This window comes from Bos javanicus, chromosome 3 (assembly GCF_032452875.1).
Source record: "Bos javanicus breed banteng chromosome 3, ARS-OSU_banteng_1.0, whole genome shotgun sequence".
Lineage (NCBI taxonomy): Eukaryota > Metazoa > Chordata > Mammalia > Artiodactyla > Bovidae > Bos > Bos javanicus.
This window is the reverse complement of record NC_083870.1, coordinates 47,427,478-47,499,566: the sequence shown is the minus strand read 5'-3', so window position 1 is coordinate 47,499,566 and position 72,089 is coordinate 47,427,478. Positions and strand designations below refer to the sequence as shown.

General features: G+C 38.6%; 1 pseudogene; it reads left to right on the top strand.

The window, feature by feature from the left end:
- Nucleotides 1–15,875: 15,875 nt before the first annotated feature.
- On the top strand, nucleotides 15,876–59,443 carry LOC133245185 (bifunctional 3'-phosphoadenosine 5'-phosphosulfate synthase 1-like; annotated as a pseudogene).
- Nucleotides 59,444–72,089: the final 12,646 nt, after the last annotated feature.

Below are 72,089 nucleotides of genomic sequence, written 5' to 3'. Positions count from 1 at the left end.
CCTCTTGATGAAAGTGAAAGTGGAGAGTGAAAAAGTTGGCTTAAAGCTCAACATTCAGAAAATGAAGATCATGGCACCCGGTCCCATCACTTCATGGGAAATAGATGGGGAAACAGTGCCAGACTTTATTTGTCTGGGCTCCAAAATCACTGCAGATGGTGACTGCAGCCATGAAATTAAAAGACGCTTACTCCTTGGAAGGAAAGTTATGACCAACCCAGATAGCATATTCAAAAGCAGAGACATTACTTTGCCAACAAAGGTCCATCTGATCAAGGCTATGGTTTTTCCTGTGGTCATGTATGGATGTGAGAGTTGGACAGTGAAGAAGGCTGAGCGCTGAAGAATTGATGCTTTTGAACTGTGGTGTTGGAGAAGATTCTTGAGAATCCCTTGGACTGCAAGGAGATCCAACCAGTCCATTCTGAAGGAGATCAGCCCTGGGATTTCTTTGGAGGGAATGATACTGAAGCTGAAACTCCAGTACTTTGGCCACCTCGTGCAAAGAGTTGACTCATTGGAAAAGACTCTGATGCTGGGAGGGATTGGGGGCAGGGGGAGAAGGGGATGACAGAGGATGAGATGGCTGGATGGCATCACTGACTCGATGGACGTGAGTCTGAGTGAACTCCGGGAGTTGGTGATGGACAGGGAGGCCTGGCGTACTGTAATTCATGGGGTCGCAAAGAGTAGGACACTACTGAGCGACTGAACTGAACTGAACTGAACTGATTCACAACTTCACCATTTACACTGTTAGTCTTCCCCTCTCTGCTTTCATTCTTCCCTATGAGGTGATGTTCCTTCTGTTTAAACAAATATTTCCTTTTAGGAGTTTTTGTTGGCATCAATATTTCCTGTCTTGCTTTTGTTTATGAGGAAATTTCTTTTGTCTTCATTTTTGATAGATATTTCCAATAAAAGGAGAATTTTAAGATAACCATCTTTTTTTTTTTTTTAACCATTTATGGTCTTCATATAGGTCTCTTCTGGCTTCCACTTTTTTGTGTAAGAAATAATTAAGAATTGTAGAACTGTTACTTTAATTTTGTCTTTTTTTTCCTCCAAGATTTTTCCCTTTGTCATTACTTTATATTAATTTTACTATAATGTGCCTGGGTGTCATTTTCTTTGTCTCCATCCTGTTTAGTCTTCTAGTGTTTCTTGAATCTGTAGCTTAATATCTTTCATCAATTTTGGATAATTTGGGGACTTTATTCAGGTCTTTCTTAGTGTCTTAAAAGTCTATGCATCACATATATAAATTCTTTATGTATTAGACACCTGTTATGCTCTTTTCTGTACTCTTAATCTTTTTGAATATTTTTTACTAATTTATCTATCTTATTCACTAATCTTTCTTGTAACTCTATGATAGCCTGTTAGCAAGGAAGCTGATCTCCTTAATGCAGTCAGGGATTAAGCTACTTGTAACTGGTTTTAGGCTTGGTCTTCTAATTCGCTATTATTCCCAGTGTATACTTCTCCAGAAGGCTTAACTAAATACCTAGAAGATTTGATGTAGTCAAATCTTGCTAGACTTTGAACTCAGTTTTTAATCTCCAAACAGCACTGTAATTCTCTGCCTCTTTTCAACTGTCTGCTTTTAGCTTCTGAGCCTTTCCACCCACACTGCATATGCACTAACAAATGACTCAAAGAGAAAAGCTGCCAAGAATAACACACTTAACTAGTTTTCCTCCTCTCTGGAATCCAGGGTCTCCAAGTTTTTGTTGCCTTGATTGCTTTCTGGTGTGTTCCAACAATTTTTAAATCAAATCCAGCTTTATTTTTGCTCTCAGTGGGAGGGTGGTCTGCTACAAACCAGTTCTTCCTAGCTGGAGTATGAAATTTTAGATATTTTTATAAATCTATGTTAATGATAACTCCTCCATGAAACTTTTTTCTTATCATCTTATCAGAAATAATTTCTTCCTCCACTAAATTCATGTGAATATAGAGATTGATAGGATAGAATCTGGAGCCATTTGACTCAGCCACAACTTTGGACAAGTTATCTAATTTTCTTTTTCCTCAGTTTTCTCTTTAATAAGATGGAGATAAAATGTGCACTTATGTCACAGTGCTGTTAGAAAGATTAAATAAGATGATATATGTAAAACACATAGTAAGCATTATGTAAGTGTAAGATATTCTTAGTAATATTATTAGTAATATGATAGCACCTTTCATTAAATATTTTCTTATTTGAGCATATATTAATTTACACCTGACAATTGTACATTCTCTGAGAGGAAATGTCTTCTTCATCTTTATTTCCAAGTCTTGAGTGCTGCCACACATGTCTATTCATTGCATTAATAAATGAATATAAAATTAACTGTATATACTAAGATTGGTTAATTTAATGAAATGAAATGGCAATTTGTGTTGAAAGACCCATGGAGAGTGAAAGAAGTTTATTTTTTGCAAATGAGAACTGGATCTGTAGATTTCCCATATCCATTTTAACACAATTTAGCTCCTTAAAAGAAGAAATTGGGTTTTTGTGATGTCTTTATTTCAGCACTTAGCTCAGTTCTTGGTTAATGATAGATGCTCAACTAGTGTTTGCTGAGTGACTGAAGCAACACTCGTTCTGTCTTATTTATTACTACGTACTGATGATCTAAAGTGGTTTTATTGAAAGTTCTTATTTATCTAGATTTCAACTTATCAAATCTTCTCCCAAATTAAAAAAAGCTGCAAGTTTTCTTTGAAGAGTCAGTTTTATTTCTCCTTTAGTGAGCTGTATTCCACTGACTATTCTAAAAGCTTCCTTTAAATAATTTGCATCAGGCAGTTATGCTTCTATTATGCTAAACTCTTATCACACAAGTGTGGCCCAGATGTCCATAGACCAAATAACTTAAACATCTTCTCACATGCTACAGAAGACAAAGAAAAATTTTCTATATTTTTCAAGCCAAGATTTCCCTTTTAAATTTTTGATCCTTATCTTTTTTTTTTTTTCCCATAACATTAGCCAAAGTCTCATGGATCTTATTTTCTATATGTTGCCCTTCAGAGAGGTCCTTTGATGACAAGAAGAAAATGTTCAAAGATTTGATCTGGACAACAGAGAACCACAGAGCTGTGCTACTTCTTTTTTCTTTGCCTTGACCTTACCCAGAAGAAAGCACTCCTTTAGGCTCAAACTCTTGAAAATGATTGAAGTCTCTCTTAGGATGTGCTTAGGTCATAGGGAAAAAAAAAAAATTTAAGTTCCATTCAAGGTACAGCCTCCCTTTACTGTATAGATTAAATTGGAAAGTACCATTGGGAAGGGAAAGAGGATCATGAGTATTTAAAGTTTATCATAAATGAGAAGTTTGTGAACAAAGCCTGCCCATGAGGCTGAGGATTGTGTCACATTACTTCTTAAAAGCAAATCTGCAAAAAGGAGTACTCACCATACAATCACACCAGAGAACAAAAATTCAGTATATGCCTCATTATCACTCTGAGAAACGCCAGTACCAATGGTCTTTCTTTAAGCTCTTGACCACCTTTTGACATTTTTCCTTTAAGTCACATCATCTTTGGCAGCTCACACAGCAACTAAAAAATTTTGTTTCTTGTCAATTATAAGTCCTTTTATGTTTTCTTTCTCACAGATTTTTGAAATGAGGAAAATACATGAGAAAGACATTTCTTAGATGAAGAGAGAAAGGAAATATTTGCCATAAAATGACTCACTGCCAAAGTTACTATTTTACTAGACAAGAGAACCAGCAGTCTTGGAATAAGTGTTTACAATAACAGTGTTAAGTATTCATTTATCTATTTGACCACGTTAATTAAAAACGCTATTACCAGACACTGCAAAATGGCAAGTGAATTTATACTTGATGCCGATTTGAATTTATACATGATGACAGTTTGATCCAAGTTTTCTATTCTCAGCGTATAGATTGTAAAACAATGCTATTTGGTGAGATTATATAAACCCTATATTATAGCTTTAAAGGTAAATAAAACAACTCCACTCCAAATTATTTCTCACTCCAACTGCTTTTACTACACTGTACTCCATATTGTAGAGTCCTCTGGTAAATAAATAACGTGCAATCCATTGTCCTTATTGTCACTGAAAACATGTATTCATTCAGTGATTCTTTTATTCAACAAACATTCTGATTCTATTGTATGCAAGAACAAACTATCCATACCCCAATTCAGCAGATTCCATATTGTTGAGATTTTGGGGTCTAAGACAGGGATCAGTACTTTTATCTATAAAAGACCAGGAAATAAATATCTTACAACTGTAAAAAGGAATGAATTTGAATCAATTGAGATGAGGTGGATGAAGCAGAGCCAGTTACACAGAATGAAGTAAGTCAGAAAAAGGAAAACAAATATCATATGTTGATGCATATATGTGGATTCTAGAAAAATGGCACTGATGAACCTATTTACAGGAATAGAGACCCTGACGTAAAGCATGGTCTTGTGGACATGATGGAGGAAGGAGAGGGTGGGAGGAATCGAGAGAATAGCACTGACATGTGTATACTACCATGTGTAAAACAATTAATCGGAAGCTGCTATACAACACAGGGAGCCCTGCGTAATGCTCTCTGATACCCAGAGGGGTGGGATGGGGCATGGGAGGGAGGCTCAAGAGGGAGTGGATATATAGATAAATATGGCTGATTCATGTTATTATACGACAGAAACCAACATAACATTGTAAAGCAATTATCCTCCAATTAAAAAAAGAAAGAAAAAGAAAAAAATAACTAAGTATCTTAGACATTGCAGATCGCAGAACACTCTCCTGGAGATGCTGCTGTTGCTTTTTTCTTCTTCTTCTCCTCTTTCTCTGTTCCTGCCTCTTCCTTCTCCTCTTAAACCGTTTAAAGATGTAAAAATCTTTTTTTAGCTTATAGACTGTGCAAAAACAGGCCTTGGGCTGGATTTGGCCAGCAAACCATCGTTTGCCAGCCCTTAGTCTAAGGGCATGTCTTTATCAAAATATGTTGAGTTTAAAACTCACTCTCATCCTCTTTAGAGTTTCCCTGTCACCATAATAGGAATATTGAGCTTCATGATTCTCTTCCCATCATTCAATTTCTGCTTCAGTCTCCAGAGGGTAACTGATTAAACTAGGGAACACATACATTTTATTTAGGAACCACTTTTGCTATGAAACATAATGGTTGTGACTCAACCCAAACTGAAGACCCATTCAATATTGCTACACAGAATAATTTTTCTCTCAATGATTTAAAATTTCTTGAACAAAACCTAAGATTTTTATTTCCTTCTCAGATACAAAAATCCAACCGGATGATCTTTCATATAAAAGGAACAATGTGTTTTAAAATACAATTCTTAAAGAATAAAAGTACTGCTCTTTTAAATTGTTAATACCTAACCTCTAGAATCTGTCCTCAAGGATTCCAAAATAGTTTTGCCAAGGCTTAGAGAATAGAAATGGTCATACACAAACACACACACACAGATCTGGAAAACACACTGACAGAGAGATCAACACATGTAACAATGAAGAAAGTAGATTGAATTTTGTATTATGGTTCTTGGAATCAGTATCACTTGCTTAGTGTTCTACCTAATATGTGTATATACGGGTTGTTCTACCTAATATGTGTATATACGGGTTGTTGTTGTTGTTCCGTTGGTAAGTTATATCCAACTCTTTGTGACCCCATGGACTGTAACCTGCCAGGCTCCTCTGTCCATTGCCTGGGATTCTCCAGGCAAGAATACTGGAGTGGGTTGTCATTTCGTATTCCAGGGGATCTTCCTGACCCAGAGAGTGAATCAGCATCTCCTGTGTCTCTTGCATTGGCAGGCAGATTCTTTACCACTGAGCCACATGGGAAGTGTGATATAGATCTAGATATAAAAATAGGTTAGATATAAAGATATAGTAAACACCCCCAAATAATGATGGTTTAAACAAGTTAAGTATTTGCCACTTAAAAGTCCTGATGTAGTTAATTCATGGCTTGTATGGCAGCTCCATGGTCTTCTGGGGTCCAGGCAGTATCTGTCCTTCTGCTTTTTTTTTTATCCCCAGGACGAGTCCCTCAACCTCATGGTCTGAGATATGGCTTCAGCTCACAAAGGACAGAGGAAGGATCATATCTGTTTCATCAAAAAGAAATACCAGAAGCAGCACACCACCTTAGCTAGAACTTAGTCTCAAATTACAGTAGGCTGTAGGGTTAAGAAATGCACTCTTCTAAGAGACATGAAAATCATGTGTTCAAGAGAAAAGATATTGAGAAGCAAACAACTCTTTCCCTATAGCGATCAGAATGTTTTGAGATCATTCAGTGACATAGAAAACTAATGGAATTATCTGTAAAGGAGAAAGCCTTAGAGGTACTTCTGACACAATAAGTAGAACAAATAAGCATACCATTTAAAGTTACTTGGAAATATTCAGTGAAGGCTTAAGAAACTTAATTAGAAGACATTAGATGACAAAATCAACATAATACATTTTTATATTAGCACTACTTGTGACATTTCTAACTAGCAATAAGAATGAGAGGGAACATTTGTAGTTTGGAGTGTCCCTTACCCAACTTCTTTTTGTTTGGTTAGCTCTGTGCCCAATTTTCTTCGGAAGATTCACCTCTCCTCCTCTGGTACAGTCTTGGTGGAAATATCAACAGATACTCTGCTCAACTGAGGGTCTTGAGAGTTAAGGTAAACCAATAAGGATCTCTTTGGATACATTGAAACCAAATCAAAATGACACCAAGTTGCAGTGGTTCAGCCTGTGCCTTTCTGATGAACTGTCAAACACATAACGTCCTCAATTCCCATTCTATTTGAAATATACATCTATATACACATTTGTTTATTTCATTGATACAGCCCAAATTATTCCAATGAATTCTCTTTTGGTTTGTTTTAGGAAGCATCATATCTTTTTTTTTTTTTTTTTTTTAGGAAGCATCATATTTGCTACTTGCAAACAACAACAAAAATCTGGCCATATCTGGATAGTAAATTGTGTACCAGGGTAAGTATAAGATATATAAATGTACACACATACACACTAATAGGACTCATGAAAAAGAGACCAGAATTTTACTATATTGTTTTCTCTTTTGTGTATACTTGGTTTGTTTTGGTTTTTTTTTTTTTTTTGCATGTATATGCTGAAAGGTGAAATATCCTACTCTAATTATTTGAGAAACAATGGGAGGAAGCGATAGCTGGAGAGAAAGCACATGATTTGGTAGATGGGGAAAGGTAAAATGAAACATTTTTAGGCCAGATGGAGTATCTACCCAGCAGCCTAATGATCTTAAGAAAGTGATTTTTCTGGGTTATACACAAGTCTAATATTTTTAAAGCCCTTGTTCCAAAGGATAAAATCATGCAGTACAAATGAAAACACAATGTGTGGATTAGATGCCTCTGGTTATATGAATACTGAGGGCTTTTTTAATGTATGTGTGTGTCTTTATTATTGCTCTTCTATTGTCATTTCAAAAAATGAATTTCTAAGACAGCCCTTCTAAAAGGTACTTTAGGCTTAATGGCTACAGCATTTCTGAAAGTGTTCAGAGGGTCAAATTGATTCAATTATTTTTGTTTGGATAAAAGGAACAAACATTCTTGAGAGTCTACTATGTTGGTTCTTAACCCCATTTGAATATTAGATTCACGAGAGAGCTCTTTAAAATGCAGATTTCCAGAACATTTAAAGTCCTCCTCCGCATCACTGTGATTTTGATACATCCAGTAAGTGTTAAGGATTGTACCTTATATTCTTTATATATAAGATCATACAGGGTAGTGGAGCAATTAAGAGGTCAGGCGCTGGATCCAGATTTCATTCAAATCCTGCTTGAGCACAAATTGGCTAGATAACTTTGGGCAATTTACTTAACCTTATTGTATTTTGTGTTCCTCTGCTATAAAATGAGGACAGCGTTAGTGTTTGCTTCATTCTATTGTGATTTCTGGGTGGTTAGCATTCATTATTGTGGATTGCATAATAACTGATTTTAAATCCTTATAAAAATCCATTGAAGTTACTATTATTTTCATTTTAATATAGGGAAACTTAGAGATGAAAAATGATTTTCCCAAGGTCATCTAAGCTAAGGCATTGTACATTAGCAATGATGGAGACTATATGAAAAGCAATTACTGGAGTGAGTTTTGGTCATGGTGACTTCGAAATTGTTACGGAGTGCCTAAGTAGAGAAGTAATGTCAATTGTGTCATGTGGCTCTATGTCTCAGCAGAGTGGTCCTGGCATAGGGATATTCATTTGGGGTCTTTGACATGTAAATTGTGACTGAACACCTCTGACTGAATATGGGAGTAAAAGTGAGCTCATGCAGGAATCACATACAGAAGATAGCAGAAGGCCATTACAGGTCTTGAGAATGTCAGCATTTTACAGGACACATAGTCAAAATGGAGATTGAAAGAAGACTAAGAAGCCAGAGGCAAAAGTAAGCTCTGAGAAAGTGCTAACTTAGAAAATTAGAGTGTGGAGTTTCACTAGGGAATGTTACTTAAAAGTGTTAAATAAACCCAAAGGTTTGAGGAAAAAGTTGTCACATGGCTTGAGAAAATTAAAGGTGATCTGGGTCCTAAGGCACATCAGTTAACTAGACTAAATATGTGAGCATAGCAAGTATGAACATCACTTCAAGAAGTTTGGTGCTAAAGGGAAAGAAAGGGGATTATAGATAGGAAAAGATAATGGTAGGGGTTAAACAAAATAATGGAAAATGAAGGTAATGGATTTGTGGCTCAGTAACAATTTTCTCTGACCACTTCTTTTCAACTGAACTACTTCTGAATGAGTATATTATATGTGTATCCATTCAGGCATGAATGTAAATTAGAAGTGTAAACATTTTGAAGACTTTGCACAGTGAGCTTATGAAACTTAACCCCCTTGAGTAGTAAAGTGAACCTACAAGTCAATACTGAGTAGAAAGATTCTCAAGATGTGACAAATGCTACCAAGTAAAAAGAAGGAAGCTTATATTTTATTTTAAAGTTAATTGCATACAGGAGAAAATATAAGTTTTTGTTTTAATTTAATTCCCAATAGTCTAGGATCCAACAAATTTTGGGAAAACATTGCTATCATACTACAATGGTTTCAAGTTCATTTTCTTCATGTTATTGGAGATGGTTTTAAAATTAAATAATTTTATATTAATATGAAAAACACTCAAAATTTCTGAATTGAGAATTAATGACATTTTCTAAAATGAATTCATGGACATGAAAGCAAAAGGAATTTGTGTTTGAAAGAAAATTGTGAAGTTTTACAGATCATTCACCATAGCACAAAGAGACGTGAAGGTTCAAGCGTCCTTACTTTTATAGTATCAAAGTATCACATGTAAGCAATTTACTTTACACTTTTCCCTTTTTATTTTAGAAGTATATCTATATGACACATGCCTTAGTGGAAATATAACTCAACATAGAGTTACACTGATGATGAGTTACTTCATTTATTTTATGATGTATTAGAATCATTCTACTTTCTTTCAGTTCTGTGAACAACAATCTTACTCCAAATGTGGTGACACTAGATTTGCTGTTGATTTTGAGCTGTTTCTTCAACTGAACATTTTAACAGGGATCCAGTTATGTTGCTTACTCAATGGACTTCAGTGAAAACCATAACACCCAAAGACAGAGTAAGGAAAACAATATGGGAGTTGAGTATGTGTGTTAGTCACTCAGTCGTGTCCAAATCTCTATGACTCCATGGACTGTAGCCTGCCAGACTCCTCTCTCCGTCATATTCTCCAGGCAAGAATACTGGAGTAGGTTACCATTTCCTAGTCCAAGTGATCTTCCCCACCCAGGCCTATTACTAAATGCTGGGAGACAGTTGGGCAGTGGGATGTAGGATGAGGCCTCTGGAACAACGCCACAGAGCAGAAACTGATCACCTTTCCAAATGAGATTACACTGAAGTTTACAACCATCTACCAAAATGGATGAAACTACATTTTAAAGAATATGTGTGTAAAAGGAAATCTTTTACGTAGGAATATTGGAATGATTGGATCAAGTTAATATTTGTCAGCGGTCTCTTACTCAAGGACAAAGGTTGTGACTCAGTACTTGATAGAGAAATACAAAAGTAAGCTTTTGGCATCTTTTTGTTGAGTTGTATGATTGGTGTGTATATCCTCTAAGGGCAGGAACTGACATATTTTTGTATTCCCTGCTCAGAAAGCCCCTTGCCAGTATTCCATGCTAAATACACATTTGGTATTTGGGGGAAATATGGGCATTATAAGCATACAGACTTTAGTGCCTACCCTGACCACAGTCAGCACTAGACATATCCATATTTGCAAGTTCCTTAAGCATTCTGATGTTGGTTTCCTTCATTTCTGAATAATAATATATAGGTTGAAGGTTTGTTGCAAGGAGTAAATAATGTGACAATTGTGCAATAATGCTTTAGTATCTCTTAATATAATGTTTAAGATCGATGATATTGAATAAGTTTTAGTTCTATTCTTTTCTTCCCTTTATGATTCCTGTTTATACTTAATTCTTGATTTCCTGTGAAAACTCAGTGACTTGCATTAATGTCCCTGATTTTGGCCAGGATAGTCCTCCATTACTGATTCTTGCTTTCTGACTCTAGGCCTCACATACTTGCTCTATAGCCATGATCCCCTCCCCTCCCCACCCCACCCCAGACTCCCTCATTTCCAGGACATATACTCTAGAAGTTCTTCCACCACTCTATCCTTACTTGCTTCAAGTTCCTCTCCATTTTTGATCCAACCATCTGGGTACTGACACTAAGACAGGTCCTGGCCTTTAACTTCCCATTTCTCACATTGCTTAGTGTCTTTATGACCTGCTCTGGGAATGTCTTCCTTCATCAACTCCATTCCACATTCAAAACTGTCTTTAAAATGCAGTTCAAATATTACCTCTTCCAGAAAGGCAACTCTCATCTTAGAAACAAAGAACAGCTTAATCCTAAATTGACATCTGGAAAGTGATCCATTCCCAAGTCTTAGAAGTGTCACTTTTACTGATGTGTTTGTTGCCTTGCACTAGGTAGGCAGCATCACCCAGGGAGGACCTCTGCAGACTTTGAAGCTTGGATGATTAGAGATTAAATCCAGAATCACTAATCCAGTGTAATACTGGGCTAGTTACTTCACTTCCTTGTGACTTAATTTCCTTGTAACTGAAATTGAAAGAACGCTTACCTTACAGTGTCTCTGAGGATTAGAGATGATACAGATGAAACATCTAGAGTTCCTGAGATAAAATAAGTCCTTATTCAATGATTACTGTTGTTAATGGATTTGTGTGTGTGTGTGTTTTATTACTTCTCATATTACCTTATATTTGTCCGTAATGTTTAATCAATGTTGAATTTGTTATAATTTCTCAGAGTGAGACTTTTATTTGTATCTTTTTTGTAAATCCAACTCTTGTCTTCCCTGATTAAATACCTAATATATTGTTGCTATGCATATATTAGGCCTGAATAATTTCAAAATGGATAGACGAATGATCCAGTTTATATCTATGAATGAAATCACTATTTTTGTTGTCATGTCTAAGTACTAACAATTAGAGCTCATAAAATATAGAACTACTAAAATTAAGCAGCTGAATCTTTAGACAATATGAAGATGGCTTTTGGAATTAAGATTTGTTTACATCTAATATTATTTTATTTTGATATTGTCTGCATTTATTTTACTAATATTTTACTTGTTGATATTTTATACTACTTCATAAAATTTTTAGCAACCAATTTTTTAAATGTATGAGTAGCATTATATGTATGAGACTATATATGTATATAGTATAATATATGTATACACATATATATTTACAACAGTGATATTTAAAATAACTTATTTGGATTTTTTTATTTGTTCATTTGAACCCAGCTTCATCCAAACACCTGATAAAAATGCCAAAGGACATTACCACATACATGTATCATGGAGATAAATAGAAATATCGAAGGTGTGGTAATTCTCTTCGTATACTCTAATTCATGTACTGAGGTTATAGTAAGGAAAATTATACATTTCCTGAACAGAAAGTAGAGCTAGTGAGTTTTCTACATAGTACATATCTATATATTAATGGTGTGTGTATCTTAGCTTTGTGTATCATTCATAGCTCTTGGGTGAGTTGTTAGTAAATAACTATATGCCTCTTATCTATTTTTACTAGATCAATATCTCCTGTGTCACACTTTGACCTCCTAGAGGTAACAGCATTGAACCTATATGACAGGTAATAATGGAATACTGTTTCTACTGTAGTGAAAAGAGAAAGAGAAAGAAATACTAAAGGGATTAATACATAGTGCAATTGCTTATTAAGTGACTCAAAATCACTTGATAGGTACAGTATATTATGTGTAAGGTATGTATGTACTCAGTCGTGTCTGATTCTTTGAGATCCCATAGACTGTAGCCTGCCAGGCTCTTGTGCCCATGAGATTTCCCAGGCAAGAATACTGGAGGGGGTTGCCATTCTCTTCTCCAGGGATTGAACCCATGTCTCTTATGTTTCTTGCATTGGCATATGGGGTTCTTCATCAATAGCACCACCTGGGAAGCCCTAATAGACTAAAGGATAGTGTAAGCATGGGGCTTCCTAGGTGGCGATAGTGGTAAAGAACCCACTTGTCAATGCAGGAGATGTAAGAGATGTGGGTCAATCCCTGGGTTGAGAAGATCCCCTGGAGAAGGGAATGGCAACCTCCTCCAGTGTTCTCGCCTGGGAAATCCCATGGAGAGAGGAGCCTGGTGGGTTACAGTCCATAGGGTTGCAAAGAGTCAGACACGTCTGAAGCAACTTGGCATGTACACATGCATAGTCTATTAAGCATATGATAGCATCTGTCTAAAAAAAAAATATATATATATATAAACCTTAATTTAAAAATGACTCATTGCTAAAACATGAAAACCATCATGAGCCTTCAGCAAGTTGAAAATATTTTTGCCAGAGGATTTGAAATATTGTGAGAATTACCAAAATGTGACAGAGACATGAAGCGAGCAAATGCTTTTGGAAAAACAACACCCATAGACTTGCTAGACAGGGTTTCACAGACCATTAATATCTAAAAGCTGTAATACAGTGAAACAAGGTGTGTCTATATTCATTCAATGGAATAATACACAGCAATGAGATGAACAAATTGTAAGTACATGTATAAGTTTACAAACATAAAATTGAGTAACAGAAGCCAAGAACATACTCTGTATGATTTCATTCGTGTGAAATTCAGAAGACACTTCAAACTATAGTGTTTAAGAATACAAGCTTAAGGAAATGTTTACCATACAAGGCATGATAATGATTACCTTTTCAGGATAGTAATTAAAAGGTAGTACTGTTACCAAACTTGCAAAAATAAAAGTATCACATGGAATTACTGTAAACAATTGTATGCCAACAAATTAGAGAATTTAGAGGAAATGACCAAATTACTAGAAATACAAGTTACCAAAACTGACTCAAGAAAAAAATAGAAAATTTGAGTAGACCTATAACAAAAAGAATGAAATAGTAATTTAAAGACTTGCCACAAAGCAAAGCTCAGAATTAGATAACTTGATAAAATTAGAATTTTATCAAACATTTAAATAGGAATTAATAGCAACCCTTCACAAACTTTTCCAAAAAATAAAGGGAGAAGGAACTCATTCTACTGGGTCAGTGTTACCCAGATACCAAAATCAGTCAAAGATGTCAAAAGAAAAGAAAAGTCCCCTGTCCCACATACTTCCCTGATCCACATCAGAAGTGCAGCCAACAGGTCACACAACCAGAATCTAGAGCACAAAGTGCATAAGTCAGAGCATACTTTCTGGCTCTGCCCTGACCCCAAAGACCTCCCCTCATCCTTCTACAGTCTAGGGGCTGAGAACCCTGGCACCTTGTGTACTCTCTACAGCCATGGAGAACCTCTACTACCTTGGGAACCTGTATAAGAAAGCCATATTGAGCAATAACATGCAGAACTGGGAGAGGCAGAGGGCAAATAAAGGCACCTATCAAGCTCACTATGTTGACAGAAACAAGGGCCAGGTGGTAGAAACCAGAGGAGGCTTTTGTGGTTGCAGAGTTTCACTGACAGACTTATCTGGAGCAGGAAAGACCACAGTGAGCATGGTTTTGGAGGAGTACTTGGCTTGCCAGAATATCATGCTACACTTTGGATGGTGACAACATTCATCAAGGTCTCAATAAAAACCTTGGCTTTAGTCTTGAACAGAGATGAGAATGTTTGATGAGTTGCAGAAGTTACTAAGCTGTTTACAGGTACTGGCTTAGTGTGCATCACATGTTTTATATTACTATATCCTCGAGATCCTGGGCTCCAAAATCACTGCAGATGGTGACTACAGTGACGAAATTAAAAGACACTTGCTCCTTGGAAGGAAAGCTATGACAAACCTAGACAGTATATTAAAAAGTAGAGATATCACTTTGCCAACAAAAATCTGTACAGTCAAAGCTATGGTTTTTCCAGTAGCCATGTACCAATGTGACAGTTGGACCATACAGAAGGCTGAGAGCTGAAGAACTGATGCTTTTCAACCGTAGTGCTAGAGAAGATGCTAGAGTCCCTTGGACAAGAAGAATATCAAGTAAGCCAATCCTAAAGGAAATCAACCCTGAACATTCACTGGAAGGTCTGATGCTGAAGCTGAAGCTTCAATACTTGGACCACCTGATGCCAAGAGCTGACTTACTGGAAAAGATCCTGATCCTGGGAAAGATTGTAGGCAAAAGGAGAAGGGGGTGGCAGCAGATTAGATGGTTATATAGCATTACCAACTCAATGGCCATGGATTTGGGCAGACTTCAGGAGATAGTGGGACAGGGGAACCTGGTGAGCTACAGTCCATGAGATAGCAAAGAGTCAGACACAACTTAGTAACTGAACAACAGCAACAATACTCAAGATCACCATAAGTGAAGTCGCTCAGTCGTGTCCGACTCTTTGCCACCCCATGGACTGTAGTCTACCAGGCTCTCCAGGCAAGAACACTGGAGTGGGCTGCCATTTCCTTCTCCAGGAGATCTTCCCAACCCAGGGACTGAACCCTGGTCTCCAGCATTGTAGGCAGATGCTTTATTGCCTGAGCCACCAGAGAAGTCAACCTCGGTAGGGACGTTCTGTGTTGGCTTGAGCTGTCAAAGTCAGAATCCAAAGGTAGATTCTTGGCTGGAGGGAGCATCTTGTCCTGGGTCCTGCCCTGGGAAAATCACCAGAGAAGTGAGGACCCTCTCAGCTGCAGGGCTCCTGGACTCCTAAGGCTGCTTGGTGCTGGCTGCTGGGGTTCCCTTCTAACCAGTCAATCTGGGCCACCACAGACTAGCCGGAGGCAGCTGCCACCATTTCCAGCAACAAGAAACAGGTGGGCCATGCCCTGGCTAGAAAGAAAGAAAGTGCAGTTGCTCAGTCGTGTCCAACTGTTTGCAACCCTATGGACTGTACCCTACCAGGCTCCTCTGTCCATGGAATTTTCCAGGCAAGAGTACTGGAGTGGGTTGCCATTGCCTTCTCCAGGGGATCTTCCCAACACAGGGATCAAACCCGGGTCTCCCACATTGTAGGCAGATGCTTTACCATCTGAACTACCAGGGAAGGTGTTCTTTTTCAAGATCACCATATTGCATGGCAAATTCCTAAGGGTGTGCTTGCCTTTTTTTTTTTTTGAAGTACTTGTTGATGCTTCCCTGTATGTTTATGAACAGAGCTATTAAAGGACTCTAACAAAATGCACAGGCTAGAGAATTAAAGATTTCATTTGAATCAGTTCTGAATATAAAAAACCAAAGGCCCCTGATATGATACTGAAAATAGACTTGTGATAGAAATGATCGTGTGCAGTAAGAGTTATGGAACTTCTCTGGGAACAGGGTGTTGTACCTGTGACATCCTCTGTGTGCCAGAAAATAAACTTCATTTGGCAAAAACAGATGGAGAAAAATTACAGCATTAAAAATTAATAAAGTGGATATGCAGTGACTACAGGTTTTGGCAGAAGGTTGGCCCAGCCCATTGAATGGTTTTATGAGAGAGAGGCAGAACTTGCAATACCTTCATTTTGATTGTCTTCTGTGTGGGGGTGTTATTTTAATTTGTCAGTGCCTGTAGTTCTGACAGCTACTCAAGAAGATAAATGCTGGACATCTGGACAGCATTTTCTCTGGTGTAGAAGGGTCACAGTGTGGCTCTTCTTTACAATACTGAGCTTTTTTTTTTTTTAACACAGGAAGAAAGAGCACTGTGTTAGACAGGAAGGAACAGCATTCAGGACCACCCCTACATCAAGATTGTTTTAGAGAAAGGAGACTGGCTGATAGAAGGAGACCTTCAAGTCTTTGACCAAATTTATTGGAATGAATGATCTTGATCAGTATTCCACTCTTACTGAGCTAAAGCAGATGTTTAAGGACCTGAATGCTGATGCTGTCTTTGTATTTAATTACAAAACCTAGTGTACAATGGACATGCTCTTTTAATGCGGGATACTCAAAAGCAACTTCTAGAGAGGGACTACAGGTTCCCTGTCTTTCTCCTTCACCCTGTTGGTGGCTGGACAAAAGATAATAATGTTCTTTTGATGTGGCACATGAAGCAGCAAGCTGAACTGCTGGAGGAAGAAATCATGAATTCTGAAACAGCAGTGGTGACCATCTTCTATCAAGCATGCTGGACCAAATGTGGTCCAATAGCATTGCAGATTCTATTCTGCAATCTGGAATCAAGATTGCCGGCAGAAATATCAATAACCTCAGATATGCAGATGACACCACCCTTATGGCAGAAAGTGAAGAGGAACTAAAAAGCCTCTTGATGAAGGTGAAAGAGGAGAGTGAAAAAGTTGGCTTAAAGCTCAACATTCAGAAAACGAAGATCATGGTATCTGGTCCCATAACTTCATGGCCAATAGATGGGGAAACAGTGGAAACAGTGTCAGATATTATTTTGGGGGGCTCCAAAATCACTGCAGATGGTGATTGCAGCCATGAAATTAAAAGACACTTACTCCTTGGAAGGAAAGTTATGATCAACCTAGATAGCATATTCAAAAGCAGAGATATTACTTTGCCAACAAAGGTCCGTCTAGTCAAGGCTATGGTTTTTCCAGTGGCCATGTATGCATGTGAGAGTTGGATTATGAAGAAAGCTGAGCATTGAAGAACTGATGCTTTTGAACTGTGGTGTTGGAGAAGACTCTTGAGAGTCCCTTGGACTGCAAGGAGATCCAACCTGTCCATCCTAAAGGAGATCAGTCCTGGGTGTTCTTTGGAAGGAATGATGCTAAAGCTGAAAGTCCAGTACTTTGGCCACCTCATGTGAAGAGTTGACTCATTGGAAAACACTCTGATCCTGGGAGGGATTAGGGGCAGGAGGAAAAGGGGATGGCAGAGGATGAGATGGCTGGATGGCATCACCGACTCGATGGATGTGAGTTTGAGTGAACTCTGGGAGTTGGTGATGGACAGGGAGGCCTGGTGTGCTGCAGTTCATGGGGTCGCAAAGAGTCGGACACGACTGAGCAACTGAACTGAACTGAACTGAACTGAGCATTGCAGAACACTGATGGTTTCAAGATTCAATGTTTATAATGTTGAGTGAGACTGATGGCATATCTCATCCAGAAAACAGGGAAGGGTCTTTAACAGCCAACTCACTGTAGCAATTGTAGCAAGAAAAAGAAATGCAAGAAGGCAGAATGGTTGTCTGAGGAGGCCTTACAAATAGCTGAGAAAAGAAGAGAAGCTAAAGGCAAAGGAGAAAGGGAAAGGTAAACCCAATTGAATGCAAAGTTCCAAAGAATGGCAAGGAGAGATAAGAAAGCCTTCCTAAGTGAACAATGCAAAGAAATAGAAGAAAATAGAATGGGAAAGACTAGAGATCTCTTCAAGAAAATTAGAGATACCAAGGAAATAGTTTCATGCAAAGATGGGCACAATAATGGACAGAAATAGCAAGGACCTAACAAGCAAAAGAGTGTGAGAAAAGGTGTCAAGAATACACAGAAGAACTCTACAGAAAAGGTCTTAATGACCCAGATAACCATGATAGTATGGTCACTCACCTAGAGCCAGACATGCTGGAGTGTGAAGCTAAGTGGGCTTTAGGAAGCATTACTCAAACAAAACTACTAGGGGAGGTGATGGAATTCCAGCTGAGCTATTTCAAATTCTAAACGATGATGCTGTGAAAGTGCTGCACTCAATATGCCAGCAAATTCGGAAAACTCAGCAGTGGCCACAGGACTGGAAAAGGTCAGTTTTCACCCCAATCCTAAAGAAGGGCAATGCCAAAGAATGTTCAAACTACTGCACAGTTGCACTCATTTCGCAAGCTAGCAAAGCAATACTCAAAATCCTTCAAGCTAGGCTTCAACAATACATGAAATGAAAACTTCCAAATGACAAGTTGGATTTAGAAAAGGCAAAGGAACCAAAGGTCAAATTGCCAGCTTTCTCTGGATCATGGAAAAAGCAAGGGAATTCCTGAAAAACATCTACTTCTGCTTCATTGACTACACTAAAGACTTTATGTGGATCACAACAAACTGGAAATTTGAACAACAGAATGGGTCAAAACTGGGCAAGGAGTACAGCAAGGCTATATATTGTCACCCTGCTTATTTAACTTCTATGCAGGGTACATCATGAAAAATGCTGAGCTGGATGAAGCTCAAGCTGGAATCAAGATTGATAGGAGAAGTATCAATAACTTCAGATATACAGATGCAGATGCCACCACCCTAATGGCAGAAAGTGAAGAGGAACCAAAGAGCCTCTATATGAAGGAGAAAGGAAAGTAAGAACGCTGGCTTAAAATTTAAACTAAGACCATAGTATCTTGATCCATCTATTTATGGCAAATAGATGGGAGAAAATGGAAATAGGGGCACACTTTGTTTTCTTGGGCTCCAAAATCACTGGACTACAGACACAAAATTAAAAGATGCTTGCTCCTTGGAAGAAAGGCTATGACAAACCTAGACAGCATATTAAAAAACAGAGACATCATTTTGCCAACAAAGTTCTGTATAGTCAAAGCCATGGTTTTTCCAGTAGCCAGGTACGGATGTAAGAGTTGGACCATAAAGAAGGCTGAAGACTGAAGAACATGATTTTGAGCTGTGGTGCTGGAGAAGACGCTTGAGAGTCCCTTGGACTGCAAAGAGATCAGACCAATCAATCCTAAATGAAGTTAATCCTGAATATTCATTGGAAGGACTGATGCTGAAGTTGAAGCTCCTATACTTTGGCAACCTGATGAGAAGAGCTGACTCACTGGAAAAGACCCTGATGTTGGGAAAGACTGAGGGCAGGAGAAGGCGACAACAGAGGATGAGATGTTTGGATGGCATCATAACCTCAATGGACATGAGTTTGAGCAAACTTCAGGAGATAGTAAAGGACAGGGAAGCCTGGCATGTTGCAGTCCATGAAATTGCAGAGTTGGATATGACTGACTGAGTGAAGAACAACAACAATGTGGAAAATGGATTGGAGAGTACAAAGAGAGGAAATTAGAGTGGAAAGGAAGCAATTGCAACAGATAAGACTCAAGATGATAAGAGTTGGACTGAAGTATGGGTAGTAATGACATAGAAACAAATTAATTTGACAATTATTTTGGAGGCAGGAATCATAGGGCTTCATAATGTATTGAATGTCAGTTACTTAAAGATAAGGGAAAGGTGAGAAAAATGACTTTATGTTTTCTGATTAGTAAACAAGATGTATAGTTGATCCAACAACAAGAAAGAGAACACTGGAGAAGAAGCTGTTTGTAGAGGAGGGTTTGGAGAAAGATGGGTCACAGTATACAACTAAATCTATTGAATTTAAGTATTAAATATGAAATAGACCTGTCAAGAGTTTATGTGCAAGCAAGAAACAGAGACTGACAGAAACTGGAGGTCCTATTGAGTAAGGTGAAAAGGTTTTGTTTTTTTCCTAGTACTTTGGTTCCATTTCTACAGATCTGTCTGATAATTCTCATTCTGCAATTGTATCTTTCTGTTCCTTGAAATCAAAGAATCTTTGAATAATAGTCAAGATATTTTTCCCTCTTCAGTCTCTCAGATCAAAATATCTGCAGTATTTGAGGTAGAAATGTTTCAGTAACAGGTGAAAAAAAAAAAAAAAAGCCTCTAAACTCAAAATTATTTAAACAACAAAGAGGATTACTGACTTAAGTAACTGAAAAGTCAGAATAAGTCTCGATCTCACACCTTAAATGAACTCTCCAAGGATCTTCTTTCTCATATCCTCTCTACTCTGGTCCTCTGATGGCTGTATCCCCGTTCTGCCCTGGTAGCCCTCTGGGAGTTCGAGGTTCTTCTGATAGTTTCAGCAGAATGTTTGGAACAGTTCTTCATCCTCAGGGAAGCAAGAATCCTCTTATAGTAGGTGTTGTACATCAGTTTCCTTTCACTGGCATGAACAAAAAACCTGCCTGACAATGTTGGAGATGTGGGTTCAATCCCTAGGTCAGAAAGATCTTCTGGAGAAGGAAATAGCAACCAACTCCAGTATTCTTGCCTGGGTAATTAGCAGGCTTTAGTGATTGGGGTCACAAAAGAGTTAAACACAACTTACTAAAGAACAACTACTCCAATCATTGTGACAAGATTAACAAATATTCCTTATTTTGTAATGGGATTACATCTCATGCATCATACATTGACAATATCAAAGTTGAAATGCATTTAATACACCTAGTATAAGAAAATTCATCTTAGCTTCAGTTCAGTTCAGTGCAGTTTCTCAGTCGTGTCCAACTCTTTGCAACCTGATGAATTGCAGCACGCCATGCCTCCCTATCCATCACCAACTCCCGGAGTTCACTCAAACTCATGTCCATTGAGTCGGTGATGCCATCCAGCCATCTCATCCTCTGTTGTCCCCTTCTCCTCCTGTTCCCAATCCGTCCCAGCATCAGAGACTTTTCCATTAAGTCAACTCTTTGCATGAGGTGGCCAAAGTATTGGAGTTTCAGCTTTAGCATTAGTCCTTCCAATGAACACCCATTGTTGATCTCCTCTAGAATGGACAGGTTGGATCTCTTTGCAGTCCAAGGGACTCTCAAGAGTCTTCTCCAACACCACAGTTCAAAAGCATCAATTCTTCAATGCTCAGCTTTCTTCATAATCCAACTCTCACATCCATACATGGCCACTGTAAAAACCATAGCCTTGACTAGATGACATTTGTTGGCAAAGTAATGTCTGTGATTTTTAATATGCTGTCTAGGTTGGTCATAACTTTCCTTCCAAGGAGTAAGTGTCTTTTAATTTCATGGCTGCAATCACCATCTGCAGTGATTTTGGAGCCCAGAAAAATGAAGTCTGACACTGTTTCCACTGTTTCCCCATCTATCTCCCATGAAGTGATGGGACCAGATGCCATGATCTTCGTTTTCTGAATGTTGAGCTTTAAGCCAACTTTTTCACTCTCCTCTTTCACCTTCATCAAAAGGCTTTTTAGTTCCTCTTCACTTTCTGCCATAAGGGTGATGTCATCTGTATATCTGAGGTTATTGATATTTCTCCCAGCAATCTTGATACTAGCTTGTGCTTCTTCCAGCCCAGTGTTTCCCATGATGTACTTTGCATATAAGTTAAATAAGCAAGGTGACAACATACAGCCTTGACGTATTCCTTTTCCTATTTGGAACCAGTCTGTTGTTCCATGTCCAGTTCTAACTGTTGCTTCCTGACCAGCATATAGGTTTCTCAAGAGGCAGGTCAGGTGGTCTGGAATTCCCATGTCTTTCAGAATTTTCCACAGTTTATTGTGATCCATACAGTCAAAGGCTTTGGCATAGTCAATTAAGCAGAAATAGCTGTTTTTCTGGAACTCACTTGCTTTTCGATGATCCAGCAGATGTTGGCAATTTGATCTCTGGTTCCTCTGCCTTTTCTAAAACCAGCTTGAACATCTGGAAGTTCACAGTTCATGTACTGCTGAAGCCTGGCTTGGAGAATTTTGAGCATTACTTTACAAGCTTGTGAGATGAGTGCAATTGTGCAGTAGTTTGAGCATTCTTTGGCATTGCCTTTCTTTGGGATTGGAATGAAAACTGACCTTTTCCAGTCCTGTGGCCACTGCTGAGTGTTCCAAATTTGCTGGCATATTGAGTGCAGCACTTTCACAGCATCATCTTTCAGGATTTGAAATAGCTCAACTGGAATTCCATCGCCTCCTCTAGCTTTGTTCGTAGTGACGCTTTCTGAGGCCCACTTGACTTCACATTCCAGGATGTCTGGCTCCAGATGAGTGACCACACCATCATGATTATCTTGGTCATGAAGATCTTTTTTGTTCAGTTCTTCTGTGTGTTCTTAGCTTAGCTTAGCATAATTTAAACAAGGTCAAAAATCATATATAAAAAACTAATAAAGAGAAACTTCAATTAAATAGAGTTGGGAGACCAGAAAAGTGATCTCTTGACTTTAGATCCTAGCCAGGTACAAAAAGTAGACTTCTCCTACTTCTTGGAAAGGACTCAGCCACTAAAAAAACCAAAGACTCTTTGTTTACTATAGCCCTCCCAACTTCCTCCTGTGAAATTGTAAAGGTAGTGTCTTACAGTTCCTCCATATATTTTAAACTGTTGCTATCATCATATTTAGATCTTTAATCCACACAAAATTAATTATGGTCTTTCATTAGAGAGCTTTTCTTTTTGCTATATTAATAATAAAATCTCTGAATACTATTTAATCAATAGCTTATCCTCCACTGGTAGGCATTGGTTCCTCTGTCATATATAAGCTTTCCATTCAAACACTGATCTATTTCAAGTCTCTGTTCAATTCCATTGGTGTATTTATCTTTCCCAGAACAATGCATGCTGCCATTATTGTTTATAGGTTTATAGCTTACATTAAGTATTTTTATATGTAAGGAGATCTCCTTGTATTGTACTTCTTCCAAATTATTGTGGATATTTCATCTTTGGGATTTCCATATACATGTTTTATAATCATCTTGTCAAGTTCCATGTAGATTAAAAAAAAAAAGATTTTGATTGGAATTTTTAATTTCACTGGCTCAGATATCCAGTTTTGGTATCGGTGGAGATTGTGAGGCTTAGATATTAATTATTGATTCATTTCTTTTGATCACTGAGGATTAGTCAGCATTTTAATTCTTCTGAATCACTATTGGCTAGTTACATTTCTCTAGAAAATTGAACATTTTGTCTTAAGTTTTCAAACGTAATGACATAAGATCTTTTAAAAAATATCTTCTCTTTCTGTTTACATGGTTAGGACTTTTTCTCTGTTCATGTGCTTATTTGATGGATTTTCTCTTTCTTGCTTGCTCAATCTTGCCAGAAGGTGTCTATTTTATTAGATTTTTCAAAAATGAGTGTTTGGCTCTGTGGATCCTCTCTATTTTATCTTTTTTCTATTCAATTAATTTCTCCTCTTATTATTTAATTCTTTCAACTTCCTTTCATTTTATTCTGCTGTTCTTTTTCTAACTGCTTTGAGTTGAATAATTAGGTCATCAATTTTCAAACTTTATAAGTAACAAGTGTTGAAGGCAGGAGGAGAAAGGAGCAGCAGAGGATGAGATGATTGAATGGCATCGCTGATTCAATGGACATGAGTCTGAGCAAATTCCAGGAGGTGGTGAAGGACAGGGAAGCCTGGTGTGCTTTAGTTCATGGGGTCACAAAGAGTTGGACACAACTTACAACTGAACAACAACAAATAATGTTAAAATTATTTTAAGTAATGCTTTTCCTACATCTCCTTACTTTAGATATTTCATCAATTTTCAATCCTAAATATTTTCTAATGTTCATCATTATTCCTGTTTAGAACCAAAAATTATTTGAAAGCGTCTTTTATTATAATTTCCAAGTTCAGTTCTGTTCAGTCACTCAGTCATGTCTGATTCTTTGCGTCTCCATGAACCACAGCATGCTAGCCCTCCCTGTCCATCACCAATTCCTGGAGTCCACCCAAATCCATGTCCATTGAGTTGGTGATGCCATCCAACCATCTCATCCTCTGTCATCCCCTTCTCCTCCTGCCCTCAATCTTTTCCAATATCAGGGTCTTTTCAAACGAGTCAGCGCTTCACATCAGGCGGCCAAAGTATTGGAGTTTCATCTTCAGCATCAGTCCTACCAATGAACACCCAGGACTGGTCTCCTTTAGGATGGACTGGTTGGACCTCCTTGCAGTCCAAGGGACTCTCAAGAGTCTTCTCCAACACCACAGTTCAAAAGCATCAATTCTTCGGCACTCAGCTTTCTTTATACTCCAACTCTCACATCCATACATGACCACTGGAAAAACTATAGCCTTGACAAGACAGACCTTTGTTAACAAAGTAATGTCTCTGCTTTTTAATATGCTATCTAGGTTGGTCATAACTTTCCTTCCAAGGAGTAAGTGTCTTTTAATTTCATGGCTTCAGTCACCATCTGCAGTGATTTTGGAGCCCAGAAAAATAAAGTCAGCCACTGTTTCCACAGTTTCCCCATCTATTTCCCATGAAGTGATGGGACCAGATGCCTTGATCTTAGTTTTCTGAATGTTGAGCTTTAAGCCAACTTTTTCACTCTCCTCTTTCACTTTCATCGAGGCTCTTTAGTTCTTCTTCCTTTCTGCCATAAGGGTGGAGTCATCTGCATATCTGAGGTTATTGATATTTCTTCCGGCAATCTTGATTCCAGCTTGTGCTTCCTCCAGCCCAGTGTTTCTCATGATGTACTCTGCATAGAAGTTAAATAAGCAGGGTGACAATATACAGCCTTGACAGACTCCTTTTCCTATTTGGAACCAGTCTGTTGTTCCATGTCCAGTTCTAACTGTTGCTTCCTGACCTGCATACAGGTTTCTCAAGAGGCAGATCAGGTGGTCTGGTAGTCCCATCTCTTTCAGAATTTTCCACAGCTTATTGTGATCCATACAGTCAAAGGCTTTGGCATAGTCAATGAAGCAGAAATAGATGTTTTCCTGGAACTCTCTTGCTTTTTCCATGATCCAGCGGATGTTGGCAATTTGATCTCTGGTTCCTCTGCCTTTTCTAAAACCAGCTTGAACACCTGGAAGTTCACAGTTCACGTATTGCTGAAGCCTGGCTTGGAGAATTTTAAGCATTATTTTACAAGCGTGTGAGATAAGTGCATTTGTGTGGTAGTTTGAGCATTCTTTGGCATTGCCTTTCTTTGGGATTGGAATGAAAACTGACCTTTTCCAGTCCTGTGGCCACTGCTGAGTTTTCCAGATTTGCTGGCATATTGAGTGCAGCACTTTCACAGCATCTTTCAGGATTTGAAATAGCTCAACTGGAATTCCATCACCTCTTATAGCTTTGTTCATAGTGATGCTTTCTAAGGCCCACTTGACTTCACATTCCAGGATGTCTAGCTCTAGGTGAGTGATCACACCATCGTGATTGTCTTTTTTGTAAAGATAAAAAGGTCATGAAGCTCTTTTTTGTACAGTTCTTCTGTGTATTCTTGCCACCTCTTCTTAATATCTTCTGCTTCTGTTAGGTCCTTACTATTTCTGTCCTTTATTGAGCCTACCTTTGCATGAAATGTTCCCTTGGTATCTCTAATTTTCTTGAAGAGAACCCTAGTCTTTCCCATTCTATTGTTTTCCTCTATTTCTTTGCACTGATCGCTGAGGAAAGCTTTCTTATCTCTCCTTGCTATTCTTTGGAACTCTGCATTCAAATGGATATATCTTTCCTTTTCTCCTTTGCTTTTCACTTCCCTTCTTTTCACAGCTGTTTGTAATGCCTCCTCAGACAGCCATTTTGCTTTTTCTCATTTCTTTTTCTTGGGGATGGTCTTGATTCCTGTCTCCTATACAATGTCATAAACCTCTTATCAAATTAGCATTTTAATGATTTCTAAAGTAAATATATTTTATACAGAAAAGATCACCTGTCTGACAACAATTCTTTGTGGGTTTTTTTTTTGCAAGAACCTACTTAATTATGTAGAATGCAGAAATTTCTTATATATGTTCCGTGCATATTTGTGAAGAATGTACACTCTCTAATTGTTGGAGACTCAGTCCAAGTTTATACTGCTCACCAAACAACAGGTCAATAAATGGAGAGAGGAGTTGTCGAGTGAAGAAATAACAACCTTAATCAGAAACCCAGGAAACCAAGAAGATGGTAGACTGGTGTCCCAAAGAACTATCTTGCTGAAGTTTGTATGCTAGTTTCTTTCATAGAACAAAGAGTAGGGAGATGAGGATGTAAAGTAAAAAAGGCAATAAGTCATTGCAAACATTTCCTGGTTTTGCCCAGACACTGGAAGAGATATGTAATTGCTTCTTTCCTACAGCCATTCATAGACGGGCCTGGTCAGGATGTTTCCTGTGATCTGAACAGAGGTATTTTAGTTCAGGCATGGGAGGCAGGGTTCCTAGAGATGGGCTTGTATGTATACTTTGTTATAAGCAACATCCCTTTAGTGATTAATTTGTAGCAAAGCAATAGAATACAAAAGTTAAGGTAAAAGAAACAAATTTAATATGGAGTCAGATTTGTCCCTCCCTATTACAGAGTTGTAGATATTCTCATTATGTCAGACTTGCTGATTATGTTGTTCAAATCCTCAATGGTTCTGTCTGCTGTCTCTATCAAGCATTATGAATGAGTTTAAAACTTCCTATTATGAATGTCCATGTATGAATTTCTCTGTAAAATTCTGTCAGTTTTGCTATATATGCATTAAAATATATATAAAGATTATAGAATTGGGTGCTTATAAATTTAGATTTTTCTTTCTATAAGAATCTTACCTATTATTAAACATTTATATTCTTTATCTCCCAAACATATTTTTACTTTGAAGTCAATTTTGTCTAATAAAGAGAGAGAGAGGTGGATATATTTACATATCTACGCCAGATTACTTTGTTCAGTATTTGCCTAATATTTATCCTTTAACTTTTCATTATTATATGTCTAAAATGCTTAAGGTTGTGTTTTAAAAGAAGTATATATAGAGAGAGATTTTATTATTTATCCTAATTTGAAAACATTCTTATTCTGACTGGCATGTTTACTCTACTGACATTTATTGTGATCACTAGTATATTTTGAATTAGTTCTTCTACTTCGTATTTATTCTGCTTTTTCTTTGCTTCATTTTATTTTTTACTTTCCTGTTTGGTTTTGAATCCATCAGGAATTTTTACATACTCTTTTCCTCCACCAGTGGTGAGAAAGTTGTAAGCATTTAGGTAAGATAAAACTGTCTTTCCTAACTAGTCCTCATATATAATATTAGTGGCTTTATACTACACTGCTTATGGGCTTCCCAGGTGGTGCTAGTGGAAGAATCTGCCTGCCTTGCAGGAAATAAAGAGATGCAGATTCAATCCCTGCATGGGGAAGATTCCTTGGAAGAGCATATGGCAACCTACTCCATTATTCTTGCCTGGAGAATCCCATGGGCAAAGGAGCATGGAGGGTTACAGTCCACAGGGTCGCAAAGATTCAGGCATGACTAAAGTGAATTAACATGCACGCATGCAAAACTTACCAAGAGCTGGAGCCAGTAATTGGTAGGAACAATCGATCAGTTGCTGAAGGCTGAGTGTGGACTAGCTTGAGGCTTAAAACTCCTAAAGGGCCCATCATAGGGAGGCCCCTGTACTTTCACGAGTTCCAGTTCCAAGAGCTCATATCGGAGGAAAAATTCCCTCTTGTTCTGGAAAGGAGGAAAGAAAAGCAGCGATGTTGAAATACACTCAGAGCCTTCTGTTCTGCATAACAAAACCCGGTCCTCAAGGGAAACTACCATACCAGGAATAAACAGGGATCTATTTTCGAAGAAGACATAACAATCAGTAACGTGGGCGGGTGTGTATTGCGAAGGTGTGCACCTTCTAATATGTGTGTGTACATATGTATGTATGTATACATAATGCATCGATATTTATTTATCAATTTTGACATATGTAACATACTATTGCAAGATGTTAGTAGTAAAGGAAACTGGAATGAAAGAGGAGAAGAGTAGTGTACATGGGACCTGTGTACTCTCTGCTCAATGTTTCTGTAAACCTAAAATGGTTATAAATATAAATCTATTTTAAGAAAGAAAAAAAAAAAAATGGGGCTTGCCTGACTTCTCAGTGGTAAAGAATCCATCTGCCAATGCAGAAGACATGGGTCCAATCCCTGACTCAGGAAGATCCCACATGCCATGTAGCAGCTAGGCCTGTGCTCATGCTCACCACGATACTGAGCCCATGCTCTAGGGCCCAGGAGCAGAAACAACTGACCCCACGTGCCGTGACTACTGAAGCCCGAGCACCCTAGAGCCAGTGCTCCATAAGAGAAGCCACTGCAGTGAAAGGCCAAGAACTGCAACTATAGAGTAGTCCCTACTCACCACAGCTGGAAAAAAGCCTGAACGTTAACAGAGATGCAGCCCAGCGAAAAATAGATGAATAAATAAATAAAATTATTTTTTAAACTGTTTTCAAAAAAAAAAATTCTTAGCTCTCAGAACTTATAAAATCAGGTTACAGGCTGTATTTAGATGGCAGCCCTTAATTTCTTAATCTTTGGTTTAAAAAACCTTCATTCTGGGGTCTATTTCCATCTTCTTGGAGTCTTTTAGAAATGTCTTTGGTGAAGTACACCAACTCTGTTGGTGATAAACTCATTTTTGTTCATCTGAAAACATCCTGATTTTTTTTTTTAATAATAGTTCAGCTGATAGTTCAATTTTAGGCCACCAGCAAGTTCTCCAAGCATTTCAAAAACAGTATACTTCTGTCCTTTTTGGCTCTTCAGAAATCTACTCTAGTTTTTTCCTCTCTCTAACTACCTGTAACTGGTGCTACTGGTAAAGAACCCACCTGCCAATGCAGGAGACATAAAAGGCGTGAGTTCAATCCTTTGGTGAGGAAGATCTCCTGGAGGAGGATATGGCAACCCACTCTAGTATTCTTGCCTGGAAAATTCCATTGACAGAGAAGCCTGGCAGGCTACATTCCTTGGACTGTGGGATCCAGTGCTCTTTTCTCTCTCTAGCTGGTGACTCTATTCTCCAACCTAGGACCTTCAGTCTGAACTTTGGAACCACCCCAGTCCTGCTCTAGCCCAACCTAGGTCCTATGTCCCAGGTCAAGAAACCAGGCTCCTTTCTTGCTCCCATATCTTAACCTCCACCTTAGCCTCTTATTCAAGGAAACTGGTATCTGTTATCATCCCTTCAGATCAATTTCCTGCCTTAATAACCAGGATTCCACCTGAGATCCTTCATATTGGGGCTGTTTTCCTCTTGCTAGGTCCCTTGAGGATTCCTACAGTGTAGTCATTAAGAGTTCTAGGTTCTGAAGCTTGAACACCTTGAGTTTCAGTCTCAGTCTGGCCAAATACTGGGACTAGGTAAAAAAAAAGTAATTTGTCTGTCTCTGTCCATAAAAGAGCAATAGTTATAGTGGCTACAGTGGAATGCTAATGTGATAATGAACGTCCATGTTCTATAACACCTGGAACACAGTAAACTCATTTCATTACTGATTATATTATTATTATTTAGCATCCCTTGCAGAAATTTGATTTCTTCTGCTACATCACCTAAGTCAGGGTAACTTTCAGTCCAGTCATTGTCTAATGCCTGATTCAAGACACTCCAACACTATCCTCCCCTTGCCTTCATCTGGGATCAGTGGGTACTCCCTGACTTAGATAGCTCTTTCATTTATTTGCTCTATATTTATTGAGCACCTAATATATGCTGGGGCTTCCTTGGTGGCTCAGACGGTAAAGAATCTGCCTGCAATGCAGGAGATCCAGATTTGATCCCTGGGTCAGGAAGATCTGCTGTAGAAGGAAATAGCAACCCACTCCAGTATTATTGCCTGGAGAATTTCATGGACAAAGAAACCTAGCTAGGACCTTTGCTGAAGCTGGGAATACACCGAGAAGCAGAAAAACTGTCATAGCCTGGAATGTTAAGCCCCACATTTCACTGTATGTTCCGCAAAAAAGACAGAAATACATGAATTTTGAAAATGTCCTCCAGCTACTGCTGAGTCATGCTTGCTAACTTCATCCCTCATCACACACACACACACACACACTCATACACATATCTTTTCCTAGCTGAATATTCGTGTCCATTTTCTTTGCTAACTTAGCTCCCAAATGCTGGTTTAGCTGTACTGAATAAGTCTTTCTTTACCATCCTCACCAGACCCTTTTAAGATCTTCTAAGATTCTAGGCATATAATGGACATAATACAAACATGTTAAAATATGCTCACTTCACAATAAATGTGTGATATAGTAACTCCAGGTAAGCTGGGCTGAGCTGAAGTTAGAACCAAAATTATTTTTTCATGTCTCAAACTATACAATAGTTCTTGCATTTCTATACACCCAAAACCCTGAGCCTACATGCCATAATCTTTGCCCCATTCATTTCACCATCCTCCCATTTCACCTCTGTTCTGACCTGGTTCTCTGGATGACAGAGGAAAGAAGAATCAAGTGGATAAGGTTTTCATATAGAAACTAGGAAGATGCAAATTTTGCCTTCTTTGCAATTTTGTCCAAGACCCTGATAGCTGCTGCTGCTGCTGCTGCTAAGTCGCTTCAGTCGTGTCCGACTCTGTGTGACCCCATAGACGGCAGCCCACCAGGCTCCCCCATCCCTGGGATTCTCCAGGCAAGAACACTGGAGTGGGTTGCCATTTCCTTCTCCAATGCATGAAAGTGAAAAGTGAAAGTGAAGTCACTCAGTCGTGTCCGACTCTCAGCAACCCCATGGACTCCAGCCTACCAGGCTCCTCCATCCATGGGATTTTCCAGGCAAGAGTACTGGAGTGTGTTGCCATTGCCTTCTCTGACCCTGATAGCAACTGATATGAAATGCCTGTGAGACTATCCATGTATATTTTGAAGGGGGAAACTGTTCCTTTTAATAACTTCAACATTGTAGGTGCAATTTGGGGCATTTATATAGTGCTTGATATTGACAAAACATTCATTCAACCCCCCTAATCTTATAAACTAAATATAATTATAATTCCATTTCATAAATGGCAAATTAAAAACCAGAATAACCAGAATAACATGCCCAGAATAACACAGACAGTAAGGGGAAGAGGCAAGACCTGGATGCACACATGATGTCTTGATATCTTAATTTTTTTTCTTCCAGATTTATTGAGATATAATTGACATATACCATTGTACCGTCTGAGCTGCAAGGCTTTCCTTGTGGCTCAGATGGTAAAGAATCTGCCTGCAATGTGGGAGATCTGGGTTCAATCTCTGGGTCAGGAAGATCCCCTGGAGAAGGGCATGGCTACCCGTTCCAGTATTCTTATCTGGAGAATCCCATGGACAGAAGAGCCTGGTGGGCTACAGTCCAAAGGGTCCCAACAGAGTCAGACATGACTGAGGTGACTTAGCACACAATAATTTTGCAGGTTAAAGGTGTGCAGCATAATGATTTGACTCACATACATCATGAAATGACTATCAGAATAAGATTATCATTTCATACAGATACCAAATTAAAGAAACAGAAAAATATCCCTTGTGATAACACTCAGGTTTACTCTCTTAACAACTTTCATATGTAACATGCAGCAGGGTTGATTTTATCATGTACATTACATCCCTAGTACTTATTTATCTTATAACTGGAAGTTTGTACCTTTTGACTCCTTCATCCAACTCTCCCTCCCACCCACACTCCCCCTCCTCTAACTACAAATCTGATCTCTTCCTGTGAAATTGTTTCTGAAGTATAACTGACCTACAAAACTATGTTAGCTCCTGCTACACAATATAATGATTCAATATATTTATACACTTCAAGGGCTTCCCTGGTGGCTCAGACGGTAAAGAATCCGTCTGCAATGCAGGAGACCTGGGTTCGATCCCTGGGTTGGGAAGATCCCCTGGAGGAGGGCATGGCACCCCACTCCAATATTTTTGCCTGGAGAATCCCCATGGACAGAGGAGCCTGGCGGGCTACAACCACAGGGTCACAAAAAGTCAGACATGACTGAACGACTAAGCACGGCACAGCACATACACTTCAAAATTATTACCATAATAAGTCTAATAAGATATGTCACCATAGTTACTGACTGTACTCCCTACATTGTACATTTCATACCCGCAGCATTTATTTTGCAACTGAAAGTTGTTACCTCTTAATCTCACTCATTTATTTCTCATCTCCACCCATCCCCTCCCTTCTGGCAACCAGCTGTTTATTCTCTGTATCCATAACTGCTTCTGTTTTGTTATGCTTGCTAATTTTTTTTTGTTTTTTTAGATTCCATACATAAGCAAATATTTGTCTTTCTATATGCAAAAGACATACATTATTTGTCTTTCTCTAATTTATTTCACTTAGCATAAAACCCTCTGGGTCTATCCAGGTTCTTTATTCTACAACCAGATTCCTGTATAATGCAAGGTTTCCCATATGGAAGAGGTCACCTCCCTCAGTGAGACCAGGAACATATGTATATATTCTCTCAGAGTGCCATTTCTTTTTAGAGCTTTTCAAATATAGCCCTAAAATGTGAGCGTCTGCTGATTCTAAGCCTTGAGTGGATGGAACTGCACACACATATGCCTATTTAGTGCCAAGACATTCTTTTACTGTTGCTCCCCTGTCTTTAGCAACAATCCAAGAACAAGGACCTCTAATCCCATTTCAAATTTTCACTGCATCAGGGTCAGCCTCTCTCTCTTTCTCTCTCACTCTTTTTTTTTTAAACCAAAGTCATAAATGCATTCTGCACAGTCTTAAACCAAATAATATCCATCTCATACAGACTGGGTCTGACTTCACCATTATTGCTTTTTTTTTTTAGGCCCATAACTGTCTTAAATTACTGTTCCCTCCAGCATCAGCAATGCTGTAAGATTTTCAGGGACAAGACTTTACTGCCTACCACTGCTTCCTGCTTTATTGTCAGTGGCAATTTCAATTCATTTCATTTCTGTGTCACTGTCACTCCAACTTCTATCTTCAGCTCTTTGTGGTGTCCTGAAGTTCAGAGTTAATATATAAACCTTTGCTTTAATAGAAAAATAATGTTTTTTGACTTTTTCTCTAACATGAATAGAGAGCCAGGCAAGGCCAATCTCAAAATTTAGCAAAAATAAGGCTCTTCAACTCTTTGTGTGAGTTATAGGGAGGGAAGGATTATCATCTACCTACCACATAATAAGAAAACAGAATAGTTAGGAAATAAGTGGATTAGGTTTTTTTGTTTTGTTTTGTTTTGTTTTGTTTTTGAGGGCAGACTTCAGTTTCTTGTCTTTTTATTGATTGGATGGACTTATGACTTCAGGTAAAGGTCTTACTCTTCTCTAAGTTCATTCCGCCCCTCTCCCTCCATGCCCATGTAAAATCTGAGATACAGCTATTGCCATTTATTTTCCACTCAGGGATGCTTTAAGTTTGAGCCCAATGGAAAAGAACATAGTACAAATTGTTACTGCTGACAATGGATCTGATCTTGTATTGAGCTAAGATGAACAAAACGGTCTCTAGGGAAGAGAAAGGTTCACCTATGTGAAGTAAATGAATTTCTCTGTGGCTCTAGGGAATGGTGAGATTGTTGTATGGTATACTGATGCCCTCAAAAGTTTATTATCTTCAGTCCATTTGTGGATAACTTGCCTGACTTGATATAGAACCCAGTCAATAATGATGTCTTTTTGGATTTACACAGGAACATTGGATAATATGTGTAATCCTTTGTTTTTGCTTTAGTATCAGTAACAATCTTATACCAGAGTCATAGTAGAAAAGGTGGCTATTTCTTAGAGTCAACGTACTTTGCTCTCCTCCCTGGTCTAGGCTTGTGGGAGGACAGAACCTGAGTTGACACCTAAAAGTGAAAATAAGGGGTGAAAAGGAGGGAAACAGAAGGCAGCAAAAACATAAATGTTTTCGATAGCAGAACTTCCCTATCTCTCAGTATCTGTTTCAAGCTTTCTCTCTTCAGGGAAAATGCACTGAAGGAAAAGAAGGAAATCAATCATAAAGAACTTTGGGGAGAGTAAGAGATTTAAAGCTGTAGTTCTTTCTGGGCAACTGATAGAGTTTCTGGAAATAAACCATGGAAAGGATGAGTCATATGACTTATGGTCTTTATACTCTGTAATACTTGAGTCACTGACATAGAACTGAATGAATCAATCCATGTTAGAAATAGGATCTTTCCTGGAAAACCCAACTGTATGACTTTATTATGTCTGCCTGTATCTGAGAATGAAAATTTATCACTTGTAGCTTTTACCTCTCTTTTCATGCAGAAAATATATTAAACAAATATTTATACCATGATAATAATGAGCCTGGAATTTTCTCAAGCACTTGGAAAATTACAAGTTAGTCATTGGTAGAATGACTTTTATTACAGGTTACCTGAGTTTTCAAAATTGTCCATTCTTTATTTAACTTATAAAGAAATAGCTTTTCCTTTTCAGGCTATAGAATTTGCACAGTAAAATTGAAAATTTATGAAAGCATAATGGCATTTTTTCCTTCAATCTTACAGATGCTACTTTACTGTTTGTTCTCAATATATGTTAAAATTTAAATTTTCCCACTTCCTACCCCTTTCATTTCAAAAGTGTGCCATTCCCAGATGATACAGAACTTTATATTGCTAGACATATTTATCTTATACCGATTTGTTTTCTTTTATTATTTGGTCTTAACTTTACAGTAAATGAAATGCAAAAAATAGCAACTACTGAACACTTGGGATAATTATTTTTCTATCAACAAGATTTTTTTCACTAATGGTAAACAAGTGTGCACACTGATAGGGACTAATAAATCAAGACTTTTTGGGCTATTAGTAACATAAGACTCCAACTGAAGTTATTTAAATTATAAAAAATAAGTTGCATCAGAGATCAAGTGTTTGGCAATAGGCTGTTCTGGACTTAATTCAGAAACTCAATGATGTCAGTTTTTTCTGCAGTTCTCTTGGATTTTGCTCATGGTCACTATACGGCTGCAATGGAACCAAGTATTAATAGCATAGCCTTACACAACAATATTAAAAGATAAAAATGCTGAATTTTTATCAGGCATCCCTTTGGAAGGTCAAGAAAAACTTTCCAAGGTGATCTCAGAAGACTTCATCTTCTATTTCATTGACTGGAGTATTATCACATATTCATGTCTTTTGCTAACATGGGGATGAAATTATCACAATTGGCTTCAACATTCCTCTAAGTTTAGAAAACAAGCCATGAAGCACTTGAGAACCTAAGGATCAAAAAAATCAGGATTCTATCAGGAAGAATGAAGGTGGGAGCTATTTACCAACAGTGTGGATCTGATTGAGGAAATGCATAAAAAGATAGGGGCAGTAAGGCTTGGAAGAGTGGAAGCTGTTACCATGCCTACCGTGAACAGTCGAGGGCAGAGAGAAAAGGCTCTATAGCCTGGGCTACCTGTTAGGAGCAGTTCCCTTTCATACAGCAAGGCAGCCAGTCCACTACAATTCTGTGGGGAGGAGCCAGGGAAATAAATCCCTCAGCCTAACTCCCCTTCTTCTCTCTAGTCTCCTTTATTGACAGACCACCCAGGAGACAGAGCATGGAACACAATAACTCATTCAATGCATCTGCCTCCAGAGACACAGAGTAGGAGTGTAGAGTTTGAGGAAGACAGAAGTCATCTATCAAAACTTTTTTTTTTATATGAATTTATTTATTTTAATTGGAGGCTAATTACTTTACAATATTGTAATGGTTTTGCCTTACATTGACATGAATCCGCCACGTGTGTACATGTGTTCCCCATCCTGAACCCCCTTCCCACCTCCCTCCTCATCCCATCCCTCTGGGTCATCCCAGGGCACCAGACACGAGCACCCTGTCTCATACATCGAACCTGGATTGGCAATCTGTTTCAAATATGATAATATACATGTTTCAATGCCATTCTCCCAAATCATCCCTTCCTCACCCTCTCACACAGAGTCCAAAAGAATGTTCTATACATCTGTGTCTCTTTTGCTGTCTCACATATAGGGTTATTGTTACCATCTTTCTAAATTCCATATATATGTGTTAGTATACTGTATTGCTGTTTTTCTTTCTGGCTTACTTAACTCTATGTAATAGGCTCCAGTTTCATCCACCTCATTAAAACTGATTCAAATGTATTCTTTTTAATGGCTGAGTAATATTCTATTGTGTATATGTACCACAGTTTTCTTATGCATTCCGCTACTGATGGACATCTAGGTTGCTTTCATGTCCTGGCTATTATAAACAGTGTTGCAATGAACACTGGGGTACATGTGTCTCTTTAAATTCTGGTTTCCCAGCAGTGGGATTGCTGGGTCATATGGCAGTTCTATTTCCAGTTTTTAAAGGAATCTCCACACTGTTCTCCATAGTGGCTGTACTAGTTTGCATTCCCACCAACAGTGTAAGAGGGTTCCCTTTTCTCCACACCCTCTCCAGCATTTATTGCTTATAGACTTTTGGATCGCAGCCTTTCTGACTGGCATAAAATGGTATCTCATTGTGGTTTTGATTTGCATTTCTCTGATAATGAGTGATGTTGAGTATCTTTTCATGTGTTTGTTAACCATCCGTATGTCTTCTTTGGAGAAATGTCTGTTTAGTTCTTTGGCCCATTTTTTGATTGGGTCACTTATTTTTCTGGAATTGAGCTGCAGGAGTTACTTGTATATTTTTGAGATTAGTTGTTTGTCTGTTGCTTCATTTGCTATTATTTTCTCCCATTCTGAAGGCTGTCTTTTCATCTTGCTTATAGTTTCCTTTGTTGTACAGAAGCTTTTAAGTTTAATTAGGTCCCATTTGTTTATTTTTGCTTTTGTTTCCAATACTCTGGGAGGTGGGTCATAGAGGATCCTGCTGTGATTTATGTCAGAGTGTCTTGCCTATGTTCTCCTCTAGGAGTTTTATAGTTTCTGGTCTTACATTTAGATCTTTAACCTATTTTGAGTTTATTTTTGTGTATGGTGTTAAAAAAGTGTTCTAGTTTCATTCTTTTACAAGTGGTTGACCAGTTTTCCCAGCACCACTTGTTAAAGAGATTGTCTTTAATCCATTGTATATTCTTGCCTCCTTTGTCAAAGATAAGGTGTCCATATGTGCGTGGATTTATCTCTGGGCTTTCTATTTTGTTCCATTGATCTATATTTCTGTCTTTGTGCCAGTACCATACTGTCTTGATGACTGTAGCTTTGTAGTAGAGCCTGAAGTCAGGCAGGTTGATTCCTCCAGTTCCATTCTTCTTTCTCAAGATTGCTTTGGCTATTCGAGGTTTTTTGTATTCCCATACAAATTGTGAAATTATTGGTTCTAGTTACATGAAAAATACCGTTGATAGCTTGATAGGGATTGCATTGAATCTATAAATTGCTTTGGGTAGTATACTCATTTTCACTATATTGATTCTTCTGATCCATGAACATGGTATATTTCTCCATCTATTTGTGTCCTCTTTGATTTCTTTCATCAGTGTTTTATAGTTTTCTGTATACAGGTCTTTTGTTTCTTTAGGTAGATATATTCCTAAGTATTTTATTCTTTTCATTGCAATGGTGAATGGAATTGTTTCCTTAATTTCTCTTTCTGTTTTCTCATTGTTAGTGTATAGGAATGCAAGGGATTTCTTTATGTTAATTTTATATCCTGTAACTTTACTATATTCATTGATTAGCTCTAGTAATTTTCTGGTGGAGTCTTTAGGGTTTTCTATGTAGAGGATCATGTCATCTGCAAATAGTGAGAGTTTTACTTCTTCTTTTCCAATCTGGATTCCTTTTATTTTATTTTTTCTGCTCTGATTGATATAGCCAAAACTTCCAAAACTATGTTGAATAGTAGTGGTGAGGGTGGGTACCCTTGTCTTGTTCCTGACTTTAGAGGAAATGCTTTCAATTTTTCACCATTGAGGATAATGTTTGCTGCGGGTTTGTCATATATAGCTTTTATTATGTTGAGGTATGTTCCTTCTATTCCTGATTTCTGGAGGGTTTTTATCATAAATGGATGTTGAATTTTGTCAAAGGCTTTCTCTGTATCTATTGAAATAATCACATGGTTTTTATCTTTCAATTTGTTAATGTAGTATATTATGTTGATTGATTTATGGATATTGAAGAATCCTTACATCCCTAGAGTAAAGCCCACTTGATCATGATGTATGATCTTTTTAATATATTGTTTGATTCTGTTTGCTAGAATTTTGTTAAGGATTTTTGCATCTATGTTCATCAGTGATATTGGCCTGTAGTTTTCTTTTTTTGTGACATCTTTGTATGGTTTTGGTGTTAGGGTGATGGTGGCCTCATAGAATGAGTTTGGAAGTTTACCTTCCTCTGCAATTTTGTGGAAGAGTTTGAGTAGGATAGGTGTTAGCTCTTCTCTAAATTTTTGGTAGAATTCTGCTGTGAAGCCGTCTGGTCCTGGGCTTTTTTTTGCTGGGAGATTTCTGTTCACAGTTTCAATTTCCGTGTTTGTGATGGGTCTGTTAAGATTTTCTATCTCTTCCTGGTTAAGTTTTGGAAAGTTGTACTTTTCTAAGAATTTGTCCATTTCTTCCAAGTTGTCCATTTTATTGGCATATAGTTGCTGTTAGTAGTGTCTTATAATCCTTTGTATTTCTGTTGTGATTTCTCCATTTTCATTTCTAATTTTGCTGATTTGATTCTTCTCCCTTTGTTTCTTGATGAGTCTGGCTAATGGTTTGTCAATTTTATTTAACTTCTTAAAGAACCAGCTTTTGGCTTTGTTGATTTTTGCTATGGTCTCTTTTGTTTCTTTTGTGTTTATTTCTGCCCTGATTTTTAAGATTTCTTTCCTTCTACTAACCCTGGAGTTCTTCATTTCTTTCTTTTCTAGTTGCTTTAGGTGTAGAGTTAGGTTATTTATTTGACTTTTTTCTTGTTTCTTGAGGTAAGCCTGTATTGCTATGAACCTTCCCCTTAGCACTGCTTTTACAGTGTCCCATAGGTTTTGGGTTGTTGTGTTTTCAACCCAAGAAGAAGATATAACAATTATTAATATATATGCACCCAACATGGGAGCACCACAATATGTAAGGCAAATGCTAACAAGTATGAAAGGGGAAATTAACAATAACACAATAATAGTGGGAGACTTTAATACCCCACTCACACTTATAGATAGATAAACTAAACAAAAAATTAACAAGGAGACACAAACTTTAAATGATACAATAGACCAGTTAGACCTAATTGATATCTATAGATCATTTCACCCCAAAACAATGAATGTCACCTTTTTCTCAAGTGCACATGGAACCTTCTCCAGGATAGATCACATCCTGGGCCATAAATCTAGCCTTGGTAAATTCAAAAAAGTTGAAATCATTCCAAGCATCTTTTCTGACCATGATGCAGTAAGATTTGATGTCAATTACAGGAGAAAAACTATTAAAAATTCAAACATATGGAGGCTGAACAACACAGTGCTGAATTTCACAACTCTTGTTAACTGAGCACCTATCCTGTTCCAAGCAGTATGATAAGCAATTGGCATGAATCAAACAGGGACTCAGTATGGCAACAATGGAATGAACATATTTTCCATTACACGCCCAGAAAGAGATAGCAGCACTGTTTGTAAATATGCTGTGAGGTAAACTGATATGGGAAATCCCCAAGATTGAGTGGAGGAAGCATGGAATGATAGTGGTCAAATACCGTGAATTCGAGGAAAGGGGAGATTCCCCACACCTGTGAAGGGGTGGAGGTTTCATTTGTTTTTGTAAATTATAAAAATCCACACCCAACCCAGTTTTAACTCTGTCAGGAAATGTATTACACATTTATTAGCTCTGTCTCAGGATGGAGGAGGGGAACGTTGCATGCTGTATCTTGGGTTGCTAATGCTTAAGCTCCCAGCCATGGCAAAGACCCCTACACCCAAGCTTGACACAGAAATAGCAGAGCTGCTCATGTTTGAATGGATCATGTGGACTTAAACATTGAGCATCTAAATAACACTACAGTGTGTTTGGGAGTTAAGGTTTTTCTTCTTTCCAGCCACGAAATTAGACTCAGACTCTTGGGGAACATTTATCTGTGACCAGAGGCAGAGAAGAACAAATATGAAGGAAAATGACTGCCTCAGTATTCTAGAGGATGACTGTTAGTAGACTGAGATTAATTTTTATTTAGAAAAATAATATGACATTTCTTATACCCAAGTGTGAGGGAGTAAATCAATATCCTCAATACTTAGATCATTTGCTTTATCATATCAACTTTGTGAAGGAAGAATTGCTATCTCTCTTTTTATCAATAATGAAAGTATGTTTAAAGAGTTCCCACAATTTGGCTATGATCATGGGACTTGTACTTGGGACAATGTGCTCCAGGGTCTCTGCTCTCAATCACTTTCTTATTTTACTCAGAATTGACTTGGATAAGGGTGTGGGTTCTTCTCCAGGCAACACAGAGCACTCTGCACAACACACCTCATAATTCCATTGGATGGTATTTGCTGCTACTGTGCTTTAAATAAATAGCAACATAACAGTTTATAGCCACCATCCCAGGATCAACCCAGCTGATACTTGTATTTGATTTCTGCAACATAGCCAAAATGTTACTGCCACCACCACTCCCCATTACCATTTTCTAGACAAGAAAACCAAATTTTAAAGAAAGACAGAAAGAAGGAAGGTAAAAAGAAAAGTTACCTAACTTAAGGAACCAAGACAAGAGCCAAAAAACTCTTCAACTCCTAGTTCGGTATTCCAACCACTCTTTGCTTTACACACAATAATTTTAAAAATCACTAACCAAAACATTGGTTTCTTCTTTCTAGAGCACAGACAGTGATTCAGTGTTTGTGTAATGAGACTGAAAAGGCAAAGAGCTCTGTATGTATCAGTGTGGGAATGCCAACACATTCCTAATGGACTCTAGAGAATGGGCAAATGTCAGACAAGGATCAGTGACTTTGAGGATCACTTACTTTTTCAATATGGATCCAAATCCTTAGTACAAACTTCTATTATGCCATGTCTGTCATAACACCCTTCAATTCCATCAACAAAGTGAAGGAATGGCAAGATTTCTAGTTCCTACTAGAACCATAATTTCCACCTTAAATGCTACATCTATAACATAAGACTTTTCTTCTGGGCTATATTATTACAGCCTGAAGACCCTTCTCTTTTCACCTTCTCTGATCTGCCTCTTCTTGGGTTACTCATCTTGACTGATACCATTGTCAATCCCTCAGTTTCCCAAGAACAAAATTTGAGTAGTCACCCTTGAAACTTATTTTCCATGACCCCTCAGAGCCATTGTCAGCTCTAGTCTATTTTTGAAATGACTATTAAATCAGACCCTTCTATCCTTTTCCCACCATCATTATTATAGGTGGCACTAATGATAAAGAACCTGCCTGCCCAATGCAGGAGCTGAAGGAGATGTGGGTTCAGTCTCTGGATTGGGAAGATCCCCTGGAGGAGGGCATGGCAACCCACTCCAGTATTCTTGCCTGGAGAATCCTATGGACCGAGGAGCCTGGTAGGGTACTGTTCATAGCATCGCAGAGTCTGACATGACTAAAGCTACTTAGCATGCATGCACAATCCAATATTAGATCTTCTCTAGCTTGACCTTGGTTGACTCTACTTGTTCTCTTTACCTAAGTCCCACTCTAATTTATTATATATGCTCCTACCAGAGTTACTTTCATAAAAGAAAATTTTGATGATATCAACTTCCTTGCTTAAAAATGTGTTCAGTGATATTCACCTATTTGTTAAAACCTAGGTTCCTGGGAATATCCCACAAGCCCTTCACAATCTGATGCCAACTTCCCTTACCAGCCCTATCTCTTCCCATACTCTGTCGTCTGCTTATATTCTCATAGTAATAACTACCCTTAAGTCCCTGATTGCATAATTCTGTGCTTTTGCACATGCCATTCACTCTGCCTTCACTTTTTTCTCTGCCTAAATTCTCCAAAATTTTCTTTGAAACAAGTTGCAATATCATCTCCCTGGTGAAATTTTCTGACTCTGTAAGCATGTTAGTCAGTCCTGTGTCAGGATTATAGCAGTACTTTGGCATGCAACTAGGGGTAACAGCTGGAACTTAACCCATGTTTATGGTGGGATCCAGCTATATCTTGGCAAGACTGGCAGCCTGGAGAGGAAAATCTATGGAAGCTGTTTGCATGTAAGGCCAGGTGCCTTACAAGTGTCAAACCCAGACTCTGACCAGATCCAATTTGAGGGTTGTGGGTGGGCAGTGATGTGAACACAGCATTGTTGTGTTTCTCAGGCTCCCCCTGGTTCATCACTACCTTAAACTGCTATCTAAATCTTTGGGAATTAAGGTTGCATAGAAAAATACAAAGTTATCTCATTGACAGTTCTGTGGGCCACCAAAATCATGACTCACAGATGGTTTGATCTTAACCACCAAAAGCAAAGTCATTTTCCTTAGAATTCTATGGAAGCAACTGTATGGTTCACTGATTTGACTCTAGAAGCTAGAAGCAGCTTTAGAAGTTGCAGTGCTAAGTGTCCATTTCCTGTCTCTCTGTGGTAGTGATGGGGAGCAGAGGAAGAGAAAAATAGGCCTCGAAAACCCATCCCATGGGGCTGTAGGACAAGAAAAGGTTTCAGCTGAAATTACCCCTGAAGGGTACTGAAGCAAGAAAAAAGTGAGGACTGCCAGAGGATAGTTCCAAAAGACTATCGAGAAACCTAAATAAGATACACCTTAGGCAATTTCATCCCTTACTTTAACACTTGTTCATGTGTCTGCCCTGGGCATTCACCATTCCAGATGCCAAGGACATGGCAGAGAACAAAAGGTGAAGACAGGTAATAACTCCACAAGGACAGAAAAAGTCCATTTCTGGTGTCAGTGGGTGCAATGAAAAAACAAAGGGGCTGCTGTAATAGAGGACAGGAACAGAATGTGTCTTGTTGAGGAGAGATCATTTGAGCTCAAACCTGAAAAAATTTAAAAAATCAACCATGTGACTAACTTGAGAGAAGAACATTCCAAGTATAGAGAACAGTAAGTTCAAAGACCTTAAGATAATAATAAGCTTGACATTTCATAGACTAGAAAGAAGGTCATTGTAGAAACTAGTGGTCAAGTGAGAGTGGTATGGGATGATTCATGGAGATAAACAGATGTTGAGTCATGTAGGAACTTCCAGAGCATGTTCAGGACCTTGGACTTCATCCTGGGTATAATGGGAAGCTACTGGAGGTTTTAGCTGGGAATGGATATGATCTGAATTTTGTTTTAAAGATTCACTATAACATTTCAGCAGAGAATGGAATGTGGAGGAAAGAGGTCGCAGAAGGGGAAGCAGAGAGACTAGTGTAGAGGCTACTGCAGTATTTCAGGCAAACAATGGTGTGTGTTCAGACAGAGACAGCAGTGGGAAAGGGAGAAAAACATGGTGGACTTGAAACATATTTTGCACATACAATAGACAGGATTGGCAGGTACACTGGATGTCAGGGTGGAAAGGCTGCAGAATAATAAAACATAGCATGGTTTATGGCTAGAGCAACTCTAAGAGAAATGACTGTTAGAAAGGGAAGAACTGGGAACAACAGTGGAAGAGGAGGAAAATTGGGCTGCTAATTTTGTGACCTATTAGACTTTTCAGGTAGGCAATTGGATTAAAAAAAAAATTCTGAAGAAACAGGATAAAATTTCATGGGTACAAAGTTTAGGAGCCATCAGACGATCATGGGTATTTAGTGAGAATAGTTCCAGAACTAAGTAAGGGAGAACTGGGGAAGCAAACAGGTTCCACAACCACATATGGGAGTGTTATTTGTCAGATAACATTAATGGTTCTTGAAGTCAAAGTCGCTCAGTTGTGTCCTTCTCTTTGCCACCCCATGAACTGTAGTCCATGGAATTCTCTAGGCCAGAATACTAGAATGGGTAGCCTTTCCCTTATCCAAGGGATCTTCCCAACCCAGGGATCAAACCCAGGTCTTCCACATTGCAGGCAGCTTCTTTACCAGGTGAGCCACAAGAGAAGCCCCAATGTTTCCCAGAGACTTAACAGGGAATGCTCCTAAGAATAGAAGGAGATGTATGTGGCACCAAGCCACAAAGAACAGAGGACCAAAGCCAGAATATGTTATCAAATCTGTTTCTTTTTGCTTTCCTAACTTGTGACTTTATAGCTCCCGAATATTCCACTTGCTTTTCCTTGAGGATGCAACATTTTGTTTAGTCTTTGAACTTCTATGGTATCTCCTTTTGTGATTACAGTAACACTATCTAGGCAGAATTGGAAAAAATTCAGCAGTTATTTAATGAGCAACACCTGTGGTTCAAGAAGGATACATATAGAACAATAAAATTTCTTGTTAAAGTATTAATTTCTAAAGCCCAAAAGGCAAAATTTCAATAACCAAAAATTATTCTTGAAAATCTCCTAAATTGCCCATATGAAACAAAATAGATGGTTTTAGATACCAACACTGTACGGATTCCCATAAAGTCCAAAGTGGAATACTTTTTCCCTAACACTAACAGACTGATATGGTTATACCAGATGAAGCTATACAGTGTACCCCAAAATAGCAGAGGTAGAATTAAACTCATAAATGTTCAAAGGATGTATGAAATGACTCCACATTATCTAGTCCTGGTTTAAGAGTCTTTGTGGTCAGATATTCAGACAATAAAGGAGATTTTTCCAGTAATGATGGAGAGGAGCTTTATATAGTAAGTTTTCAAGAACCATAAGACACAGAAATGAAGCTGCTGAGAATATGTGTCTGATTCAGGACCAAATATTGAATTTGCATATTCTTGAACTTGCTCCATACTCAGTCTCTCAGTCATGTCTGACCCTTTGAGACCCAATGGACTGTAGCCCACCAGACTCCTCTGTCCTTGGGATTTTTCCAGGTAAGAATATCTTATTAGAGTGGGTTACCATACCATACTCCAGGGTATCTTTCTGACCCAGGGATCAAACCCATGTCTCTTGGGGCTCCTGCATTGGCAGGCAGATTCTTTACCACTGTGCCACCGGGGAAGTTGTAAATTTGGTGAATAACAGAATGCTTTCTAATCTGCAAGCAGTCTGATAAGAGAGACAGATTTGCAGCTAGCACAGTTAGTGAGCTGCTGCATATTTTATCTGTCTGCAAATCTGTCTGCCCTACCAGACTACTACTTCCTGTCCACTTACACTAAAAGCTCAGCATACAGAGAACATTCAGTAAGTAAATTATACTCCCATGGCTGGGGAAGGACTTTCCCACTTCAGCTTATTTGTCATGACTCCCTCTATAACTTGAGGCCCTTGCTTATTTCTTATACTCTGATTCATTTGCTTCCTGGTTAGATGGACCAATATCCGTGGAGCTCTCCATGACAAAGTCAGCCAGGCCTCAGCCCCTTGGCCTTTCTCCCTGCAGGGCTAGTCCAGAAGCTACAGAGGGTGCTTTTTTATCTTAAGCCCACTGTTGCTCTTGGATTGACTCTGGTTTAAGAATATTCCTATAATCCCTTTGGATCAGCTTTTCTCCCACTATTCGTTATTACTAATCACTGTTAGATGGAAAATGAGAAATCTCATCATTTTGGTTAACTGGGTCACTATGAACCAAAGTATTCCTATGTTCCTACCCTGAAAGCATAATTAAAGCCTTGACTAATTACTGTTAAAGTAACCTTAATTAACTAACCTAACTTACCACTAATCAAGGGAATGGGTCTTCTGAGGGACTGTGAATCATTTTCTAGTCAGTATATAACATAAGGTAATATACATCTATATCCCTAGGGATATACTCATTAAAAATAAATAAAAACTCTTCATTATTAGGAGATAAAATTGGAGATTGCTTGTTTACTTGTTTATTTATTTACACAAAGGATTGGACTCAGGACCTTGTCTTGCATTTTTACTACAGAGCTTTTGCCATGTTTATGAGACAAGTAGGGACTTGGCATCTCCCTTACTTACTCTGGGTTATTAGTCAACCCATGATAATTATTTCAGCAGTATGCAGAGGCTGCTATATCTGATCGCCACATTATGTGGTATGTTTGTGGGCATGCACACTCAGTCATGTCTGATTCTTCATGACGCCATGGATGGTAGCCCACGAGGCTCCTCTGTCCATGGCATTTTCCAGGCAAGAATACTGAAGTGGGTTTCCATTTCCTCCTTCAGGGGATCTTCCTGACCCACAGTTCAAACTAGTATCTCTTGTGTCTTCAGCATTGGCCAGCAGATTCTTTACCTCTGTGTCACCTGGGAAGACCCTGTCACATTATAGTCAATTGTCATCTGTGTGACTTACGATATGTCAGTTCACCTCCCTGGACTCCAGCCTCTGCCTATAAAATGAGGCCAGTATATCAAAGCCCCTTCCAACTTTTTTTTTTTTTTTAATTTTTTTTTCCTAATTTTATTTTATTTTTAAACTTTACATAATTGTATTAGTTTTGCCAAATATCAAAATGAATCCGTTCCAACTTTAATATGCTCTATTCTATGGCATAAAGTTACTCTTGATGTCTAGGTACTCTGTCTTGAAAGTCAAATTGATATGATGTTATTCTGTAACACTAAGAGTTATTTTCTATGACTACTCACAATATTAACCCTTCTCTTTGAAAGTTTTAATTACACAATTTCCAAAACTGCCTGATGAGAAGACAAATTAATAAACTGCCTCAATGCAATAATTTCAACACAAGAGAGGTTCCACCAAAATATCTATCTTAGCTCTAATTATCTGGAGTTCCCCATTTTATTTCTGCAGTGTAAGGCACCATGCATTTATCAATGATTTGGCATCAATATGAATGAGTTTATATAAGACTATTTCCTTGGCACAGGCTTTGAGTTAGACAGAAGTGGAAACAAAAACAAAAACCCAAAAAGCAAACATTACGATACTGATGTGAAGATACAAACGAAAGACATCAGAGTAAACACAATGGGAACTATCATCATTAGTTTCTTAATATTTCTCCAGTGGGTACCATGGCCCCAGGCCATCCCTGCTTTTCCTGTGATAAGAATTCGTGTCTATTGTTGACACTCAGGAGCCTGTAGTGGAAAAAAGTGGTGCTGAACACTAGAACTAATGCATGAAGGAGGCTTTATGCAAAATCCCCTTTCCTGAACAGGCTTAAAACTAAGTTAGCTTTCTTTTAGTTTGGGATTGTTTAAAGACATCTGCAAAAAGCCTGGAGTTGGAGATGCCTGTAGGCTTCCCTTCCATCACAGCGTTGCTCTGTTTGCCAACTGCTGGGAGCATCCGCAGCCAATTTATCACCTGAAAGCCACAAATACCTGGAGAACATATTCTGTCTGTAAAAATAGATTTCACAGATTCTTCAAGTTGTGTCATTATGTTTTAGTCTTCACTGCCTATTTATAGGGAGAAGGCAATGGCACCCCACTCCAGTACTTTTGCCTAGAAAATCCCATGGACAGAAGAGCCTGGTAGGCTGCAGTCCATGGGGTCGCTAGAGTCAGACACGACTGAGAGACTTCCCTTTCACTTTTCACTTTCTTGTATTGGAGAAGGAAATGGCAACCCACTCCAGTGTTCTTGCCTGGAGAATCCCAGGGACGGGAAGCCTGGTGGGCTGCTGTCTATGGGGTCGCACAGAGTCGGACACGACTGAAGCGACTTAGCAGCAGCAGCCTATTTATAGTAAATGAATGAGTGAATGAGAAAGCGAGTGAATAAATGAATAACCAGGTAAGTTAAAGTGTTTTCTTCCTTTCTACCTAAATAATTAAATCAGTTTCAATCATGTGTGAAAAAATAGACTGGAAAGGGTTTTTTTTTTCAGGGATTGTTGTCTCAGTGATTATCAAACTTTAGTGTCAATAAGAATCACAGAAAACATACTAAATATTCAGATTTTGGGCCTTTGCACCTAGAGATTCTGAGTCAGTAGATCAGGCACAAGCACAGAAATGTAAGCATTAATAGCACAAGTGCACACACACACATGCAAATACACATGCTTCAAAGCTGATTCTAATGTGGGTGGTTCACAGGCCACATTCAGTGAAAAACTACTATATAATGACTATTGATCTTCTGGTCTGTCACTCTGATATCAGAACCTTCAAAATATTATGGGTTGTACCCATCTCATCTTTGGACCAGGGTGTTGAATGAAAGCAAGCAACACCCAAATAAGAGAATTCCAAAGAGAATGCCAAAGTACAAAGGGAACTTAGAATATCTAAGCTGAATGTTTACTATAAAAATAATTAAGACAAGATGATAATGACACAAAAATGGATAGATTAATAGATCAATGGAAAAGAATGAAGAGTCAAGAAATAAAAAACATTATATGTGAGAAATTAATTTTCAACAAAGGTGAAATGAATTCATTGCTGAATAAATAGTCTGTTCAATGCTTGAACAATTGGATATCCACATAAAGAAAAAAAGGGCTTTTCTTTACCAAATTCAAAAAGCAAATAAAAATGGGTAATACAACCAAATGTTAAGCTAAAAGCTTTACAATTTATAGAAGAAAAGACAGAGGAAAATTTTTGTGATCTTGCTTTAGGATAAGAATTTTTAGATTTAATAGCAAAACCACAATCCAAAAACAGTAAAAATTGGTACAGTGGAGTTTTCCAAAATTAAGAACTCTTCAGAGTGAAAAGACAAGCCACTGACTGAAAAATTATACTTGTAAATCACAAATAAAATGGTATTTGCAAATCACTTATCTGATAAAGAACCTGTATCCACATTATACGAATAGCTCCTAAAACTCTATAATAAAAAGTGAAAGCGAAACTCACTCAGTCATGTCCGACTCTTTGCAACCCCATGGACTATATACTCCATGGAATCCTCCAGGCCAGAATACTGGAGTTGGTAGCCATTCCTTTCTCCACAGGATCTTCCCAACCGAGGGATCAAACCCAGGTCTCCTGCATTACAGGTAAATTCTTTACCAGCTGAGCCACCAGGGAAGCCCAAGAATACTGGAGTGGGTAGCCTATTCCTTCTCCAGTGGATCATCCCAACCCAGGAACTGAACTGGGGTCTGCTGCATTGCAGGTAGATTCTTTACCAGCTGAGTTACCAGGGAAACCCATAATAAAAAATGTCAATGGGTAAAGAATTTAATATAGATAGTTCACCAGCAAACATGTATAGATAACAAATAAGCACATGAAAAGATGCTCAAACTCATTAATCATTAAGAAAATGCAGATCAGAGATACCACTACAAATCTGTTGGAACAATTATAGTTTAAAAGACTGATGAAAATATTTAGGACATTGAGGAACTGAAACACTACTCCACAACAAAAGGAATGAACTATTAACACATGCAACATGGATAAGTCACAAACTATTTATGCTGAGTGACAAAAAGCAGACAGAAGAACTAAGATTCTATTTGTGTGAATCCTAGAAAATAAAATCTGATCCAATTTGACAGAAAGTAGATTAGTGGTCTCCTGAGAAAGGGGAAAGGTAAAAATCAGAGGAAGAAAGGGATTAAAAGGAGACCCAAGCAGTCCTTGTGGTAGATGTATTATAATGTTCATTGTCTTTACTGTGGCCAAAGTTTCATAGACTTATGTCAAATATATACATCAAAGTATATCAAATTATATACATCACATGCAAATTATTGTATGTCATTTGTATCTTAAGAAGACTACTTAAAAATTGATATGGGCCTCACTGAGTTGCCTCGTGGGGAACTGAGGTATGGATAACCATCTCCATGGATAATATTCTTTGTATTCAGATCTCTGGATGAAAGAACACCCATACACACACAGAGAGAGAAATATATGCATACATATGTGAATATGTATACATATTCATGAATGAAGCTATGATAGGAAAGTTTCTTAGCTTAAAAGCATAACATCTTATATCCTTTAGGAATTAATAACATGAAAGTATTATTTCTAAAGAGTAACTAGAACAATTTTAATTTAAACATTACCTGTTAGGCAAATTTTTTAAAAAATATAAAGCCAGAAAATAGCAGTAATAATGTGAGAACACTAGAATTCTCATTTCTCTCATTTTCTTCTGGTTGGAATACACACTTATAATTACTTTCATTATTTTTTAAAAGTCATCTTGAGTGTGTGTGCCTGTATGCTAAAGTTGCTTCAGTCATGTCTGACTCTGCGATCCTATGGACTATAGCCTGCCAGGCTTGTCTGTCCATGGGATTCTCCAGGCAAGAATAATGGAGTGCATTGTCATGCCCTCCTCCAGGGGATCTTCCCAATCCAGGGATTGAAACCACATCTCCTGTGTTGGCAGGCAGGTTCTTTACCACTAGTGCCACCTGGGAAGCCCCAAAAGTCATCTTATAAAATTTAAAATGTATATAACTTGTGTATTAGTTTTTTATTGCTATGTAATGTATTAACACAAATTTACCACCTTTAAATAACACAAATGTATCATGTCTTACTTTCTATGGATCAGAAATCTAGGTATGGGTTAACTGAGTCTTCTGCTCAAGATCTCACCAAGCTAAGATCAAGACGTCACTGGGGCTACAGTCTTGATCTGAGGTTCAAGATCTTTCAAGATCACTGTTGTTGACAGCACTGAATATCTTGTGCTGTGTGTCTGAAGACCCATATTCTCAATGATTATTGGTCAGAAACTGCCATCACTTTTTAGGGGTTGTTCCCAATTTCTTCCTACATGACTTCCTCCATGAGCACTTCACAATGGAGAATTTGCTTCTTTAAGACTAGTAAGAGAATCTTTCTCATGCTTCAAATATCTTTTTTGCAGAAGGGCCCCAGCCCCTTTGAAGGATTCACCTGATTGAATTAAATCCACGCAGGATAATCTCTTCTGATTCACTCAATTTCAACTGATTTTGGATATTGAAAACCATCTCATCTTTGTCATGTAATGTATCCTAATTGTGGGAATAAAATTCATCATATTCATAACCTTGTCTATACTCAAAAGGATAGACTTATTTATGCTGCCTACATTAGGGAACAAAGAATTTAGGAGTCATCTTAAAATTTGGTGTACAGCATTTGGTTCGGTTCAGTCATTCAGTCGTGTCCGACTCTTTGCGACCCCATGAATCGCAGCATGCCAGGCCTCCCTGTACATCACCAACTCCCAGAGTTCACTCAGACTCACATCCATGGAGTCAGTGATGCCATCCAGGCATCTAATCCTCTGTCGTCCCCTTCTCTTCCTGCCTCCAATCCCTCCCAGCATCAGAGTATTTTCCAATGAGTCAACTCTTCGCATGAGGTGGCCAAAGTACTGGAGTTTCAGCTTTAGCATCAGTCCTTCCAAAGGAATCCCAGGGCTGATCTCCTTCAGAATGGACTGGTTGGATCTCCTTGCAGCCCAAGGGACTCTCAAGAGTCTTCTCCAACACCACAGTTCAAAAGCATCAATTCTTTGGCACTCAGCTTTCTTCACAGTCCAACTCTCACATCCATACATGACCACAGGAAAAACCATAGCCTTGACTAGATGGACCTTTGTTGGCAAAGTAATATCTCTGCTTTTGAATATGCTATCTAGGTTGGTCATAACTTTCCTTCCAAGGAGTAAGCGTCTTTTAATTTCATGGCTGCAGTCACCATCTGTAGTGATTTTGGAGCCCCCCAAAATAAAGTCTGCCACTGTTTCCACTGTTTCCCCATCTATTTCCCATGAAGTGATGGGACTGGATGCCACGATCTTTGTTTACTGAATGTTGAGCTTTAAGCCAAGTTTTTCACTCTCCACTTTCACCTTCATCAAGAGGCTTTTGAGTTCCTCTTCACTTTCTGCCATATATTAGGATCCAGAATATCTAAACACAGGTACCCAAAGAGGCAAGTGTAAGGATGCACATCCCAGCATAGCTGATAACATGAGAACATTTTACCTTCCATTCAAAAGTGCAAAATAGGAAATGTGTGAATAAAATGAGGAATGTTCTTAAGTTGGAATATAAAACAAAATTTGGGCAGTAAAAAAGTGAGTAACTAGGTAAAATATATGGGGTCTTCTGGGACAGACCCCTCCACTTATTCTCTGCAGCAGTTCTTCTCTGAAGTATCTAGATAATAGTATCTGATGCACATTTCCTGAGTTGTCTTACAGATGCTAACCCCATCAACAAATGAAAGAAATTAACTTCTTGATGACCATGTGCAGTAGCCCCCAGACCTATCTGCTCCTAAGGATCGATAATGTTAACCCCTGTGACACCACCCTGTTACTTCATCATCAACTAACCAGAGAACTGTGCATGAGTTGATCACATACCCTCAGACGCCCCTCCCTTGCCTTGTGTTTTTTTTTTATTTTTTTAAGTCTTTATTGAATTTGTTACAGTATTACTTCTGTTTTATGTTTTGTGTTTTTGGCTGTGAGGTATATGGAATCTTAGCTCCCTGACCAGAGATCAAACCTGTACCTCTTGCATTGGAAGGCAGTGCCTTAACCACTGGACCACCAGGGAAGCCCCTCAACTTGCCTTTAGAAAATGCTTTGCTAGGACTTCCCTGGTGATACAGTGGATCAGAGTCTGCCTGCCAGTGCAGGGAACACAGGTCAGATACCTAGTCTTGGAAGGTCCCAAATGCTGTGGAGCAACTAAGTCTTCATGCCACAACTACTGAAGACAGAGCACCTGGAGCCCGTGCTCCACAAGAGAAGACATCACAATGAGGAGGCCGTGCACCGCAGCAAAGAGTAGCCCCTGCTTGCCGCAACTAGAGAAAGCCCTCACAAAGCAATGAAGACTCAACACAACCAAAAAACAGATAGTTCTTTTAAAAATCTATATATTTCCACATGAAAGGTTACAACTTAAAAATTGCCCAGTGTTCACCAATTTCAGAAATCTGACCTTTGCTGATGCTGCAATAAAATGTTGCAATTGAAAAAAAAAATCTATATTAAAAAAAGAAATATTTTTAAAAATACTTTTCTAAAACTCGTCGTTGAGTCCAGACTTTTTGAGCGCCAGCTGTCCCAGATTCCTTGTCTGACGCCTTACAGTAAGTGCTGCACTCTCAGTCACCACAGCCTGATGTCAGTAGATTCGCTTTACTGTGTGAGGGCTAGCAGACCCAACTTTGGTTCAGTAACAGGGCTGTTTATTTCAGCATTTGCTTTACCTACATGAGAAACATAAACCCCTACTTGTTTATATCTACACAATCAGGTTTCTGTCACATGCAGCCAAATGCAAATCTAAATAATATGTGGGTTCTAAGAATCTCTGTGTAAAGAAATCTATCTTTCTTAAACTTATTTGTACCCAAGCATTTTTAAACTATTTATTTTTTACTTCATTTGATATAAAATTCCACAAAACAATGTTCCATTGGATATCTGTTTGGGTAATGAAGTTTTATTTCCTGTTATAAAAAAACTTGTATAATTGCCAGTCTGTTTTGCTGGCTAAAGTACTGAATTAATGAGATCAAGGCATGAAAACTGGTCTTCATATGAACATCTTGATTTCACCTTATAAGATAAGCTATCTTAGAAAAGACATTATGGATTTACCCATGAGTCCATTGATCCTAAAAATATCTATTTGCCACCCAATCAACACAAGCTCTCTGCCAAATTCTGGGGATACAAAGATAATTTAATCATGTGTGCAAGTCTCAGTTATCTTAAACTAAGTGTGACAAAACAATTCATTATAATGTAATATATCTAACATTCCATTATGACAATTTAAGGACAATTCCAAACATTCAGGACAGTCATAATTTTCCTGAATCAAGAATATTGACCTCCACACCATCAGGCTCTTAGGAAAAACTGGGTTCCTTAACAAGAAAGAGAGCTAAGTTAACCAGCTAGCATTGGCATCTCAACTTTGACTTTCTTTCATTATCCTTGTACACACAGTGACATATGTCAAAGAACACAGATATCAATTCTTTGTGAAAACTGTAAATTAACAGTCAACACTGCTGATAGAATGAACAGATCTGATGTGGAAAGAAGAGGGGAAATATTTAATTATAACTAAAGGGAAAGAGGCTTCAGGTTAAGAAGACAGACATCTTCAACAGGATGAAAGGCATGAGCATGTTTGCAGACAGCAGGGGAGTTTTCAGTGGAAATGCAGAAGATGAATGTGCTGAAAAGAAGAGTTAGTTGATGGAGCAAAGTCTCAAAAGAGAAAGGAGGAGTTGGAATAAAGTACATCATATTAAACTGAACAGAAATAAAGCCTTATCCTCCGATTCAAAAGGAGGGGAATAATATGCAGGTGGATGTAGAAGGGATTGATATGAATTGACTTGTGTCACAAAAATATATGTAGAAGTCCTTACCCCACTACTGAAGAGTGTGACCTTATTTAGAAATAGAACCAATGCAGATGTAATCAGCTAACAAGAGATCACACTGGAGTAGAATAGACCCCCTAATCCAGTAGAGATGAAGTCCTATAAAAACTGCAACATTTAGAGACAGACACTCAGAGAAGGAAGACAACGTTAAGACACATGAGGAATGATAACCATATGACAATCAAAACAAAAACTTGAGTGACCCATCTACAAGTCACGGAATACCAAGGATTGCTGCAAACTCCCAGAAGCTAGGAAGGGGCAAAGAAGAATGCTCTTCTACAGATTTCACAGGGGACATAGTCCTGCTTCTGTTCTGATTTCAGACTTCTAGTTTCCAGGACTGAGATAATAAATTTTTGTTGTCATAAGCCACTAAGTTTCTGGTACTTTGTTATGGCAGCCTTAAAAACCTAATGGAGGGATGTTGTGGAAAACCACCCTGGTAGCCTTATCTTATAGATGAAGAGGGGGTTCAGGAAGTAGCAGGATGGTTTAGAAGGGAGTGTTGAGCTGTAGTGAAGTTCAAAACTAATCCCCTAAGGGAATGGAAATGGTAGCCAAGCATGAAGATGGAAGATATAAAAATGAGTAATGAGAACCTGACTGAAGTCAGTGACTATGAATTTACAGCAACAGTAATATGATAAAAATCCTAGACACAAATATGAATTTAGTACATGATAAAGGTGGTATTTCAAGTTAATGGATAAGTGACAGATCCAATACAATACACCTGACAATTTGTAGGAAATAAATAAGGTTAAATATCTATGGACAGAATAATCTGTCCCCTTAAATCTATTGTTTATAATAATGGCAAAAAGTTTTAAAACCTAAATATTAAATAATTGTAAATAGCATATGATGTTTGGTTGCTAACACATTTTACATAGTGAGAATATATCATTTTTAAATTTAAAACAATGTCAATATATATTATTTTTGACTGTTATTATAGTCCTCTTGTGAAATAAGTATATATATATATACATATATATATATATATATATTATATATCTAGAGAAACCAAATGATGAAATTCTATCAAAAAATCAGTGGTCGTTTGAAGTAAGTCAGAAAGAGAAAAATTGTATATTACTGCATATATGTGGAATCTATAAAAAATGGTACTGATTAACCTATTGGCAGGGCAGAATAGAGACACAGATGTAGAGGACATGTGGACACAGAGGGGGTTGGAAAGGAAAGGGTGGGACAAACTGGGAGATTAGGATTGGCACATATACACTGCAACAGGTGTATAAAACAGGTAGCTAGTGGGAAACTACTCTACAGCACAGGGAGCTCTGCTCAGTGCTCTGTGGTGACCTGGAGGGGTGGCAGGGGGAAGGTTCCAGAGGGGATATATGTATACAAATAGCTGGTTCACTGTGTTATTCAGCAGAAACTAATACAACATTGCAAAGCAACTGTACTCCAATAAAAACAAAAGAAGGAAAGAAAGAAATACAAGTGGAACCCCTTCCCCAAAATGATAGAACTAGAATACAATATATACAATAAGTCAGCATCCTGCTTTAAGTGTTAAAGAGCCATGGTCAAGAGCATTTCTGGAGGAGGGGAAAAAAACAAAAACAAAAAACTGCCCACCAGCTGGGATCAGGAGTGGGTTACAGGATTCCTGGAAAGATGATGTCCAAAACCACTGCCATGATCTTTGTGGGACTAACTATTAATACAAAGATTCCATGTGGATGGGCCTGAGTTGGAGGGGACAGTGCAATGTTCTGCTGAGATGCCATCTTGGAGAGAAGTGGGACTATAAACAATCCCAGAAACACTTGGATTCTTACAGGTTTATTAGGGATACAGGGATACAAGGGTTTACTTGAGCGTTTGTCTGTGGCAGCCACTCCTTAATCATTTATAAATTTGTTTAGAAAACAAAGTGCTATAATTATTGTGACTCCAGAATTTCAGTCTTATACAGAACTGTGTACCTATTTGTATTCATGAGACCTCATAGCTTCCTTAAAAAACAGTGGCTTCCACTTCCTCTGCATAACATGGAATCCTTGAGAAAGGAATGTGGGGTTCCCAGATGGCACTAGTAGTAAAGAACCCGCCTGCCAACACAGGAGAGGTAAGAGATGCAGGTTCAGTCCCTGGCTTGGGAAGATCCCCTGGAGAAGGGCATGGCAATCCACTCCAGTATTCTTGCCTGGAGAATCCCATGGCCAGTGGAGCCTGGTGGGCTACAGTCCATAGGGTCGCAAAGAGTCAGACACAACTGAAGCAACTTAGCATGCATGCAGAAGGAATGTATAAATGTATGTATGTCTCTATATATGTACACCTACGCATACATTTTCAAGGGCAATATCTATTGTATTAGAATTTTTTTTAATCTTTACATCTATGCTATTTGCACATTCCCAGATTTAATGAAAACAGGAGTTCTGCTGAAAATAAAATGGTCTGAAAAAGAAGAAGCAGGTCAGCTTAGGAACAATTAGGCTCAAAAAAAGTTTGAGTACTATCTTCCTGGTGGGCTTAGTTGTGTAATATAATCCAGAAAAAACACAAGTTTGTAGAATGTTCTCCAAGATGAGGTTCTGAGATGTTTTATTTTAGTGCTTTCATTTTCTATAATGAAATGAGATAATAAATCTCTATTTGTGTCTGAATATCCCAAAATAGCTTGTAAGAATAGAAAAATCTGACAGTTGCTGAGGAAAAAGGAAAAAAAAAAAGTGAAAATAGCTGAATCTGTCCAATCTTGTACTTATCCATTCAGGCTAAAAATGGTGTTATTGTTGAAAAGAAGTTAAGAAATTTTCTTCAGGAAAAAAAAAAAAACTTTTGTGGATAAAAAATGTCATTTGTTGCTCTCTAAATGCAAATGTGCAAAATTAATTTAATTCTTTTATTGTAACTAAGTAAAAACATAATAGAGAATTGTCTTTCTTTCATTCTGCAAACAGATAGAAGTCCCAGCCTGGGCATTCACTGACAGAGATGGACTCCAGCAGGAATAAGAGGTAGTCTCTGCCCTCAAAGAATCTTATAATCTTCATGAATTAAAATCATGATGAAGGGCACAAACAGGCAATTCACAAAGAGGAGAAAAGCTAATTGTCTAGAAACATACATAAAATATTCATCTTCAATGGTAACCAAGCAATGTAACTTTGAAATAGCAAAATGATATTGTTTTTCATCAACAACTTAGAAAAGAATGTCTAAGAATAATACATGACTGATACATAAAATTAGGACCTCTAATTAATTATTGTTGATATTGCTTAGTCTCTAAGTTGTGTCTGACTCTTATGTGACCCCATGGAGCCCCTCTATCCATGGGATATTCCAGACAAAAATACTAGAGTGGGTTGCCATTTTCTTTAATCTGGAGATTAAACCTATATCTCTTGCATTGGCAGGTGGAGTCTTTACCACTGAGTCATCAAGGAAGCCAATTAATTATTGTTGAACATAAATTAGAAAATCTTTCTGGAATATAATCTCACAGCATGTATCAAAAGAATTAAAATTATTCACATAGTATGGTACAAATCCACATCCAAGAATTTCAACTGAGAAAATAAATGATTGACGTTCTCATAAATGGAGCAATGAGAATGTTCATCACACAGTTTTTAGTAGTTTTAATAGCTCAAAATAAATTTTAACAACCAATGTACCATGAAATGGAAGATTTGTCAAAAATATGGCACATTTTTATAAAATGATGTTGCTAGTAAGACTTAAACAATAAAATAATATTGAATAATATCAAGAATTTTATGATATAATTAGTGAAAGATAAAATTAAAAAATTGGGTTCAGCAGGATGCCATTGTAAATAAGTCATGTGTATATATTGTAAAAAGCTATATACACAAATGGTAAATACAAGCAAAAGAGTTAGACTTGTTTTAATAGAAAAATAAGATTAGAGGGAATTTTCTTCTTTTTATTTCTTTCTATTACTTAGATTTTTAAATGCTGAGCATGTGGCATTTCTTCTATTAAAAATTAACTTTTAATTATTGCCAGGAGAAATATCAATAACCTCAGATATGCAGATGACACCACCCTTATGGCAGAAAGTGAAGAGGAACTCAAAAGCCTCTTGATGAAAGTGAAAGTGGAGAGTAAAAAAGTTTGCTTAAAGCTCAACATTCAGAAAACGAAGATCATGGCATCTGGTCCCACCTCTTCATGGGAAATAGATGGGGAAACAGTGGAAACAGTGTCAAACTTTATTTTTCTGGGCTCCAAAATCACTACAGATGGTGACTGCAGCCATGAAATTAAAAGACGCTTACTCCTTGGTAGGAAAGTTATGACCAACCTAGATAGCATATTCAAAAGCAGAGACATTACTTTGCCAACAAAGGTCCATTTAGTCAAGGCTATGGTTTTTCCTGTGGTCATGTATGGATGTGAGAGTTGGACTGTGAAGAAGGCTGAGTGCCGAAGAATTGATGCTTTTGAACTGTGGTGTTGGAGAAGACTCTTGAGAGTCCCTTGGACTGCAAGGAGATCCAACCAGTCCACTCTGAAGGAGATCAGCCCTGGGATTTCTTTGGAAGGAATGATGCTAAAGCTGAAACTGCAGTACTTTGGCCACCTCATGCCAAGAGTTGACTCATTGGAAAAGACTCTGATGCTGGGAGGGATTGGGGGCAGAGGAGAAGGGGACGACAGAGAATGAGATGGCTTGATGGCATCACCGACTCAATGGACATGGGTTTGGGTGGACTCTGGGAGTTGGTGATGGACAGGGAGGCCTGGTGTGCTGCAGTTCATGGGGTCGCAAAGAGTCGGACACGACTGAGTGACTGATCTGATCTGATCTGATCTGAATGCTTAGACACAGTCCTTGCTTGCTTTCTCAGATTCCATTGACTGACTCCTTTCTCTCTCAGTTGACTACCTGCCTTCTTCAAATACCCCTCTACTCTTATACTGCGATGCAGCACCATGCATGGGAGTGTGGGATTTGGCTTCCTCAGAAGCTCCTGTGGAGCCAGATGAAAAATTAATTTCCCATAAGGTAGACTTTGCCCACTAAGAAACAGGAGATGAGAGAAAGTCAGACAGGTTAATTTTCCCTTCTCTCTCTCACTCATACATTACTGAGATGTGAATCTTCTTTGTAATCTAGTGAAGTCTCATGCACCGAGTACACATGTGAGCTGAGAAATATCAGTGTCCCAAGGGCATTGGTTCCAGGACCCCACCACAAATGGAGATGCCAGGGGCTTCCCCAGTGGCTCAGATGGTAAAACAAACAAACAAACAAACAAACCTGCCTTCAATGCAGGTGACCCCAATTTGATCCCTGGGTCTGGAAATCCCCTGGAGAAGGGAATGGCAACCAACTCCAGTATTCTTGCCTGGAGAAATCCATGGACAGACGTGCCTGGCAGGCTACAGTCCTGGGGTGGCAAAGAGTCAGACATGACTGAGCGACTACAATTTCTTTTCTTTCTTTCAAGTCCCTTACATAAAATGTTGTCATATTTGCATGTAACCTACACAGGTTCTCCCTTACAATTTAAATTATCTGCAGATTATTTATATCTAGTATAATGTAAATATAATGCAAATAGCTGCAAATACAGTGTAAATACTATGCAAATAGTTGCTGGTGTGAGGTAAATTCAAGGTATTTTTGGAATTTTCTGGAGTTTTTTAAAATATTTTTGATTCAAGATTGGTTGACTATATAGATGTGAAAGCTTGGATACAAATGTAAAGCAAAGTAAAGTGAAAGTCACTCTCATGTCCAACTCTTTGCAACCCCATGAACTATACAGTCCAAGGAATTCTCTAGGCCTGAGTACTGGAGTGGGTAGCCATTCCCTTCCCCATGGGGTCTTCTGAACCTAGAGATCAAACCCAAGTTTCCTGCGTTGCAGGCAGATTCTTTACCAGCTGAGCCACAAGGGAAGCCCTGGACAACTATAATAGATTTGCTTTTTCTCCTTTATTGCTTTAGGCTTGCACCACCCAGATAAAATGTCAATACCTTAAATTTTCCTCCAGATTCTCTAAGGCTAAAATTGGAAAAGGAGATCTGCACAAATATCCATATGGCAAATATGTTACAAATTCCAAGTGAGAGATACAAATTGAGTACTAGAGAGAATACAGAAAGAGGTCACTTTCCATAAGATTTTGGGGAAATTCTCTTTAGAAAGGTCACCTAAGTTGGACCTTACAGTCTGAATATGATTTTTGACAATGGAAATGTAAGGTTAATTCCATTGACCTGAAGGCTCATTAAAATTAGAAATTTGTATTCAGCGACATAAGAAAAGCAAAATGGCATCTCTTAACTACAAAGCAATATATAACTCTCATTAACTTTGCTTCCCCAATGGCTCAGCAGGTAAAGAATCAACCTGCAATGTAGGAGACACAGGAGATGCAAGTTTGATCCCTGTGTCAGGAAGATACCCCAGAGAAACAAATGGCAACCCAATCCATTATTCTTGCCTGGAAAATCTCATGGACAAAAGAGCCTGCAGGGCTACAGTCCAAAACATCGCAAAGACTCAGACATTTCTGAGCAACTAACCACATGCACATGGCATCTAATAAGGCTCAAGTTTCTTTTGGTGCCTTTGAAGCATGGGCCTTTGTATGTGGTAAAGATGTTTGCAAGTAGACAGTTTCTGGAATTGTTTGAGTAGTTCAAGAATGAAGGGTCATGATATCTGCAATTCTTCTGGCCTTTTCTTCAGAGTGAAAAGATGGTAACTATCAGTTCAGTTCAGTTCAGTGGCTCAGTCATGTCCGACTCTTTGCAATCCCATGAACTGCAGCACACCAGGCCTCCCTGTCCATCACCAACTCCCAGAGTCCACCCAAACCCATGTCCATTGAGTCAGTGATGCCATCCAACCATCTCATCCTCTGTCATCCCCTTCTCCTCCTGCCCTCAATCTGTCCCAGCATCAGGGTCTTTTCAAACAAGTCAGCTCTTCACATCAGGTGGCCAAAGTATTAGAGTTTCAGTTTCAACATCAGTCCTTCCAATGAACACCCAGGACTAATCTCCTTTAGGATGGACTGGTTGGATCTCTTTGCAGTCCAAGGGACTCTCAAGAGTCTTCTCCAACACCACAGTTCAAAAGCATCAATTCTTCAGCACTCAGCTTTCTTTATAGTCCAACTCTCACATCCATACATGACCACAGGGAAAACCATAGCCTTGACTAAATGGACCTTTGTTGGCAAAGTAATGTCTCTGCTTTATAATATGCTGTCTAGGTTGGTCATAACTTTCCTACCAAAGAGTAAGTGTCTTTTAATTTCATGGCTACAATACCGTCTGCAGTGATTTTGGAGCCCAGAAAAATAAAGTCAGCCACTGTTTCCACAGTTTCCCCATCTATTTCCCATGAAGTGATGGGACCAGATGCCATGATCTTCATTTTCTGAATGTTGAGCTTTAAGCCAACTTTTTCACTCTCCTCTTTCACTTTCATCAAGAGGCTCTTTAGTTCTTCGTCACTTTCTGCCATAAGAGTGGTGTCATCTGCATATCTGAGGTTATTGATATTTCTTCCGGCAATCTTGATTCCAGCTTGTGCTTCCTCCAGCCTAGCATTTCTCATGATGTACTCTGCATAGAAGTTAAATAAGCAGGGTGACAATATACAGCCTTGACGGACTCCTTTTCCTATTTGGAACCAGTCTATTGTTCCATGTCCAGTTCTAACTGTTGCTCCTGACCTGCATACAGGTTTCTCAAGAGGCAGATCAGGTGGTCTGGTATTCCCATCTCTTTCAGAATTTTCCACAGTTTATTGTGATCCACACAGTCAAAGGCTTTGGCATAGTCAATAAAGCAGAAATAGATGTTTTTCTGGAACTCTCTTGCTTTTTCCGTGATCCAGTGGATGTTGGCAATTTGATCTGTGGTTCCTCTGCCTTTTCTAAAACCAGCTTGAACATCTAGCTGTAGCTGTTAATCATATTACAGGAAAGTGAGAGCATGACAAAATGGCTCATCTCAACCAAAATGTTCACATTTTAAAAACCTCATTTTTACTCAAAGATCCACCTAACAACATTAGATTTATTTCTAATTAATCAGGAATGTGACATATGGCCACCCATTTATGGAAATGAAACTAAGGAATGAAATTTTCAGCTATGCACCTTGAAACCAATAATCAAGTCAAGGGAAGAAGGAGAAAATGCATACTTGGTAATCAATTAGTACTATCCAACACATTATATAAAGCCTTAAGAATGGAAAGCAGTTAGCCAAAGGAAGACTCATAGCATGTGGAGGCTTACTTGTTATAGAGTGCCAAAGAAAGGGAGAAGTCAAAGGTGACTGAAGTTTCCTGACTGTGAGGATGATTATCCAAGAGCACTGGTTTGCCATTTGACCCTGAGTTAGTTATTTTACTTTGACAAGTCTGTTTCCTCAACTTAAGGTACTATATAAGAGTGTTTTGAAGTCCATATAGATAGATATAGATATGTAGATATATCCAAGTAAATAAGAAATCTATCTCCACATACAAAAACCTGTATATGAATGTTTATAGAGGCATTATTCATAACAGTCAAAAAGGAGAAACAACTCACAAGTTCACCAATTAATGAATAGATAAACAAAATATGGTAAACCATACAATGGATTATTCAGTTCAGTTCAGTCGCTCAGTCGTGAACGTCTCTTTGTGACCCCATGAATCACAGCATGCCACGCCTCCCTGTCCATCACCAACTCCCGGAGTTCACTCAAACTCAAGTCCATGGAATCGGTAATGCCATCCAGCAATCTCATCCTCTGTCGTCCCCTTCTCCTCCTGCCCTCAATCCCTCCCAGCATCAGAGCCTTTTCCAATGAGTCAACTCTTCGCATGAGGTGGCCAAAGTATTAGAGTTTCAGCTTTAGCATCATTCCTTCCAAAGAAATCCCAGAGCTGATCTTCAGAATGGACTGGTTTGATCTCCTTGCAGTCCAAGGGACTCTCAAGAGTCTTCTCCAACACCACAGTTCAAAAGCATCAATTCTTCAGCACTCAGCTTTCTTCACAGTCCAACTCTCACATCCATACATGACCACTGGAAAAATCATAGCCTTGACTAGATAGACCTTTGTTAGCAAGATAATGTCTCTGCTTTTGAATATGCTTTCTAGGTTGGTCATAACTTTCCTTCCAAGGAGTAAGCGTCTTTTAATTTCATGGCTACAGTCACTATCTGCAGTGATTTTGGAACCCACAAAAATAAAGTCTGACACTGTTTCCACTGTTTCCCTGTCTATTTCCCATGAAGTGATGGGACCAGATGCCATGATCTTAGTTTTCTGAATGTTGAGCTTTAAGCCAACTTTTTCACTCTCTACTTTCACCTTCATCAAGAGGCTTTTTAGTTCCTCTTCACTTTCTGCCATAAGGGTGGTGTCATCTGCATATCAGAGGTTATTGATATTTCTCCCGGCAATCTTGATTCCAGCTTGTGTTTCTTCCAGTCCAGCGTTTCTCATGATGTACTCTTATGTACTCTGCACATAAGTTAAATAAGCATTATCACTTGACCATAAAAAGGAAGGAAGTACCAGTACGTACCAAAACAACGACACATCTTTAAAACATTATGCTAAGTGAATGAAGCAAGTCATAAAAGATGGTGTATTATACGATTCCATTTACATGGAAATGGAAAGAATTGGAAAATCCATAGGAATAAGATTAGGAATTGCCAGAGGTCAGGAGAAGGAGAGACTATGGAGCGACTACTAATAGATGCAGGGTTTCTTTTGGGGGTAGTGAAAATATTCAGAAATTACATGGTAGTGATGGCTCTATAACTCTGTGAATATACTAAGTAAAAATCCACTGTCTTCTGTACTTTAAAGGGTAAATTTTGTGATATGTAAATTATTTCTCCATAAAGGTTTAAAAATATTTCATAGAGGTCAAACATGATCAGTTGTCACTCAATAATAAATATTAGCTATTACTGTTTCAGATTAGTTGAATTTATGAAGCTCTGGGTGCTGATAAAGTCACTGAGAAAAAAATGGATGAGTGTTAGGCTGAAACTCTGCAGGATTACAAGGCCTATACTTGCCCAGTTTTAGGACTCAAGAAAGAGCCCAGAGTCAGCAACAAAGACATCAATGGTTTAATGAATGTGGGGGCTTATACATCTGAAACAAGGTTCTGGAGGGACAAAACCCTATCGTGTGCAGCAGTGATGGGCAGAATGTAATAGCAGTCTTCACTCTTGAGGTGGGGAGATTGCCAGTTTATAGGAGGAATTACCAGGGAAATCAGCAGAGGGGTACATCCCTCACTATGCTTTATGATAAGAACAATCACTAACTGGGGCCTGAACAAATATGTAGGAAGGTCAATCATGTGTGTAGAGTGTGGGTGAAGCAGGCACTGGTCAGGCAGGGGATGTACAGAGAGCAACCATCTTGAGCGGCCTGATGATACAATGAGAAAGTAATCACAAATCATGGCATGGGGTCCCTGGTTCTATTGTGACATCCCTTTCTCCTGAGGCCAGCTGAGAGGGGCACTGTCTTGGTGACAGAGGACAACACAGGGTCAGTACACACACCTGGAACATTCCTGACATTTGTCAGATAGGGACAGAACTTCCCATTGCCCTAAGGCTGCAACAGAAAAATGCAGTGACAATCATCAGAGACAATTTGATTATAATAAACTACCAGTAAGAGGGAAATTTCCCATAGAATATCAGATGTTTTAACCAATGTCATGAACACAATTTCTGCTACCAAGAGAGGAAGGTGGAATATAAGCAGAGAAGAACTACTTTCAAGCTGAGCTTTTCACACAGTCTGGATCTGTGTAATCCAATAAAAGGGCTTAATGCTTTTGCAGTATGTTCTGAAGGAGCCACTTTACCGTGACAAGATGGTCTATTACATACATAGGGCCCTGAAGGGGCATAGAACTGGGATTAGTTAGTCATTAGATGTGTTCTCTTACCTACTTTTCCTGTTACAAAAGGGGAGAATACATCAACAAAGACTTGTAAGAGATAGAGAAAATTACCAAAAGGGTATTTTTTCCTGAGAAACTACAAGTTACTCTTTCAAATGCCCTGTTGCATTCTAACATTTAAAAATCCAATTTTAAATACTTAACCAGCATATTCTGGAAGCATTTTTGTTGTTTAGTTACTAAGTCATGTCAGATTCTTTCACGACCCTACGGACAGTAGCCTGCTAATGTCCTCTGTCCATAGCATTTCCTAGGCAAGAATATTAGAATGGGTTGCCATTTATGCCATTTACTTCTCCAAGGGATCTTCTCTACCCAAGGATCGAACCTGCGTCTCCTGCCCTGTAAGTAGATTCTTTACTGTTGAGCCACTGGGGAAGCCCAACCAGCACAATAGGGACTAAATATTTATCTAGAATTGCCAATGCTCTTTTACCAATGAAAATCCTTAAAAATATGGACCAATTAATTCTTAAGAGTATTTTTTAAAAGTCAGTTCTATTACTTGACTATAAAAAGAAATGAAGTACCAGTACATATCAAAACAATGAAACACCTTAAAAACATTATGCTAAGTGAATGAAGCAAGTCACAAAAGATAGTGTATTATATGATTCCATTTACATGAAATGGAAAGAATTGGAAAATCCATATGAATAAGATTAGGAATTGTCAGCGGTCAGGAGAAGGAAAGACTCTGGAGTGACCACTAACAGATTTTTCTCAACCTGAATCTCTACTTGGTTGAAACAATGATAAGCATTATGCTAAAATACGTTATAAAGAGCAGACAATAAATGTCAAAAGGCTCTAATGGTAAGGATTATTAGCATGATAATAACAAAAAGCAGTTCTATCTTTTCAATCTTTGTGTTTCGATAAGTAACCGTGAGGCCCATCAAGGTAACATAGCACTTGAGTTCTAAATAGAGATCATTGAACTCGCGCTGGTCACACACATACATATTACCTATGAATTCAACACTAGCATGTACTTTCAATTGTTAACACCCTTTGTTCTATTCAGCCAACCTTTACAGAAGCCTGCTCTATACTTGTTACCATGCTAGGGAACCACAGGTAACTGAGCATATGGTGCCAGCTGTCAAGAGCTCACAGTCTCTTAGAGAAGTAACAAAAAGAGCACTAACCTTCCCATTCTGAGGCCCAATGCCAGAACCCATAATAAAAGGAAAAGCTATAAGATCACTGACAAAGACTGGTGGTTGGAGGGGAGGTAAGTCAAGAGTTCACAGGTAAAAGGGCACTTGGGATAGCTCTGTTGTAGTAGAAAGGACAGTGAACTGGGAGAGCAAAAATAGTTCCAGTTCTGACACTGTGCTTTGTATGTTCTTAAAAGTGTCACTGACCCTCCCTGAGTTTCCCCACTTATAAACTAAGAGAGGTGAACTAGGTAACACTGAGGGCACATCAAACTTTAATATACACCTCTATCAGTAATACATGTGGTCATGCCTTCAATAGGAAAATTTTTGTTTTAGTTATTTGAAGCTCTAACCAGCATAATAAGATGAAGAAGTCCACTTAATATTCATGTGGGAGTATCTTTGCTAAAACTTTCTAGACTTAACATCATGTGGGATGTGGCAAGGGTGACCTGTAGGGGTGTTGTTCTCAAAGGAAGACCAGCAAGAAAGTTTTCCTAAGAAAGTCAAGCATGAATGAAATTTTGAAGGCTAAGTAGAAGCTGTCCAATGAAAAGAAAGATAAAAGGAAAATTTTGCAGATTAAATTGCTATAGACACTATAGAGAATAGTATGAAATTTCCTTTAAGAATGAAAAATAAAGTTATCATATGATCCACCTCCACTTCTGAATACATATCCAGAAAAAAACTATAATTTGAAAATGAACCCCAAAGTTCATAGCAGCACTATTCACAATAGGCAAATATGGAAGCAACCTAAATGTCCATTGACAGATGAATGGATAGGCAAGTTGTAATTTATATACACAATGGAGTATTACTCAGCCATACTGACCCATGTTACTGTCAGCACTTTTCACAACGGTTATACTTATCTGTTATCCTTGGCTCCAGACTTACCCACTTCAAATTCATCTATATACAAAACTAAAATCATTATACTACAGTTTGAATCAGTTAACATCTCCCTTGCTTAAGAGCCTCAGTGAGTTCTCTTACTGGCCTCAGGATGAAATCTTATGCCTTCCTGATATATAAAGCCCATCATGATGTCACTGATGCTTAGCTGTCCAGCTTCATCTCTTGTCATTTACTTTCCCTGATCTCGTTTCTGCCTTTGGAAATTTCTCTTGTTGGGCTCTGATATAATATATTCTTCCCTCTTTTTTCACTCTACCTTCTGCTTATCCTCCAGTTGTCAGTTTGGACATTTCTTCCTGTGAGACTATCTGTTGATTCTATAAGATTTATCTGTATTCTTTCAGTTCAGTTATGTCTCTCAGTCATGTCTGACTCTTTGCAACCCCGTGGACTGCAGCACACCAGGCTTCCCTGTCCCTCGCTACCTCCCAGAGCTTGCTCAAACTCATGTCCATCAAGTTGGTAATGTCATCCAACCATGTCATCCTCTGTTATCCCCATCTCCTCCTGCCTTCAATCTTTCCCAGCATCAGGGTCTTTTCCAGTGAATCAGTTCTTTGCAACAGGTGGCCAAAGTATTGGAGTTTCAGCTTCAGCATCGATCCTTCCAATGAATATTCAGGACTGATTTCCTTTAGGATTGACTGGTTGGATCTCCTTGCATTCCCAGGTACTCTCAAGAGTCTTTTCCAACACCACAATTCAAAAGCATCAATTCTTTTGCACTATGCTTTCTTTATAATCCAACTCTCACATCCATACATGACTCCTGGAAAAACCATAGCTTTGATTCGATGGACCATTGTCGACAAAATAATGTCTCTGCTTTTTAATATGCTGTCTAGTTTTGTCATAGCTTTTCTTCCAAGGTCCCATCACTTCATAGCAAATAGATAGGGAAACAATGGAAATAGTGACAGACTTTATTTTCTTGGGCTCCAAAATCACTGCAGATGATGCTTGCAGCCATGAAATTAAAAGACGCTTGCTCTTTGGAAGAAAAGCTATGACCAACCTAGACAGCATATTAAAAAGCAGAGACATTACTTTGCCAACAAAGGTTCAGCTAGTCAAAGCTATGGTTTTTCCAGGAGTCATGTATGGATGTGAGAGTTGGACAATAAAAAAAGCTGAGTGCCAAAAAATTGATACTTTTGAATCATGGTGTTGGAGAAGACTCTTGAGAGTCCCTTGGACTGCAAGGAGATCCAACCAGTCAATCCTAAAGGAAATCAGTCCTGAACATTCATTGGAAGGACTGATGCTGAAGTTGAAATTCCAGTACTTTGGCCATCGCATGCGAAGAACTGATTCACTGGAAAAGACCCTGATGCTGGGAAAGATTGAAGGCAGGAGGAGAAGGGGATAACAGAGGATGAGATGGTTGGATGACATCATCAACTTGATGGATATGAGTTTGAGCAAGCTCCGGGAGTTGGTGATGGAGAGGGAAGCCTGGTGTGCTGCAGTCCATGGGGTTACAAAGAGTAGGACACGACTGAGCAACTGAACTGACTGATTCTTCCAAGGAGCAAGAGTCTTTTAATTTCCTGTCTGCATTTACCATCTGCAAAGATTTTGGAGCCCAAGAAAATAAAGTCCGTCACTGTTTCCATTGTTTCCCCATCTATTTGCCTTGAAGTGATAGGACCAGATGCCATGATCTTCATTTCTTGAATGTTGAATTTTAAGCCAGTGTTTTCACTCACTTGTTTTACTTTCATCAAGAGACTCTTTAGTTCCTCTTCACTTTCTGCCATAAGGGTGGTGTCATCTGCATATCTGAGGTTATTGGTATTTCTCCTGGCAATCTTGATTCCAGCTAGTGCTTCATCCAGCCTGGCATTTCTCATGATTTGCTCTGAATATAAGTTAAATAATCAGGGTGACAATATACAGCCTTGATGTACTCCCTCCCCAATTTGTAACCAGCCCATTTTTCCATGTCTCGTTCTAACTGTTGCTATTCTGTACTATACTGTAAGTAGTTCAATTTTAAGCAAGGTAACTCATTCGCCACCCTGTTCTCAATAATTACTATAGTGCATGGCACCATTTTTAAGTGAATAAATGGATGGATGAATGAATGCAACTTTGCACTGCAAGTTAACATAACTTTGTAGTATATGAAGCCAGTTGGAATACAGGAAATTATGTCCAAGAAAAGGCCAACAATGAAGCCAGATTAATCTATCTAAAAGTGAGCTGTCAACCCAAGTATCAAGTCAGTGTGAGGGTCAAGCAAGGAGCTGAGTTTTCAGAAAATCCAAAAAGGCAGGTGCCAGGAGATACTGAACAAGGATTCACAAGGTAGAATAGAACAACTCAGAGTGACTTTTCATGGAATCCCTGAGCTAGCTTGACTGGCATATGGGATTTCATTTAAAAGGACAGTATATAGTGAACAATAAGCAGTGGGGAGATACTGAAGGATTTTAAAAAGAAAAATGACATAATCAGCTTTGTTTTGGATGGCATTTACAACATTATAAAAGGTGGTTTGAAGGGGCAAGACTATGGGTAGAGAAACTAGTTAAGAGGTCTGTCAAAAACCCAGTAAAAATTAGTAACATTCTTAACCAAGGCAATAAGGAGAGGGGAAAAGAAAACAGACTAAAACAAATATAATCCAACACACATTTGAATGGTGTCACTGATTCCACAGACGTGAACGTGGGCCAACTCTGGGAGGTAGTGAGGGACAGGGAGGCCTGGCGTGCTGCAGTCCATGGGGTTGCAAAGAGTCGGAGAAAGATGGCATTAGCGACTGAACAATGACTTAGCGACTGAATAACAACAACAATATTGAGGTTTCATTTGCAGAGGAAATTACAGAAACTCCTTTTAGAAAAGTAAAGCAAATGTAAGTATTAGTCTTGAATTTAGACTTGAAAGAAGAGAAGCTAACCATCACCTCTTCAGGCTTGTGGAACTACAATGACAATATGTTTATATAAAAATAAATAAATAAAAGAATTGACTGTAGATGAATTCACAAATAAGGTTTTTCAAGACTTGGATCAGGCATAGGACACTGGGGTACATATATTTAGTTTGAGACTCTCTCCCCTAAGCTTTCCTTCCAGCCCTCTCCAATAGTCAGTTTCTGATGATTACGGGCTCCTGTTTGAAGTGCAGCAGCTCTGTCACCCACATGAAGTGTCACCCAGGACAGCCTGAAAGCTGCCAGCTGCCCATTTCACCTGAAGTCAGCATGCTTTTCATCCTTCCTGACAATAGCGCTGCCATTACGCCTTGGGTGAGGAGACACCTTTCCCTGGAAAGTGATCAGTACAAGAAAAATGTGTTTCAGTTCTCTCTAAAGAACAAGGAGCTAATTCCGCTTGCTTTCATGGCACTTCCCTTGTCTAATGTTTAAACAAATGGTTTTTGACGGAAACATCAGTTAAGGTTTCACAGTTAAGATTCTTCCCCAAATTATCTAACACTTGTTGGGGAAATTATCTCAGAAGGTTACACGGTGAGACTTGAATATAAAATATCATAGGACAGCTCACATGTCCAGTTTTCTACCTCATCCTCTGTCCTTCTGTCCTCTCCTTGAAAAATAAAAAAATGTCTTGAGGCTAGAACAGGGTAATTACAGTTTCCACACCAGGAAAAGAGGGTGCTGAGAAGGGGGAGCATGCTAGGTAGCCTGAGCCCCCCAGGATGTCACAGGGCTTCTGTGAGGTGAGAAGCTGAGTGGTGAGAGCTTGTGCTAACCTGCCTGACAGCCAAGGTCTTGTTCCTTTCAGAGTAATCTCCCCTGAGCGCTCCATGACAGGCTGGCTTAGGCGGGTTCAATCCAATTTAATGGATGATTTGACAATGGGAAATTGAGGAAAGAGGGAAATGATACATGCCAGATATCAGCCCAGGCAAAGCTGAGAGGGTGTAATGCTTGTCATTCATTCACCAAGTGGGAAATGCCTGAATGAATAAGTGCTCAGTACCAGGGGCAAATTCTAGCAGAGTCTCCAGGGAGAAGGAATGTCCATCTATGCTCTAATCCTCCTGCATAGTAACCAGACTTGGGGGGGGGGGGGCGGGGGCCTTACTTGGACAGTCTGTCTCTGCCCAATTTGGCACATTTCTTTGAGGATCTGCCTTTCCCCAAGCAGCTTTGAGAGTATCAGTATGCATGGCCTCAGCTCTTACCTGTTCTCATTGCCAGAGGTCTCTGTTGTTAACACTCCTCCTACTTGCACATCTCAGCTTATGCTTATCACCACCCAGCTCTAATTCACAGGTTCCATCAGTAATAAATGACCCCTAATTTGGGTGCCTTGAAACCTCTGTTTTCATGAAGCACTCTCATAGGTCTCTCTTCTGGGCATCACACGACCCAGAGGGTACAAGCCCCTCTTGAGATCCAGAGGACTCAAGCCAATCCCTTCCCTAAAGCACGTTCCTTCCTATCCACATATCAGCAGGCATTTCAGTCTGCAAAAACATATTAACATGAATAGAGGAGGAAATGCTTTAACTCGTTGTAGCTTCAGCTGTTCTTTATCACTTGTATGTGATTGCTTACTGTCATTCTACAAGGGTAGAACAGATGTTGGTGTTTGCTCTTAAGAACTAGATCTCCCAGAGAAGGTCAGCATAGTGC